This window comes from Cynocephalus volans, chromosome 10, assembly GCF_027409185.1.
Source record: "Cynocephalus volans isolate mCynVol1 chromosome 10, mCynVol1.pri, whole genome shotgun sequence".
In the NCBI taxonomy this organism is placed as follows: Eukaryota; Metazoa; Chordata; class Mammalia; order Dermoptera; family Cynocephalidae; genus Cynocephalus; species Cynocephalus volans.
The window spans coordinates 55,302,176-55,374,264 of NC_084469.1; the positions used below are offsets into that span (position 1 = coordinate 55,302,176).

The 72,089-nt window shown below is 37.3% G+C and overlaps 1 protein-coding gene across 2 annotated transcripts; it reads left to right on the plus strand.

Annotated features, from left to right (window-relative positions):
- The first annotated feature begins 10,201 nt into the window (after positions 1–10,201).
- On the plus strand, positions 10,202–57,759 carry LOC134388646 (zinc finger protein 540-like). 2 transcript variants are annotated; one of them, XM_063111857.1, is made up of 5 exons: positions 10,202–11,174; positions 27,217–27,282; positions 29,169–29,295; positions 30,368–30,463; positions 55,973–57,759. In XM_063111857.1, exons 2-5 carry the CDS (start codon positions 27,274–27,276, stop codon positions 57,757–57,759), a joined length of 2,019 nt encoding a protein of 672 aa, XP_062967927.1. In that variant the 5' UTR covers positions 10,202–11,174; positions 27,217–27,273. The 2 variants fall into 2 exon arrangements, with proteins under 2 accessions (XP_062967927.1, XP_062967928.1); XM_063111858.1 differs by lacking the exon at positions 27,217–27,282.
- Positions 57,760–72,089: the final 14,330 nt, after the last annotated feature.

Genomic DNA, 72,089 nt, shown 5'->3' on the forward strand with positions numbered 1-72,089 from the left:
AGCAGAGAGCAGAGCAAGAAAGACAGAATCTCCTCTTCATTGAGAGCCCTCAGAACCATGCCCCTGACCACCATTTTTAATCCATTCACTACTGCAGGGTCCTACAATCCAATCACCTCTTCAAGGCTCCACCTTTCAATTGCCATAATAGGACTTCCCACCCTCTTAACAGTCACAGTGTAGGCTAAGTTTCTGATACATAAAACTTGGGGGACACAATTCAAGTTCCAGTGAGTTTGGGGGGGATGTAATTCAATACACTACACTATTCTATGTATACTGTACATTATGTGTCCTTTCCCATTAATAACATACTATACATGCTTGGTCATATATAGTACATACATTAAAATTCATTCCCCATGCATATAATCTAGTGTATTAAATTATTAACAGTGCATAAGACATTGAGTGACACACCCACATCCATCAGATTTACCATACAACACTGCCCAGTACATATGTTAAATTCTTCATCTTACATTACATACAACATGAAATTATTGATCATTCATAGCACACTCAGTCCAATCAATCCTCGAAAACATGTTTATCACCTCCAATAGAATTTCTTTACTCCCAAGTTTTGAGAAACCAGCAACTTGCTCTGTATGTGCCCCATTTCTTGCTCTAGGCTCATGAAACTTGGGGGCTTCTAGAGTAAAACTATACCTGGCTTCTGTTTCTTACATCAGGGACTTAAGATCACCCATTCATTCCCCCTAAATAAAACATCTTCATAGAGTAATAACTAATTAGCCCATGATCACACATAACTGTGGTGTCATATATTTGATATTTTTTAATTGAGGGGGATGCTGTGATCCAACATGGCTGTCAAGGACTTGACACAGTCAAGCGAAATGTAGCTGAGCTTAAGTTGAATATTCTTCCTTCACATTAAAACTATAAGGTATTAGGAAGTGCAGGGACCACCAGAGCCAGGAGTGGCTCCGCCAACACTCAGCTGGAATGTGGATACTTCAGGATCCAAGAGCAGCCCCTGCTGACAGACGTCCAGAACACGGGGTACCACTGGGTGGGTGGCCTGTCAATGACATAGACACCACCACTGCACAGGTGGTCCACCACGGCCACCACTGCCACAAGGTAGCCTGCTAACACTGCCACCACAAAGGCAGCCCACCGCCACAGCAGCAGCCACCTCTACCATTCAGGCATCCCACTGACCGCTTGATTTCACTGACACAAGGAGGGTCACTGGTGGAGCCCAGGGAAACAGGTGAGTGAGCACAGACCCGCAACCCAGTGGCCCAACCCACAGAGGGTATTACACTGTCCCCTGCCATAATGCACCTGGGGGAGGGAGGTACATGAACAGCCCACACAACTGCCTTGATCTGGGGAGAGACACATGTGGAACCCACAGAGAGTGCAAAAACCCAGGATATCCAAATAGAGCAAGGAAGAAAATTCCCAACCACCCCTAACCTATCCCCCAACTGGGGAAGCAAGGATGCAAAAGGAGCCTCAGTCTGTAGGAAAGAGGAAAGAGAAATCCTGCCCAGGGTCACCCATTCAAACTGAGGAGCTCCAGTATATCCCAGTGCACCCATCAGGGTCACAGGACACTAGATGGGGTGGCCTACCCAGGGTCACCCACCACAGCCAACAAGCAACATGGAATCTAGGCACTTCTCTCAAGAACTCAAGAGCTTGCCCATGTCCTTGACAACCAAACACAGTGTCACTAACCTCAGCAAGGAATCACTAAGTGCACCAGTGTCTAGGCCACAGAGGGGACATGCAACTCCAACACTGAATACAGCTGAAGACCCACACAGAGACTACACTACAGCATCTACCCAGAGCCAATACAAAAACTCAACGGTCCATATAAAATACATCTTACAGGAAGAAGTCTCTCTCCTCAAAGCCCGCTCTAGAGAAATAGAAGCAGCAACTGCCCTACTAGATGACCTGAAATCAATATAGACAGTAGAAATTCAAAAAAAAAAAAAAGAAAATATACCACCACCAAATGAATACAATAATTCTCAAGGACCAGACCCTATAAAGCAGGAAACCTTTGAAATGACTGAATTCCGAGCAACAATCTTAAGGACACTCGATGAAATACAAGAAGACTCAGACAACAAAACCAAATGATAAAAACTATCCAGGATATGAAAGAGGAAATTTACAAAGAGATTAATAACCTACAAAAGAATGTAACAGAACTCCTGAAATAAAAAACAAAAATGAGAGCTCAAGCAGCAGATGAGAGCAAGCAGAAGGAAGAATTTCTGATCTTGAAGACAGGCTGTTTGAAATAATCCAGGCCCCCAAAAACAAAGAATAGCTAAGAGAGCTAACAGACTATCTTAAGCTCACGAACGTCCACATCATGGGTGTTCTGGAAGGGGAGGAAAAAGGAAAAGGCATTGAAAACATATCCAATGAAATAATAGCAGAAAACTTCCAAGGTACAGGAAGAGACACAGACCTTCAGATCCAAGAGGCTCGAAGATCCCCAAACACATTCAAAAAGGTCCTCTACAAGACACGTTATATTCAAGCTGGCAATACTCAAAGACAAAGGGAGAATACTAAAAATAAAAAGAGAGTAGCATCAAGTCAATTATCAGGGAGTCCCCATCAGACTAAAAGCAGACTTCCCAACAGAACTCTACAGGCCAGAAGGAACAATGAGGATGTATTCAAAATACTAAAAGAAAAAAATGCCAGCCATGAATACTATACCCAGCAAGGCTATCCTTCAGAAATGAGGGAAAAATAGTGTATTCCCCAGACACACAAAAACTGCAGGAGTTTACTACCATACAACCAGCCCTATAAGAAATACTCAAGGAAGTCCTGCATCTGGAATCCAAAAACAATAATTACTACCACGAATACAGGAAAGAACAAAATGCACCAATAGAACAAAAATGCAAAGGAGAAAGAGAAAGAAAATATATCTTGCCAACTCAAAAAACCAACAAACACTGAAACAATAAAAGTGGAAGAAAGGAACAAAAGATACTTAAAACATCCAAATAAAAGTAATACAATGCCAGGAATAAAGCAATACATTTCAATAACAACCTAAATGTCAATGGATTAAATTTCCCACTTAAAACACTGACTGACTGGATTAAAAAGCTACACACAACTATATGCACCCAACACTGGAGCACCCAGATATACTAAACAAACTCTATTAGACATAAAGAAAGAGATACACCCAAATACAACAGTTGGGAACCTGAACACCCCTCTCAGAGCACTGGGCAAAACATCTAGGCAACAAATCAACAGGGAAAGACAGGATTTAGACTACACTTTAGACCAGTTAGACCTGGAAGATATCCACAGAACATTTCATGCAACAACTTCAGAATATACATTATTTTCATCAGCATACAGACTATTCTCCAGGATAGACCACATGTTAGCTCACAAATTAAGTCTCAATGAATTTTTAAAAAATGAAACCATGTGAAGTATCTTTTCAGACCACAATGGATTCAAACTGAAAATAACAAGCAAAACTCTGGAAACTATAGAAATACATGGAAATTAAATAACATGCTCCAAGAAGAAATTAAACAGGAAATCAAAAAATTTCTTGAAACTAATGAAAAAAGAAAAGACATATCATACAAAACCTGTGGGATACAGCAAAAGCAGTACTGAGGGAAGTTTATTGCAATAAATGCTTATAGCAAAAGAATAGAAAGATCCCAAATAAACAACCTAATGCTACACCTCAAAGAACTAGAAAAACAAGAACAATCCAATCCCAAAATTAGTAGATGAAAAGAAACAAGATCAGAGCAGAACTAAATAAAACAGAGACCACACAAAATGATACAAAAGATCAACAAAACAAAAATTTGATTTTCTGACAAGATAAACAAAATAGACAAACCAGTAGCTAGGCTAACTAAAAAAAGAAGGGAGAATACCCAAATAACAAAAATAAAAAATGAAAAAGGAGACAGTACAACTAATACTGCAGAAATACAAAGGAACAACTATACACCAACAAATTTGAAAACCGGGACAAAATGGATAAATTTCTATACACATAACAAAATTTGAAGACTGAACTAAGAAGAAACAGAAAATCTAAAGACCAATAACAAGCAATGAGATTAAAGCCATAATCAGCAGTCTCCCGACAATGAAAAGCCCAGTACCAGATGGCTTTACTGCTGAATTCTACCAAACATTTAAAGGATTAATGCCAATTCTCTTCAAACTATTCCAAAACATTTGAAACAAACTCATTTTACAAAACCACCACCACCCTGACACAAAAAGCAAACTATAGCCCAATACACCTGATGAACATAGATGCAAAAATCCTCAATAAAATATTAGCAAACATAATACAGCACATCAACAACAACAACAAAAATTACACACCATGATCAAGTGGGATTCATCACAGGGATGTGAAGATGGTTCAACATACAGAAGTCAATAAATGTGATACACCACATCAACAAAATAAAGAAAAAAAACCATATGATCATCTCAATAGATGCAGAAAACGAATGACAAAATTCAAAATCTTTTCATACTAAAGACTCTCAGCATATTAAGTACAGAAAGAAAGTATCTCAACACAAGAAAAGCCATATACAACAAACCCACCACCAATATCATCCTGAATGGTAAAAAGCTTTCAGCTTTTCCCTTAATAGAAACAAGACAAGGATGTTCACTCTCAACACTCCTATTAACATAGTAGTGGAACTACTAGCCAGAGTAATCAGGCAAGAGAAACAAATAAAGGGCATCCAGAATGGAAAAGAAGCCAAACCGTCCCTTTTTGTGGATGACATGATCCTATATATAGAAAAGCCTAAAGACTCTACAAAAAACTCTTAGAGCTGATAAATGATTTCAATAAAGCGGTAGGACACAAAATCCACATGCAAAAATCAGTAGGTGTTGTTATACTCAAACAACAAACTAGCAGAAAAGGAAATCAAGAAAGCAAGCCCAACCATCTAACCCCAGTTAGGATGGCTAAAATCCAAAAGACTCTGAATGATAAATGCTGGCGAGGTTGAGGAGAAAAAGGAACTCTCATACATTGTTGGTGGGACTGCAAAATGGTGCAGCCTCTATGGAAAATGGTATGGAGGTTCCTCAAACAATTTCAGATAGATCTACCATACGACCCAGCTATCCCACTGCTGGGAATATACCCAGAGGAATGGAAATCATCAAGTCGAAGGTATACCTGTTCCCCAATGTTCATCGCAGCACTCTTTACAATAGCCAAGAGTTGGAACCAGCCCAAATGTCCATCAACAGATGAGTGGATACGGAAAATGTGGTACATCTACACAATGGAATACTACTCAGCTATAAAAACGAATGAAATACTGCCATTTGCAACAACATGGATGGACCTTGAGAGAATTATATTAAGTGAAACAAGTCAGGCACAGAAAGAGAAATACCACATGTTCTCACTGATTGGTGGGAGCTAAAAATTAATATATAAATTCACACACACACACACACACACACACACACACACACACACACACACACACACAATTTGCTTACTAAGGATGTGCTAAAACCACACCCGACTGGACCCGAGGTGAGGGCCCTGACCAAACTATTCTATTTTCCCAACAATCCACCCCTTCAGGGTCCTTGCCATACAATCTACGTGTTCAGAATCTTCTGCAATGTTCCCTTAGCGAGGATAAATGACCCTTACATTTACATACTACACATTCCATCCCAGTCCCAAAAGTTTTTAGCTTGTTGCAGCACCAACTCAAAAGTCCAAAGTCCAAAGTATCCTCTGAGACCAAAGGCAAAAGTCCTTCCAGCTGTGAACCTGTAAAGAGTCAAAAACAAGTTTATCTACTTCCAAGATACAGTGGGACAGATATTGGGTACACATTCCCATTCCAAATGGGAGGAAAAGAAAGGAAAACAGTCCCCAAACAAATCCGAAACCCAAACATGGCAAACATTAAGCACATTGGGGCACCTAAACCTCTAAAGCGTTGAGCAACCATGCTCGTACAGCTCTGTCAAGTGCAGACCATTGAGCTGCCCTGGTGCCTGCAGTTTTTCCACACTGGCACTGCACATTGCCAGCAGCCCCAAGGTTCTGGGCTCCTGGTGGCAGTCCCACCATCCTGGCTCCATTAGACATTTCCTCAGTGGGGGTTCTCTGTGGGGGCTCCAAACCCCCTCTCCTGCTCCACATTGCTCCATAGATGACCTCCGCAGCTGATCTCCACAGCGGCTCCACCCCTGCAGCAGGTCTCCCCCTGAGTCCCCTGGCTTTTTCATACATCTTCCAAAATCTAGGTGGAGGCTGCCATGTTTCCACTGCTCTCACATACTGCTGGCCTGCAAACTTAAAACAACATGAACGCCACCAAGGTTTTCAGCTTTTTTTCTTCAGAGGTGCTGAGGCAGGATTACTCTAGCCAGAGTGGCTGGGATGCAGGGAGCAGTTTGCTGAGGGCAATGACTGTCCATCCTCCAGGTCTGTCCTCCAGGACAACTCTGTCCTTCTAGGCCTCAGGGTCTGTGATGAGTGGGGCACCCTTCCAGACTTCTCAAATGCCTTTAGGGCATTTTCCCCATTGTCCTGGTTTTTAGCATCTGGGCCAAGATAATGTCTTTAGCAAACAGTTTATCTGCTTCACCCTTGTGTTTTTTACCTGCTCTCTGCTTCTCTACCACATGGTCAGGCTGCAAGTTTTCCAAATTTTTACGCTCTCCTTGCCTTTTAAATTCTGGCTTGTGAATTACTTCAATCAGCTTGGCTTACCCTGGCTACTCACTCAGTCTCAGGCAGTTTTTGCAGCATTTGCCCACAGTTCAAACAGCTGCATTTTCCCAGTCCATCAAGGAGTGGCTGCCCTGCCCGTGTGCATATCTGCAGCTCTCCTGTAACCACCGCTACAGAGACAGGTGCGTAGAAACGGAGACTAACTTTTCCACCTTTCACCAAGTGAAAACATACTTGAAATTCTGCAGGGGCACCCATCCTCAGGTCATCTGCTCATCTGCATGTGGCACTCTTTTCTCAGGTTTTACGGCACCTGTCAAGCCATCATGTTTAAGTGACACCCTCCGAGCCTTTTGCCTTCAGACAAATGCAACATGTGTTTACTACATCGTCTCTGAAGCACGTTACACCATCCACCCATAGGTCCCATAGCTGTACCAGCCAGGGGCTCTCCCTGTTTCTGCTGCTTTACTGTCTCCATTTCTCGTGCACAACAGGTCATGCCTGGAGATACACGGTTTCCCCAGCTCACCACTGGGTTGGTTGCCTTCCCTGGTGCGAGAGGGAGGAGTGGCCAGTCGCTGCATGTCGCCCTCCAGGATATTTATCCATGCTTCCAACAACTCTGCTTTCTGCTGCAAATCTCGATCAGTTTGCAGAGTAGTGAACAATAGCCAAGCTCCAGTCAGCAGAAAAGTGACCACCAGGCACCACATGTTCAAGGACAGCCACATTTCCTCCCCATCCCAAGAGGTTTTCCATTGTAATACCTGGTCTATGCTGCCTTGCAGTACACTCTGCAGCAACCAGATCCCGGTCAACAGGAAGGTGGCCATAGAGCAGAGTATATTCACAAGTACCCACATTTCCTCCCTCTTCCAAGGGCTTTTGGCTCCTGTATCTGTTCAGAATCCTGTCACAGACCATGCCAATGTAGAGCCATGGCCGATGTCTGGAATCCTGTCGACATCACCAATTGCAGGGCTACAGGCTAATGTTGGAATTTTGCCCACATCGCCAATTGTTAGGCTCCATGACTGCCATTTGTAGTGCTCTTAATCCTGTTTGTGCTGCTAATTGTCTAGCTACACGACCACACTAGTTGTCAGGCTCTTTTACCTGCTGGTAATCCTCTACTGACTGGGCCAATTGCTGAGCTAGGGCTGGGTCTGAAGCTTGTAGACCCCTCAAGCCCATTCACAGACTGGGTCACAAAACCTTCACATGCCAGGCTGGGTCCCCAGACCCCTTACATACCAGGCTTGGTCATCAGACCCCTTACACGCAGGCCTATGAGCTAGGTAACTGGCCAAAAGGTCCTTGGAAGCCACAGGCTGGAAAGCATGGCCACGCAGGGCAGACTCCCAAGGCAGACGCCCACCCGCCTGCTTCACTAAAACTCCTCTCCCTCTTTTTCTCTCTCTCTCTCTCTGAAGAACACGAGAATAGCAACAAAACTAAAAAGATACGTTGGCACGCATGTGCACTAACTCCACACACACACACACACACACACACACACACACACACACACACACACACACAATTTGCTTACAAAGGATGTGCTAAAACCACACCCAACTGGACCTGAGGTGAGGGCCCTGACCAAACTATTCTATTTTCCCAACACAGAGGCAGGGGACAAAAAAGAGCTATGCAAAATTAACAAAACTCAGGTCACAATAATCCAATTCAGGAAAAGGGAGAAGGGTGGCCTTAAAGCAACTTTACAATTCAGACTGGAGCTACAAGATAAAAGTTGTGAAAGAGACTCTTCAAGGAAATAAAAAGCTATTGAGTAAGTTTGAGCATTTGGAAAAAAATCATTGCTGGGAGTTTGACATATTTGTTGTAACACTTGGAAAAGGGTAGTGTATTAGTCCATTTGTGTTGCTATAACAGAACTAACTGAAACTGGGTAATTCGTAAGGAAAAGAGGTTTATTTGGCTTACGATTCTGGAACAGCTGGATCTGGCATGGGCCTCACGCTACTTCTACTCATGGTGGAAAGCAACAGGCAGCCAGCGGGTACAAGCAGATCACATGGTGAGAGGAAGCGAGAGAGAGAGAGAGAGAGAGAGAGAGAGAGAGAGAGAGAGAGAGAAGGTGCCAGGGTCTTTTAAACAACCAGCTCTCATGGTAACTAATAGAGCTAGAACTCACTCATTACTCCCCCCACGTAGCGAGAGCATTAATCCATTCGTGAGGGATCTGCCCCCATGACTCAAACATGACTCAAATGTGCTGGAAGCTTCCAGCACTGCCACATTGGGGATCAGATTTCCATATGAGTTTTGGTGGGGACTACACATCCAAACTCCATCAGGTAGCAATAAGAACAGACAAGGCAAGAAAGCACATAGGAGTATACATACAAAACAAGCCAGTTAATTCCAAGATAAACAAAATCCTGTATATAAAAACATACTTGGCTCTAAGGCCAAAAAAAAAAAAAATTAAATAATCAGCATATAAATCCCAAATATTGCTTTAACCCATAATTGTGATAAAGCTATATTTAGAGGTGGGTCTGGGAGAGGGCAGAGGATGGGAGGTTCTTGCTTTAAAGGAAGTCTGAACTTCATCAAACAGACGTTCTAATTATTTTAACCACTAAAATGACTGATCTTTTAACTAAGAGTTAAAAGGACTTTTTTATTATCTAAGAGTGACTAAAGAAGTTATTGAAGTCATCCAAGATTTCACATCCAAGGGCAAGAAGAAACTCAGTGAAACACTTACAAGTGCAGGTAAATACATACATATATGGACGTGTGTGTATGTGTATATACGTGTGTATGTGTATGTACTTTTACATATATATGATTTTTATTCCCCTGCACTCTTCAATAGGTCTGGGGTATACATTCTCATAATATTAGCACCTGTAATGAAAATCTTACCTCCTCCTTTCCAATTTTGCCTGAAATTATTTTAACTTATGTAATTGCCAGAGTCAAAATCCAGAGAGCACACGTAACCAGCCTTCGGTTAATCAAAATGCCATACCCAGCTTCATACACAAGAAAACTGACCCTCGTGCAGGGTCCCCGTGGAAAACAATAACCAGAAGCATTGGCTATCAAACCCATCCCATGCGGTGGGACACAGACACGTTCGCGGAAAAACAGTCTCAGGCACTTCACAAATCAAGTCACAGCTACACCGACTCCTACATCTGGCGGCAGAGGTGGGCATAATCGCGCGACATTCTCTGCGGAGTCATAATAGTACGCCATGCACAGACACACGCAGAAACAGTCCCACGCACGGAAACAACACCGTCCATGGTTGCACACTCGGTCCGGCACATCCTAACACCCCGTGTTCGGCTTTACGGCTCCATCCAAACCGAACAGCCCCCGCTCCTCTGGAGGAGGCGGGCGAGGTGCCCGTTCGTCTACGCGCCTGCGCACTCGCACGGGGCCTAACGTTCCGGCGGTCTCCGCAGCGCGGCCCGGGAGGGGCGGGGCGCGGAACCTGTAACCGACTGCGACACTAATCGAGTCCGCGACTTCTACGGCCTCCTACTACAGAGGACGCCCGACCCGGCTTATGCTCCACGGCATCAGGGTTCACATTCACAGACCGGAGTTTCTGCCTGCCTCCTTGGCCTTCCACCGCTCCCTCCGCGCCCTGAGGAGATGCGGGACTTGCGCCTGGACTGAAACGGGCACATCCCGGAGCTCCGGTACCGCTGTCCTTGGGGCGTCGCGGTTCTCAGAGCCCCGCTCCGCTCTAGGATGGTGAGGCGCCAATCGGCGCGGCCGCAGCTTTTCTGGGAGAAATGAGTGCGGGCCCGGGCAGGCGGGACTCCTTGGAGCTTGCTGCGAGTGGCGAGGGGACTGTACGGCCGTTCCACGTCTCCCCCTGCATCCGAGCGTGTTAGTGCGTAGTTGAGCTCGCGTGGCTGTCACTTGATGCGGGACCCGGTTTGTGGAGCAGTCTAGCTTCCAGTGCAAGACTCTGAGGCCCCGCGCACCTCGGGCTTCGCATCGGCTAGAGGGGCCCGGCTGCAGAAAAAAAATCGCAAGGGGTAAGTTGGAGGTGGAACCCCAGAATGAAGGTCCCCAGCGAAACGTCGGTACTTGTGCCTGGGGCGTGCCGCTAAGCCTGGAAGGACCTTTAGGACAGTTCCGGAGAAAAGGCGAAGGGTGGCCTTAAGGGTCGTCAGCTGCGGTGTCAGACTGCAGCGTACTCAGAGCTGTGAACCACGACATTCTAATCTTCCTCCAGTTTTCTCTGTGCGCATACATATGGGAGTCAAGGACAGGGATTGTTCTGGACGCTGGGTTCTGACCTGTCTTCAAAAAAAAAAGCCGGGTGTCGCATGCCCTCCTTTTCCCTTGGCCTTGCCATTCTCCAAGGAAGCCTTGTGAGGAGTAAAGAAGAATCACTGCTGCACATCTGAAAATTAAATTCAAGGTGAGTTTGTGCTTCCTTTTCGTTCCATGAATCACATTTCATTTTTCAGGACATGGTAACATCTGGAGTCCTGAAACGTCCTGCCTAAGAGTAACTTGTCCGTTGTTCTAGCCCTAGGTCTTCCTCCCACAATGAAATGTCAGAGGTCCCGGGGGTAGATCCCACTCCCCAGTGCAACGACCATGTCCTTCCAGTTAATTATTTACATATCCATTTTGCAAATTCTTTCAGCTTTCTTGTTGGTTCTCTTTTACTGAGCATTCATATAGTATAGAAGTACAATTCTAGAGGATAATATTACAACCATTATTTTAGACAGTAGTTTGTTAAGAAAATATACCTACTTGGGATCACACGCCACATTTTCTGAATCTGCACAAGCTTGAGTTATAAAACTAGATAAGGTAGTAGATGGTTCGGCTCTTTTCAGTCAGTGACAAGGACTTTGCTTTTTGAGGCTCTTGATTTGAGCAGAGAGATACGTTTCAATGAGTGTAGAGATTCCTTCCCTCTCATCCCGAAACCTCAGTCTATATAGGATTTTTGTGGTACTAGCCAGGCAGCATAAATTTGTTTCAGGCCTCATTTTTGTGTGGTGTGTGAGAAGCAGTATGGTATAGTGGCTAAGAGTATGGATCGAATACCTGGATTAAAATCCTGATTCCAACACTTGCTACATGTATGAGCTTGGGTAGTTTATTCATCCTCTTCGTGCCACAGTTTCTTAACTAAAATGGGAATAATAATAGTACATACCTCATAGGATTATTAAGAGAGTTAGATGAGTTAATTCAAGGTTACTTCAAAAAGTTCATGGAAAAATGGAATTAGAAGATGATAGGAATCTTTCCATGAACTTTCTGAAGATCTCTTGTGTGTAAAATTCATAGAACAGTACCTGGCACATACTAAGTCTCAGTAAACATTACCTGTTATGATGTGGTGATTCTGGGTCATTCCTCTCAGCTTTCTGTAGATAAGGAGCAACGACAATGTGAAATTAATTTTGTTGGCACTTGTAGTTAAGAAAATGAAGCAAATGCTGAAGTCATATAGAAGAAATTTCTTAACCCTACGTCATTTGCCTCCATTTATAGGCTTCCAGGAAGCAACAAGACCCCTTGAAATTGTATACAGAATTGTTGAATACATCTGTTGTGTATATTCTTGTATAGAATTTGTACCCAATAATATGGAAGTTGTTAAGTTAATCAAACTGTATGTGGTAGAATAATATGCAAACTAATAAAAACTTTAAAGATTTAGGCATAAGGAAAAATGATTAGGATGTAATGCTAAACCATATTAATAGCTGTGAACAAGAATTCTCAAGAAATTGTTATGTGTGAATCTATTATTTATATTGTAATTTGTAGGAATTTTGCAAGGATTAGAACTAAACATTGTTCAGTGGAGAAGAGATGGGGTAGAGCCATATTTATTGAACACTGATATCGTACCAAACACATTGCTGTTTCTTCTGCATATATTCACTTATTTTGACTGGAAATGCCACATACCTAAATTGTGATCATTCACAGAAGTATATTGATAGTGAAAGTGTCTCATTGGATTGATATGATACAGCAAAAGGATGTTCAAGAGCAGTTAGATGTTATTTATTTTGGTTCCTTGATTTCCTTGTTTGAGCCCATACCATAGACCTGTTTGCTCAGTTCTCTTAAGCAAAAGATATGCAGAAAGAAATAATTTAAAGAATTAAAGAATTAAAGAATTTAAAGAATTAAATAATTTGTATGTAGAAAATCCCGAAGTAATACACACAAACATATATGCTAGAAATAATAAACAGGTTCACTAAGGTCACAGATAATTCTATATAAATACCAATCGTATTTCTATATACTAGCAATGAACAATCTGAAAATGAAATTAAAACCATTTTCTCACATAAATATCAAAAAGAAAAAAATATCTAGGAATAAAATTAAAATAATACAAGATATTTATTCTGAAAAACTATAAAAGATTGCTGGAATAAAGATCTAAATAAATGTTTCCACATTTTTGGTGCCTTGAAAAAAATAAAAATAAAAAAGAGCTAAATAAATGGAGACATTCCACATTTTGAGTTGGAAGAGTCAATATTATTAAGATGGTAATACTGTCCAAATTGATTTGTAGATTCTGTGCCATAATAATCAAAATCTAGGGGCTTTTTTGCAGAAGTGATAAGCTGACCCTGTAATTCATATGGACATGTAAAGGACTCAGAATAGCCAAAACAATGTTAAAAAAGAACAAAGTTGGAAGATTCGTACCTCAGAATTTCAAAACTTACTACAAACCTACAGCAATCAAAACAGTATTGTACTGGCATAAGGAAAGACATAGATTAACGGAACAGAATTGAGAGTTCAGAAATTAACATTTGCATTTATGGTCAATTGATTTGTGACGAAGGTGCCAGGACAATTCAATGGGGAAAGGATAATCTTTTCAACAAGTCCTAGTTGGACAATTGGACATCCATATGTAAATGATAAATTTGAACTCTTACCTTATGTACCATATACAAAAATTATCTCAAAATAGATCATAGGTGTAAATGTGAAAGCTAAACTATAATACTCTTAGAATAAAACATAGGAGTAAATTTTCATGATTTTGAGATATGCAAAGATTTACATATGACATCAGAAATGATTCTAAAAAGTGGTTAATTGGTCATGAAAATTAAAATTTTTTGTGCTTCAAAACCATCAAGAAAGAGTACTAAGACCACCCATAAACTGTGAAAAAATATTTGGAAAAATTATATATTGAGTACCTGACTTTTATCAATATACAAACAACTCTTACAACCCAATAATCCAATTTAAAAGATCACTAACCCATTTATAAAATGTGTGAATGATTTGAATAGACATTTCACTAAAGATAGAGGAAAGCTTAATAGGCACATGAAAAGATGCTAAACATCGTTAGTCATTAAAGAAATGCTAAGTAAAACCACTATGAGATACCACTTTACACCTTCTTGAAGAGGTATAATATAAAAAAGGGAGAAAAGTTAAGGATGTGCACAAACTGGAACCCTCATATATTCCTTTGGACGTGTAAGTGGTACAGCTAATTTGATTGGCAATTTCTTAAAATGTTCTTAAAATTCACCACACAAGGGGTCTTCAAAAAGTTCATGGAAAGATTTGTATTATCTTTTTATTCTATTTTTCCACAAACTTTTTGAAGTACCCTTCTATGACCCAGCATCTCCAATTCTAGTTATCTGGGCAACATATGTCCACTCAAAAACTTGTTTGTACATATTCATTTCTACATTAATTATAATATCCAAAATATAGAAACAACTCAAATATCTATCAATGGGTGAATGGAAAAACAAAATGTCATATATTCATACAATGATTGCTATTCAGTAATAGAAAGGATTGAAGTACCGATACATGCTATAACATTGATGAACCTCAAAACCATTACACTAAGTGAAGGAAGACACAAAAGGCCATGTATTGCATGATTCCACATATATGGAATATCCAGAAAAGACTAATCTATGTAGACAGAAAGTAAATTGGTAGTTGCCAGAGGCTGGACTTGGAAATAGGGAGTGACTGCAAATCACATGAGGTTTCTTTTTGGAGTAATGAAATGTCCTCGTGGTATTGGTTGCTTGGCTCTGTAAATTTGCTACAAATCACTCAGTTGTGCACTTAAAATGGGTGAATTTTATGGTATATAAGTCATATTCACAATAAAGCTATATTTAACAAATAAAAAGATTGTTTTAGAAACAAAATAAAACCATATGCCAAGAAGATATAAAAAGGAACCTGGAGAGATATCATTATCAGTTACTGTAAGAAATCTTTTGGAAACATTTGACCATTACCAGTTAATGAAAAACATGCCTAGAAAATCAGATGTAGAAATTATAGAATTGGTTTACATTTGGGGAGCTGAAAGAAACTTAAGAAAAGCCATTCATTAAGAATACAGTCATGGTAATATATGAGTGCATAACTTCCCATACATTTTGCTACCTATTTATGCCTATGCGACTATTTGTTTTTTCATATATACATATATTTTATAAATGTAATTGTATTGTGCATCATGTTTTATATACTAATTTTACTCTGGTAAGATATCGTGGTCATTTTCCATGTTCTTAAATAGTTCTACAATTTAGCATTTATTGACTATATTCCATTATGTGGATTTACTATAATTTGTTGAACTGGTCAGCTATTTCTAAACTTATAAAGCTAAACATTATCCTCAATTCTCAGACCATGAGAATTTGTGTTTTTCTCTTTCAGAGATAGGATCATTTAGGAATGTGGCATTGACTATTGCCAGGTGAAATACACATGACTGTACCCACTCAGTTGTGATGTTGCAGCTGGATAATTTATGTAATCATTTAGCTGGGTTTTCCTGATTAAGAATATTTCCCATACCACAATCCAGTTTGCCCTCCAGTACATACTGCTTTCTTTATTGTGATTCTGGGGAAACTCCAAGGTGCTTGGCTTGATTTCTGAAGGATTGACTTGACATTTTGAAATATATAAATGGACAGCTTTGCTGTGTTATTCTTGAAGTTTGATCATCTTGATCTTTCAAATGACATTTTTACTTTCCTTGACTCTTCTTGTACTGGCCTCTACCCCAGTGGCCAAGGGGCTAGTCTGGATTTTTGTATAGGTACAACATACCTAAGTCTTAATGCAGATATGTTTCTAAGCCAGAGAGAATTTCACTGTTGAAGCAAAGGTTTCCACCCTAGTTGATGGGTAAAGGGATGGCATGAGACATTTCTCCAAGTGACTGAAGAACAACAAGCAATTTGGAAGCCATCGTGGGTAAAAACATAGGACTAAAGTTTAGTACCTCTAAATGGTACTTACGAAACTCCATTCCAAAGCTTCAGGCCATCCTGCAGCACCTTGTGTAGCAATACTGTTGTCAACCCCAGCAATTTCCACTCCACTGCAGTCTTGCTATCCCCAACAGCCCTTAGCTATGTGGCAGGCCCTACTCATGCATAGCAGAGGTTAGGAGCATCAGGACCCCAGACCGAGCAGGATGAAAACTATTTGGTCCACATGGGCTTTCTGGTCATTTTGTGATGTGCGAGTACTTTTTCTTGTGTTCCTGTGCAGGAATTTTAAAGTCAAAACTTTTAAGGATATGAGACTCAGTACGGTGTTAAGTTTCAGGAAAACATATCTTTAAAGAAACAAGATTATGGCACCAAAGAAAAGAAAAAAGGCTACATTTCTCAGGAGAGCCATTGGTGGCAAAACACAATCTCTGAAGTAGGACAGAAATTGGAGCTATGAGGCCAAAAATATTCTGGAGTGGCATCACTAAAAATGGCAGAGTAGGGAACTTCAAGGCTCTTTCCCTCCACAAAAGCAATGAAAAAGCAGGCAAAAACTATCAAAATAACTTTTGCAGAACTCTGGTATCTAGTCAAAACTTACAACAACAGAGGGAAGCTTATGAAGAACAAAGCTGCTGTACTTTGGTAGGAGTGCTCTGTGGCTTTGTAAGTTGTCTGCCTGCCATCTTCTGTTCCTCAGATCTGTGGCAGGTGTGAAGTTGGCAGCCTGTACTCCTGGTGCAGGTTGCTAGTTCCAGAGACAGCGATATGGACCTTATTCTCAAAGACTTGTGGCTATGTGTTTCAGCCTATCTGGTGGCTCCTTAAGGACTGGTGCAAAGATTTATGTTTGTTTCATCCAACCTGGACTATCCCCAAGGCTAGGACAGCTTCCCAGGTGGCATTTGCCAGACACATTAAAAGCAAAAATATTGGCCACAACCTGGGACAAAGGATAACATTGGAACAAGCATTAGACATACTGAAAGATATCAGAAGAAACAGGTTGGGAAAGGAGATATGTGAGGAAACAAGGACTTGTAAAAGCTCCCAAGTATACTGAGTAATTGAGAAGGCCGCACATATGCCCGTGGTGGAAATTTTCTCTGAGGCCTGATAAGATGCTAAGGTTTCACCTCTAGCTGACTTTCATGCTCCATGCGAGCAGGAAGTAAAGGTCAAGACAATTTTAAATGGCATGGCTAAAGTTTGAAGGACTGCCCCAACAGACCAACATGCAAGGAATGGGAGAGTATCCCAGCCACCTTTTTTTTTGCTTAAGGCATTATATGGAACTCTGTCAAAACATTGTCTGACCACTAAGCTGACAGAACACATTTCAATGGTCTAACATGACAAAGAATACAGACTTTACAAAAATAGGTTAGAAAAGTCACTAAACAAGCAAACAGTAAGACTTCATAACATGCAGAAACAACAAATTCCAGGGAGAGAGGACAATCTGATTTTTAGAGTTGCCACATTATGGTATTCAGAATGTCTAGTTTTCAACAAAAATTATGAGGCATGAAAAGAAACAATATGGTCTATTCACAGGGACAAATAAATTAATACAAACTCCCTGAGGAAACCCAGACATTCATCTTACTAGAAAAATAAATGAACTGTCTTAAATAGCTAACAGAGCTAAAGGAAACCATTGATAACTAAAGTAAACTAGGAGAATGCTGTCTCATCAAATTGAGAATAGCAATAAGGAGACATTATAAGAACAAAATAGAAATTCCAGAGCTGAGGGCTGAGCCCGTGGTACACTCGGGAGAGTGCGGTGCTGGGAGCGCAGCGAGGCTCCCGCCGCGGGTTCGGATCCTATATAGGAATGGCCAGTGCACTCACTGGCTGAGTGCTGGTCACGAAAAAGACAAAAAAAAAAAAAAAGAAATTCCAGAGCTGAAAAGTACAACAGTTGAAGTGAAAAATTCACTGCAGAGGGGATTAACAGCAGGCTTGAGTAGGCAGAAGAAAGAATCAACAAGTTTGAAGATATGTCAATTAAGATTATCCAGTCTGAAAAAATAAAAATTAAAAAAAATTTTTTTTAAAGATTATCCAGTCTGAGGAACAGAAAGAGAAAAGAATAAAGAAAAATGAACAGGGACTGAGACCTGTGAGACACCATCAAGTGTATCAACATGTACACAATAGGAATCCCAGAAAGAAAAGAAAGAGAAAGGGGCAGAAGGAATACTTAAAGAAGTAGTGGCCAAAAACTTTCCAAATTTTATGAAAGACAGGAACCTATACATAAGAAGCTTAACAAACTCATCTGGATAAAATCAAAGAGATCCACACCAAGACACATTGTAATTAAGCACAAAGAGAGAACCCTGAAAGCATCGAGAGGGAAGCCTCTCATTACATGCAATCAGTCCTTAGTAAGATTAACAGCTGATTCCTGAAACCATGCAGGCCATAAAGCAGTAGGATAACATTTTAAGTGCTGAAAGAAAAAAGCCTACCAGTCAAGAACTTTATATCTGGCAAAGCTATCGTTCCAAACATGAAGGAGAAATTAAGACATTCGCAAAAAACAAAAACTTCGGGAGTTTATTACTGGTAGACCTGCCCTGAAAGAAATGCTAAAGGGAGCTCTTCAGGCTGAGGTAAAAGGACACTAGACAGTAACGTGAATCCACATGAAGAAAAACACTGGTAAAAGTAAATATATAGGTAAATATAAAAGCCAGTATTATTGTATTTTTGGTGTTAACTCCTCCCTTCCCCCACCCCATGGTATAAAGGCCAAATGCATAAAACAGTACTTATAAAACCTATGTTGATAGGCACACAGTGTATAAAGTTGTAAGTTGTGACAGCAACAAAATATAATAGGAGTGGATCTTTAAAGGAACAGTTTTTGTACACTAATGAAACAAGGTCATTATTCAGACTTTGAATTAATAATTAATAATAAATTAACAATTTGAATTTTTGTTGTGACAGCAACAAAATATAATGGGAGTGGATCTGTAAAGGAGCAGTTTGTGTACACTAATGAAACAAGGTCATTATTAATTCAGACTTCACTGTTACAAAGTTAAGATGCTAATTTTAATCCCCAGGTATTTTTTCTTAACCACTAAGAAAAAAAACAGTAAAAACATAAAGAAAATCAAACAAGAAGTGCTATACAAGAAATAATGGATTAATAAAAAAAGAAGACAGTAATGGAGGAATGGAAGAGCAAAAAGTTTTAAGACATGTAGAAAAGAAATACTGAATGGGAAAAGTAAGTTCTTATCAGTAATTACATTAAATGCAAATAAATTAAACTAATTAAAAGGCAGAGATTTGCACAACAGATAAAATATATAATCCAACTATATGCTATCTACATGAAACTTGCTTTAGATACAAACACACAAATAGGTTCAAAGTGAAAGGATGGAAAAAGATGTTTTATGCAAACAGCCAAAAGAAAGCTGAAGTGAGTGGCTATGCTAATATCAGACAAAATTGACTTTAAGACAAAAATTTTTAACAAGAGACAAAGGATGACAATGTATATTGATGAAATAGTTAATCCTTCAAGATGATATAGGATTATAAATATATATGCACTCAAAATATATGAAGCAAATAAAGTGAGAGAAATAAACAGTTATACAATAACAGTTGAAGACTTTAATACCGCACTTTTAATAATGGAGAGAAAACCTTGACAAAAATTCCAAAATGGAATAGATGACTTGAACGACACTGTGAAACAACTTGTCCTAGGAGCCATATACAGAATACTCAATCCAACAACAGCAGAATACACATTCTTCTCAGTGCACATAGAACATCCTCTAGGACAAAGTATATGTTAGGAACAATAACTTAAAGGACTGAAATTATATAAAGTGTGTTTTTCAACTACAATAGAGTGAAACTAGAAGTTGATAACAGAAGGAAAAAGTGGAACATTCACAAATATGTGGAAATTAAGCAACACACTCTTAATGAATGGGTCAAAAAAGAAATTACAAGTGAAATTAGAAAATACTTTGGGATAAATGAAAATGAAAACGCAGTATACCAAAACTTGTGAGATGCAGTGAAAGGAGTGCTCAGAGGGAGATTTATACCTGTAAACACCTTCATTAAAAAAAAAAAAAATCCCAAATGAATGACCTAACCTTACAGCTTAATGAACTAGAAAAAGAACAAGCTAAATATTGCTAGCAGATGGAATGAAATAACAATTGAGTAGATATTTATTTTTTAAAAATACAGAATAGAAATATAGAAACAATGAAACCAAAAGTTGGTTCTTTGAAAAGATCAACAAAATTGAACTTTTAGCTGGATGGGTCAAGAAAAAACACGAGTCAAATTACTAAAACCAGAAATGAAAATAGATTACTATAGATCTTACAGAAATAAAAAAGATTATAACAGAATACTCTGAATATATATATACAACAAATAAGAGAATCTAGATAAAATAGACAAACTATTAGAACCACATGAAGTACCAAAACCGACTCAAGAAAAGATAAGAATATCTGAACAGTTCTATAGAGATTGAATCAGTAATTAAAAACATCCCCCCAAAGAAAAACCCAGAATTAGATGGCTTTGCTGGTGAATTCAACCAAATATTTAAAGAAAACTTAACACCAGTCCTTCTCAAAGTCTTCTAAAATGTAGTAGAGGGAACACTTCCCAATTCATTCTATGAGGCCAGCATTACATGGATACCAAAACCAAGAAAAGAAAACTACTAACCAATATACCTTCTGAATATAGATGTAAAAAAATCCTCAACATAAAACTAACATGATGAATTTAGCAGCATATTAATAGTATTATACATTGTGATCAAATGGGATTTATCACATTAATGCAAGGGTGGTTCAACATAAGAAAAACAATGTAATACACCATGTTAATAAAATGAGGGGGGAAATGCATGCGATCATCTCAATTGATGCAGATACAGCATTTGACAAATTCCATTGCCCTTTTACAATAAAAACACTCAACAAAGTAGGAATAAAAGGGAACTAGAAACCTAGACCTAACATTGTACTCAGTTTTTAAGGACTGAAAGCTTTCTTCCTAAGATCAGTAACAAGGAAAGGATGCCCTCTTTTGCCAATATTCATCATTCCACTGGAAGTTCTCATCAGAGAAATTAGGCAAGAAAAGGAAATAAAAATCCATTTTGGAAAGGAAGTAATAAAAGTTATCTCCTTTCACAGATGACTCAATTTTATATATATAAAACAATAAAAATTTTTAAATCCTGTCAAAGTTAATAAATGAATTAAGCAAATTTGTAGGGTACAAGATATACATGCAAAAAATTGTTGTATTTCTGTACATAGCAATAAACAATCTGAAAGCAAAACTTAGAAAACAATTTCATTTACAACAATATCAAAAAGAAAATATTCATGAATAAATTTATCCAAGGAGGTACAAAACCTGTGCACTGAATACTACAAAACATTATTTAAAGAAGCCCTAAATAATGGAAACATATCCCATTTTCATGGATTGGAAGACAATATTGTTAAGATGGCAGTATTTCCCAAAATCGATCTATAGATTCTATGCAATGCCTATCCAAATTCCAGTGGAATTTATTGCAGAAATAGATTTTAAAAATGGATAAGCCAATCCTAAAACTAAACTGTAAAACTGTAAGGGATCCAGAATAGTCAAAATAATCTTGAAAAGAAGAACATAGTTGGAAGACTCATACTTAATTTAAAAACTTACTACAAAGCTACAGTAATCAGAACAGTGTGGTACAGGCATGAGGATAGACATACAGACCAATAGAACATAATTAAATTGAGAGCCCAGAAATAAACCCTGTCTATGTTCAATTGCTTTTCAACAAGGGGTTAAGACCATTTAATAAATAAAGAATAAATAAAGAAGCCGCCAACAAATGTTTCTGAGACACCTGGATAACCACATTCAAAAGAATGAAGTTGGACACCTACCTCACTCCAAATATAAAAGTTAACTCAAAAAGGATCAACAGCCTATATATAAAACTAAAACTATTGGAAGAAAACATAGGGGTAAATCTTCATGACCTCATAATTGGCAGTTAATTCTTAGATTTGACACTGACAGTACAAGTAACAAAAGAAAAATTAGATATATAAGACTTTATCAAAATTAAAAACTTTGGTGCATTAAAGGACTTTATCAAGAAAGTGAAAAGGCAACCTATGGAATGTGAGAAAATATTTGAAAATCACATGTCTGATAAGAGTTTAATAGTCAGAATATATAAGGAATTCTTTCAACTCAACAACAAACAGACAAGCCAATTTAAAAAATGGGGCATGCACTTGAATAGACATTTCTCCAAATAAGATGTACAACAACCAACAAGCACATGAAAAGATGTGCAGCATCAGTGGTCATTACGAAAATGCAAATCAAAACTACAATGAGATGCCACTTTATATTCACTAGGGTGGCTTTAATAAAAAAGAAAGAGGGAGGGAAGGAGAGGGAGGGGAGGAAGGAAATAACACAGGCTTGTGAGTTTGTGGGAAAATAGGAATCCTCATACATTGTTGGTTGAGTATGGTAAATAGTGCAGCAGTTGTCGAAAACCTTATTGGTTCCCTATAAATTTAAATGAAATTACCACAGGTCCCAGAAGTTCCACTCCTAGTTATATACCCCAAAGAAATGAAAACATACATTCATAGTGAAACTTGTACAAGAATGTTCATAGCAGCATTATTCATAATAACCAAAAGGTGGAAACAACTCAAATTATATCTATCAATAGGTGAATGGATAAACAAATTGTGTGTGTGTGTGTGTGTGTGTGTGTGTGTGTGTGTGTAATGGAATATTATTCAGTCAGAAAAAAAGAACAAAGAATTAATACGTGATGCAACTGTGAAGAACCTCATAAATATATTAAGTGAAATGCCAGACGCAAAAGGTCATGTATGTTATGATCTCTTTTATGGAATATCCACAGAATAAATCCATAGAGACGAAAAATAGATGTGTAGTTACCAGGAAATGGGAAGAGAAGGAATGGGGAATGATTATTCAGTGGGTGGTATTATATTTCTATGGAACAGTGAAAAAGTTTTCAAACTAAAGAGAGGTTGTGTACCAATAAATTCTACACTTTAAAATGGCTAATTGTAAGTTATGTGGATTTTGCATGAGTTAAAAACAAATAAAAGAGAGGGTGGTACTGACATAAGAATAGACATGTGTGATTGGTGTCACAGAATTGCGAGACCGGAAATTAACCCACACCTCTATAGCCAGCTGGTTTTTAACAAGGGCACCAATACCATAGAGTTGGGAAAGAATAGTCTTTTCAACAAAAGGTGCTGGAACAACTGGTTAAACACATGCAAAATAATGAAGTCGGTCCCCTACCTTATACCCTATATAAAAATTAACTAAAAATGAGTCAAAGACCTAAATGTAAAAGCTAAAACTGTAGAACTCTTAGAAGAAAACCTAGAGGTAAATCTTCATGACTTTGGATTTGGTAAGGGATTCTTAGATGCCACACCAAAAGCACAGGCAACAAAAGAATAGACAATTTGAACTTCATCAAAATTAAAAACTTTTGTGCATTAAAGAACACTGTTGTTAAAAGACAACCTACAGAAAGAGAGAAGGTAGTTGTAAAACACATATCTGATAAGGGTCTAGTATCCAGAATACAAAGAACTCTTAAATCTTAACAAAAAGACAGACAATTCAATTAAAAAATGGGCAAAGGACTTGAACACACGTTTCTCCAAAGATAATATATAAATGTCCAAGAAGCACATGAGAAGTCTTTAACATCATTAGCCATTAGGAAAATTCATACCAAAACCACTATGAAATACCATTTCACACTCACTAGGATGAATATAATAATTTTTTAAAAAGAAAGAAAACAGATATTGTCAAATCTGTGGAAAAATTGAACCCTAGTATGTTGCTGGTGGGAATGGCAGAGCTGCAGAAAACAGTTTTGTGGTTCATCAAATAGTTAAACATACAATTGCTGTATGACCCAGCAATTTCACTCCTAGGTATTGTACCCAAAGGAATTCAAAACAGGCATTTAAACAAAAACTTGTACACTAACGTTTATAGCAGCACTATTTACAAAAGCCAAAAGGTGGAAACAACCCAAATGTCTATCATCTGGTGAATGAATAAACAAAATGTTCAGCCATTATAGTGGATTGAATTGTCCCCCCAAACTCATTGAAGCTTGAATTGTGTCCCCCAAGTTTTATGTATTAGAAACTTGGCCCCCACTGTGACTGTTAAGAGGGTGGGAAATCCTATTACTGTAATTGAAAGGTGGAGCCTTGAAGAGGTGATTGGATTGTAGGACCGTGCAGTAGTGAATGGATTAAAAATGGTGGTCAGGGGCATGGTTCTGATGGCTTTAAAAGGAGAGTCTGTCTTGCTCTCTCTCTGCTCTCTCTGCTTCCACTATCTTGCAATGTGAGACCCTTGAGTCACTGTCACCACACCAGATGGACTTTGGACTTCCCAGCCTCAGAAACTGTAAGCAATAAATTGTGGTTTTTTTTTTTTATAAATCACCGAGTTTCAAGTATTTTGTTATAAGCAACAGAAACAGATTAATACATCCATTTTATGGATGTATTAGTCCACCATAAAAAGGAACTAAATAGTGCTCAGAAGCATTACACTGAGTGAAAGAAGATGGACACAAAACACACATTGCGATTCCTTTATATGAAAAATCCAGAACAGGTAAACTCATAGAGACAGAATATGAATTGGCAATTGCCAGGGGCTGTTGAAAAAGGGAGGATAGGGAGAAACTGCTTAATGTATGTGAAGTTTCCATTTGTAGTGATGGAATGATTTGGAACTAGGTAAAGGTGATGTTTGCATAACATTGTGAATGTACTAAATGCCATTAGAGTGTATACTTTAAAATGGTTAATTTTATATTATGTGAATTTTATCTCAGAAAAAAGCCCTATTAACCTGAATTTCCTGAATTTCATTATCACATCATATATTACTACATTCATTACTTCTCTTATTCCCTGTAGCCTAAGCTCTAATATTTTCATAAACACAGAAAATATAGTAATACCTGTAATGCCACCATCTAGATGCAACTACTGTGAGCATTGTAGTTAAAATTGTTTACATGTTCTTTTATAAATGTGCACACTCAAAATGTGTATTTTTCACTAGACATACTGTTTTGAAACTGACCATCTTTGAACAGGTAATGAACATGGGATCTAAATAATGACCTGTATCAGGGGCTGACAAATTACAGCCCTGAAACCACATTTGGCCCCTGTCTTTTTTTGTGTAGCCTGCAAACTAGGATGGGTTTTATGTTTTCTTAAATAGTTGGGGGTAGGAGGGCTGAATAATATTTCAAGACATGTTAAAATTATAAAAATTTCAAATATCCATGTCCATAAAAATGTGGGAACACTGCCATGCTTTTTAATTTATCTATTTTCTATGGCTGCTTTTGCACTATGATGGTAGCCTTACATAGTTTTGATAGACTGAATGGTCCACAAACCCTAAAATATTTTTTTTCCACACATAAAATATTTATCTTGTCCTTCTCAGGAAAAGTCTGTTAACTCCCAATCTGTATCATTTTTAATGGCTACATTAATTTCTATTGTAGTCTAGATATGCTAGAATTTATGTAACCCATTCTTTATGGAAGACTATGTGAGCTTCCATAGCCTTTCTAGCTTTTTCAATTTTAAAATTAGTCCATCAGCACCTGTATGCATATATCTTTGTGCACATACATAATTATTTTCTTTGGACAGGGTTCTAGAAGTGGGATTGCTGGAACACCTGGCTTGCATTATTAAATTCTTCTAATATGAATTTCTAATTTACCTTCTTTAAGGTGGCACCAATGTATAACGCAGTATGAGAGTGTCTGTTTTGCTCCAAACTTACTAACATGTTATTGTCAATCTTTTAAATTTGCCTGTGTACTAAATGTAAAATGTTATTTGTCACTTCAACATACATCTTACTTAATAGCAACATTTAATATATTTGGTAGGTTAACTTCTGTTATTCATGCTCAGGTTTCTTTAGGTGTAATAAGAAATTCTGGGTATCATTGGCAAGAGCAGAGTTGAAAAAGAACTGGCTTTGTATTTGCTAGATTGTGGATTCAGAACTCAGATATGTCATGTATTAACTGGATTTAGGTTTCTGTTTCCTGATGCTTGAAATGAAGATTACAACAACATTGCAGAACTGTTCTAAGGATTAAATATCTATATATATGGGATGCATCATGTAAAAAAATTTTTTTTTTACTGATGGCAGGGGTCATATATTCACCTCTCCCTCCAGTTTGGGTACCAAGGGAGAGGGCAGGGTGTGAATGATATCATGCAGAAAAACCGTGTGGATGATTCTGATTGGTGGAAAGGGGGGGTGGTGAGCCCGGAGGACTCAAGGAGTTCTAGTTCAGGCTAGGGGAAGGGATCCTACTGTGCAAGTACAATTTTGTAGTGATAAAGGCTGTCGTGCATTGTCTATGCCAGAGGTCAGCAAACTTTTATATATATATATAAAGGGCCAAATAGTAAATACTTTATGCTTTGTGGGCCATACAGTCTCCATTGCAACTACTCAACTCAGCTGTTGTAGCTTTCTGAAAATAGCCATACATAGGAGTATACAAATGGGCATGGCTGTGTTCCATTCAAACTTTATATACAAAAACGTATGGGTGGGCCATATTTGGCCCATGGGCCATAGTTTTCAGACTCCTAGTCTATTCTGTCTTTTGTCTTGAAGTCTAGGTAGCCCGGAAAGGTCCTAAGGCCATGAAGGTGGTCTGTTTTGGATCTTGTGGTCCCTTTTAGAAGGTGAGAACTGAGGGAGAAGAATCTAGTTCTGAACATCCCTGTCTCAGGCCTGGATCAGCATCCTCATAGTGGGGATTGGCCAAAACTCTCCTGCTGAAGTACTGGTCATGGGCTCTACTTCCAGCGGACCTCTGTTCTGTGTCCATCCTTGTATAGCCAGGTTTTCTCGGTGTGGTGAGAGTGGGGGGGGGGGGGTATTGGCAAGCAAGAATGGAGAAAAAAAGATTCTTAATTTATATTATTTTGTTATATTTGAGACAAGCCTGGTCTCATTGCCTCATTTTCTTCTTGCCCAACTCAGGCTTCTCAGAACTTTGCACCTTAAGGAAGACTGACCAGTTCTTGTGATTCTAAAACCATGGCCCATGTAAGTTGCTGTTTCTCTATTTTTTTTTTTTTTTTTTATCCCTTTAATATCATGAGAAGAGGGCTGGCTGGTTGGTTTAGTTGGTTAGAAAGCCACCTTGCACCACCAAGGTCAAGAGTTTGGATCCCATACTGGCCAGCTGCCAAAAAAAAAAAAAAAAGATCATGAGAAGATTTTCATTTATGCTGAAACTTCCTATCTAACAGAATTTTTCTTTAATCTCAACCTTACCGACTCCTCCTATGTGCCCCTCTCTTCTCTAATCAGTATCCATCTCTGCATTGATCAAATCGTTCAGCATCTCCTGTCTACTCAGTCTCTGTCTAGAGGAGAAATGGAGCAGAAACAAAGTCAGTAGAGGGAGGTATTTGACCATCCCTTGTCAGATTTGCAGTGTAATGAAAGAAAGGATGGACTACACATGAAGTATAATGAAACAGAGGATTTGACTACACATGGGAAAACTCTGAAGTTTTCGCAAAGATCCGAGTCTATAAATAAAATGCAATTTAGTGTTGATTGGCCTCAGTCTTCATATGTGATTGGGGGATGCCTGTAGAGAGATCACAAGCTCTTTCCTCGGAATCTCTTGAGAGGTAAATATTCATAATAGGATCCATTTTATGGTTGAATGGAATGTGCTGGTGTTGACATGTGATTCTGGTTCATCCTACACCAATATTTTTTATCTTGGGAACAAGGTAGGTATATAATTATAAGAAAATCATCCAGATGCATAAATACTAAATCAGTGTATTCTCCCAGAATTAGAGAAGGCTTAAGAGATACTATCCAACATAAATGTCTTATTTTCTGAATTCTGTGGTTAAGTGTTGAATAACCATATAATTGACTATTATATAGCTGACAGAAATTATTTATAATAGAATTCGTCAAAATAAGGAAAAATTACTATATAATGGCGTAATGGTGAATTTGAGGCTTAAAGAAATTCTTTAATTTTATACAAACCGATTATTATACAAAAGATTTTATACAGTATCTAAGAAAAAATCCATGATATAAAAAAAATTTTCTTAAAGGAAAAAGGAGATGTAGGATTCCTCTTTTTCCCTTAAATAATTTAAGTAATTATTTATTTATTAAATAATAACTTATTGATAATTTTCAAGGCAAGAATATAGCATATTTGCTTGTGTCCACAATTTCATTTAATTGGGAAACATTTATTTGTTGCCAGAAATGTTTGAGTAATTAAAGAACCCCATGATGTATAGGAAGTTTTGCATACAGCAATTAGATTCTTCAAGAAAATGAGGTGACTCTACTTCAGAACACCAGTTTCCTTACTGTCTCCTACCTTTGTCATAGGCTTTCAGCCCCAGCCTGCAGTTTGGTATAGTCCGCCTTGCTGCAGTGTAATCTTTCATCTCATACTCTTTCTTAATACATTGCTATGTATTGAATGTTTGTTCCTTCCAAAGCTCATGTTGGAACTTAATCTCTGATATGGTATTTGAAAGATGGGGCCTTTAAAAGGTGATTGGATTATGAGGATTATGCCTTCATGAAGGCATTGATTGATTCATGGATTAATGGGTTAATGGTTTAATGGGTTGTCAGGGAGTAGACTGGGGGCTTTATAAGGAGAGGAAGAAAGCATGTGGACATTCCCTTACTCAGCCCTATCATATGTAGTACCCTGTGTTGCCATGGCACTCTGTAGAGAGTCTCACCAAGATGAAAGCCCTCACCAGATGTACCACCTGGACTTTGCACTACCCAACCTCTAAAACTGTAAGAAATAAACCTCTTTTCTTTATACATTACCCATTTCTAGGCATTCTGTTATTAGCAACAGAAAATGGACTAATAAATATATGGTCTGTAATTTCACCAGTAATAATGTTGGTTTATGGTTCCAGGCATTGGTGATGTTCAGCGATGTGGCTGTAGACTTCTCTCAGGAGGAATGGGAGTGCCTGGACCCTGCTCAGAGGGATTTGTACAGAGATGTGATGTTGGAGAATTATACCAACTTGGTCTCACTGGGTAAGGCCATCTACCTCAAATAATTTAGAGTCTGCTCTCTGAAATAGTAGTTTTCTCTTCCTTGAATTCAGGACTGTTTTTTAAGAAACTAGCTGAATTTCTTCTCTGTTTCTCAAGGACTGGGCTGAACTTTATTGGTTTGTAAATGGCACTTCCACTAAATACCTTCATTTTCACCATACTGTAGTGGTCCTCTTGAAACATTCCTTAATTCATTCCTATAATTGCCTCTTCCTTAATGACTAAGGAACTGGATTTGAATTCTGAAACATTTACTCCAAAGTCAGTGTCAAAGAAGTCAGGTTTCACATTGTATTTGAGCTTAGAATTGCTATGGATGTTCTGTTACTGTGTTGTTTGGTGGCCTGCCTGCAAGGATAACAGCCCCACCCTGGCCTACAAGTTATATGTTGTGGTTTAAATAAACAAAATTTACTTAAAATTAAAGTGAATATATTCTGTTTCCTACAACAAGCATTCTCTTACTTGATTTGTGATTGAATATTAAAATCCATTAACTTAGCATTTAACTTTGAGTGAATATCTTAGCAAGAACCTAAAAATAGGAAGCTTCTTGTTTTGCTCTAAGTAAATTAACAGCAGCAAAAATAATAATAGCTGACAGAACGCTTACTGTATATCAGGCACTGTTCTAAGTTCTAAATATTAGCTATGAGATAGGTAGTACTTTTATTTTCATTTTACAGTTAAGAAAACTGAGACCCAGAGATTTTAAGCAGTTTGTTTACAGTCTTAGTCAACACTTGGCTGAGCAGAATTCGAAATCACCCAGGCTGGCTCCAGATTCTGCAGTCAATCACTGTTGCCTCTCAATAGAGCAAGCCTGAATGAGTTTCAATTCCAAAATGAGACGTTTCCCTTTCCCATCAAGTTTTTTATTCTCTGTGGCCCTGAGGTTACCCTAAATTGAAACATTTTTTAATCCAATCAGTTTTCTCTGAAGTCTTTATGTCGTTTTGATCCATAGTTTATTATAAATTTATAAGTCTCAAAATGTTTTTGAACTTGTAATGTTTTACTTCTACATCTTGTATTTCTTTCTTATGGGTAGGATATTCTGCCTCGAAGCCAGATGTGATTACCTTACTGGAGCAAGGGAAAGAGCCCTGCATGGTGGTGAAGGATGTGACAGGAAGATGGTGCCCAGGTGAGTGAGAGCTCATCAGGAAGATGGAAGTTGCTAGTAAAGGTCAGGGAGGATGCACAGGATTTCCATGTTTGGGAAGTTAACTTCGGAGGCCTCAGGCCTTTGGAGGAAAGGCCTAAGATGGGGAAGAAAACAGTTTCTTAGCGTGAACTACCGGAAGAACTTTATCTGAGCTCTCAGTAACCACTGTCTTTGTTTTTTTTCCTCATATTACCCTCTCATTTCAATAACGAGAATGTTTTTTTCTTTCCCAGCGCAACCAGTTGCTTTCTGTCATCTCTGCATTGCCTCGTCTGCTTGTTTCCATTGCCTACAAGTTCATGCTTTTACGTATTAAGCACATGTTTACTGAGAGTCCATTCTGAGCACTTGGTGAATGAGGCCAAAACCTCCCCACACTGATGGAGCTGACATTGTAGTATGAGAGACAAACTGTAAACTGTAAACAGATAACAGAAAATATAATGTTAAATAATGATGCATGTTATGTAGGAAAAGTATAAAGGGTGAGGAAATAAGAGTTGGGGCAGGGTCGATTTCAGTGGGGCGCTCAGGGAAGGCTTTTCTAAGGAGGGGGTGTTTGGGATGTTTGTGTAGAGACACGAAAGAAGGGCTTAGGCCAATATCTGGAAGAAGATCATTCCAAGTGAAGGGGGAAAAATGAGCTTTGTGCATTTGAAGAACAGCAAAAAGTTCAAAGCAGGATTACAGGGGGATGAGTAACTAAATATGAGAGCACTTCAAAACGTTTGTGGAAAAATAGAATTAAAAGATAGTGTGAATCTTTCCATGAACATTTGAAGTACCCTCATATGAGTTTAGAGTTGAGCCGGGGCCAGGTTTTATATAATTTATCATAGTGATAAATTTGTATTTTTCTTTACTAAGAGTGATTGGAAGCCATGATAAAATATACTTTTTTAAATGATCGCTCTAAATGCTCTGTGGAGAATTCTAAGTGGGGGCAAGACTAGAAGTAGATCAGTTCACCGGCTATTTCAGCTGTCTAGATGAGCAGTGACAGTGGCTTGGATTAGGAATAGTGGTGGGGGGTGGTAAAAAGATGCTGTATTCATATTAGGTTTTGAAAGCAGAGCTAACAGCCTGGTTTTGTAAATAAAGTTTTATTGGAACACAGCTACAACTATTTATTTACATATTGTTGATGGCAGAGTTTAGTAATTGAGACAGAAACCGTATGGCCTGTAAAGCCTAAAATATTGACTGTCTGGCACTTCACAGAAAAAGTACGCTGATCCCTCATCTAGGGAAGAGTACTGAGAGAGTGAAGAAGCCGGAAAATTGGTGATGATCTTGTGTCGAGAAGACAAGGTTTCAGTGGAGTGTGAGGGTGAAAGCCTGGTAGCTGTGGCTCAAAGAGAATGGGAGATGAAGCAGTGGTGATGATGAGATAGAAAACTTCTTTAATGGAAATGTGGTAGGAAGAGAACTAGAGATGGGGTTAGTAGCTAGAAGGGGACATGGGATGTAAGGAGTATATTTCAAGATGTGAAATTTTAAGATGAGAATATTCCATAGAAAGGAAAAAAAAAATTGTAGTAGAGGGAAGGATAATTATGGAAATTGGAGAAGGGCAGGATCCAGTGCACAAGAGGAACTGAGAGAACTAGAGATACGACTATGGATGCAGGTGGGTTGATTGATGTGACAAAGGGGAGATTATGTATTTCTTTCAACATTTCATTTTTGTTAGAGGAGAGGTACTATTATTATTGGCATTTTATATATAAAGAAACAGGAACAGGTAGAAGTTAAATACCTCACGTAAGATGAAGTGTTGGAGATGGAATTCAAACTCAGCCTGCCTTTAAAATCTTTATTCTTAATGAATGATTGTGCCTTTCTACATTCGTTTATTTATTGGCTCTTTTGGCCAAATATATATATATATATATATTTTTTTTAAAGAGATAGAGAGTTTAAAACATTAAATTGAAATTTTCAGTCTAATAAGGGAATTAGAACATGTAAAATCTATAAATAAATATAACAGTGATTCTAATAGCATACTTAGATGAAAGTCAGGGTGGAAATGTGGACACTGGAGGCTCTTGGGAAAAAAATGAAGAGAAGTGACAAGAGTGATGAGGAAGGAGGGATGGAGGGAAAGAGGAGGAAAATCAGGAAGTACAGGGTCTGGGAAGCTAAGGGTAGCTTGTCAAGAAGGGGATCTGGTTCCATTCAACAAATTCAATGGAGTGCAGTGGGCAGAGGTCATATTGTAAGGAGCATGCACTACTTTTTCATTTGAAAATAATGGAAATAGAAGAATCTTTTTTTTCTTGTTGACTCAGCTCTGCTTTATTTTTAAAATTTATTTATTTATTTCAAATATTCATGAGATACAAAGCTGATTGTCCCCCCTCCTGCCCATGATGTGGGGACCAGATTCGTATTGGGGGCATATCCACTACCAGAAATTACTATTGTATCCTTTGTCTCCTTCCAATTATCTCCCAACCCCCCTCCCCCTCCTCCTCTCCCCTCCACTCCAATTTGTAGCCCTAGGAATGTTCCCACCCTCTGTTGGATCATGGCACTACTGTGGTCTTTCTTTCCTGCCTTCCTTTCTCTCTTAGCTCCCACGTATGAGTGAGCACATGCGGTATTTATCCCTCTGTGCTTTGCTTGTTTCATTCAACATAAGTTTCGCCAGGTTCATCCATGTTGTTGCAAATGGGAACATTTCATTCTTTTTTATGGCAGAGTAGTATTCCATAGTGTATATATACCACAGTTTCCTTATCCAATCCTCTACTAATGGACATTTAGGTTGGTTCCATACCTTGGCTATTGTAAACAGCTGCAATAAACATGGGAGTGCAGGTATCTCTTCGACATGATGATTTCCATTCCTCTGGATATATACCCAGAAGAGGGATTGCTGGTTCATATGGAAGATCTATCTGTAGTTGTTTGAGAAACCTCCAGATTGTTTTCCAAAGTGATTGTACTAATTTACAGTCCCACCAACAGTGCAGTAGTGTTCCCTTCTCTCCACACCCTCTCCAGCATTTGTTATTCACCGTCTTTTTGATTATAGCCAGTCTAACTGGAGTGAGGTGGTATCTCAATGTGGTTTTAATTTGCATTTCCCTGATGACTAGTGATGTTGAGCATTTTTTCATGTATCTGTTGGCCATTTGTATGTCTTCCTTTGAAAAATGTCTATTCAGCTCCTTTGCCCATTTTTTAATTGGGTCATTTATTTTTTTACTGTATAATTGCTTGAGTTCTATGTATATTCTGGATATTAGTCCCTTGTCGGATGCATAGTTCAAAAAAATTTTCTCCCACTCTGTAGGTTGTCTTTTCACTCTGTTGATTGTTTCTATTGCTGTGCAGAAACTTTTTAGTTTGATATAGTCCCATTTATTTTTTTCTTTTGCTGCTTGTGCTTTCAGGCTCATGTTCATAAAGCCTGTGCCCAAACTTAACCACTGAAGTGTTTCACTTATATTTTCCCTTAGTAATTTCACAGTTTCGGATCTCATACCTAGGTCTTTAATCCATTTTGAGTTGATTTTAGTGTATGGTGAGAGATGCATATCTAGTTTCATTCTTCTGCATATGGATATTCAGTTTTCCCAGCACCACTTGTTGAAGAGGCAATCTTTTCCCCAATGTAGATTGTTGTTGCCTTTGTCTAATATCAGATGGCTGTAAGCCTGAGGAGTGATTTCTGTGTTCTCAATTCTACTCCACTGGTCTGAATGTCTATTTTTATACCAGTACCATGCTGTTTGTGTTATAATAGCTTTGTAGTATAATTTGAAGTCAGGCAGAGTTATGCCTCCGGCTTTGATTTTTTTTTGCTCAGGATTGCTTTGGCTATTCAGGGTCTTTTGTTTTTCCATATGAAAGGTAAGACTTTTTTCCATTTCTGTGAAGAATGTCATTGGTATTTTGATGGGGGTTGCATTGAATCTGTAGATCACTTTGGGTAGTATGGACATTTTCACAGTGTTAATTCTTCCGATCCAAGAGCATGGAATATCTTTCCATTTTTTTGTGTCTTCTTTAATTTCTTTCAGAAGTGGTTTGTAATTCTCATTGTAGAGGTCTTTCACCTCAGGTAAATTGATCCCTAGGTATTGTATTTTTTTGGTGACAATTGTAAACGGGCTTACTTTGTTTATTTCTCTTTCTGTTAATTCATTATTTGAGTATATAAATGCTACTGATTTGAGGGCATTTATTTTATATCCTGCAACATTGCTGAAGTTATTAACCAGCTCTAGGAGTTTTTTGATAGAGTCTTTAGGTTTTTCTATATATACTATCATGTCATCTGCAAATAGGGAAAGTTTGACGTCATCTTTTCCAATCTGGATTCCCTTTATTTCCTTCTCTTGCCTGATTGCTCTAGCTAGTACTTCCAGTGCTATGTTGAATAGAAGTGGTGAGAGTGGACATCCTTGTCTTGTTCCTGTCCTTAAGGGGAAGGTCTTCAATTTTTCGCCTTTCAGAATAATACTGGTGGTGGGCTTGTCATAAATGGCTTTTATTGTGTTGAGATACTTTCCTTCTATACCTAATTTGTTGAGAGTCTTTATCATGAAGGAATGTTGAATTTTGTCAAATGCTTTTTCAGCATCTATTGAGATGATCATATGGTCTTTGTCCTTGAGCTTGTGGATGTAATGTATCACATTTATTGATTTTCGTATGTTGAACCATCCTTGCATCCCTGGGATGAATCCCACTTGATCATAGTGTATAATTTTTTTAATATGTTGCCATATTCTAATTGCTAATACTTTGTTGAGGATTTTAGCATCTAGGTTCATCAAAGATATTGGCCTGTAACTTTCTTTTTTTGTTGTGTCTTTGTCTGTTTTTGGTATCAGAGTTATGTTGGCCTCACAGAATGAGTTTGGGAGAGTAGCATCTGTTTTGATTGTTTGGAACAGTTTCATGAGAATTGGTATTAACTCCTCTTTAAAGTTTGATAGAATTCAGCTGTAAAGCCATCTGGACCCGGACTTTTTTTTGTTGGAAGATTGCTAATTACTGCTTCAATCTCCTTGCTTATTGTTGGTCTGTTCAGGTTTTCTATCTCTTCTTTGATCAATCTTGGTAATTTATATGTGTCTAAAAACTTATCCATATCTTCCAGATTTTCAAATTTGTTGTCATACAGTTGTTTATAATAGTCTCTAATGATTCTTTGTATTTCTGTGGTGTCAGTTGTAATGTCTCCCTTTTCATTTCTGATTTTTGTTATTTGGGTCTTTTTTCTTTTCTTTTTTTTTTTTGTTAATCTAGCTAATGGTGTGTCCATTTTGTTTACCTTCTCGAAAAACCAACCTTTAGTTTTGTTGATCTTTTCTATTGTTTTTTGGGTCTCTATTTCATTTAGTTCTGCTCTGATCTTAATTATTTCTTTCTGTCTACTACCTTTAGGTTTGGATTGTTGTTGTTTTTCAAGTTCTTTGAGGCATAGCGTTAGGTCATTTATTTGGTGTCTCTCCATTTTTTTGATATAAGCATTTACTGTAATAAATTTGCCTCTTAGTACTGCTTTTGCAGTATCCCACAGGTTTTGGTATGATGTATCTTTATTTTCATTAGTTTCTACAAATTTTTTGATTTCCTGTTTAATTTCTTCTTGGACCCATAGGTCATTCAGGAGCCTATTATTTAGTTTCCATGTATTTGTATAGCTTCCAGTGTTTTGCTTATTGTTTATCTCCAGTTTTAGTCCATTGTGGTCTGAAAAGATTGTTGGAATGATTTCAGTTTTTTCAAATTTGCTGAGACTAGATTTGTGACCTAATATGTGGTCTGTCCTGGAGAATGTACCATGAGCTGATGAGAAGAAAGTGTATTCTTTACCTGTTGGGTGAAACGTTCTATATATATCTGCCAAGTCCAGTTGGTCTAGGGTGTAGATTAAATCCTGTGTCTCTTTGTTGACTTGTTGCCTGGAAGTCCCGTCCTATGCTGAGAGAGGGGTGTTCAGAACACCCACTATTAATGTATTAGGTCCTATCTGGGTGTTCATGTTTATGATTGTTATGTCTTCTAGCTGGATAGTTCCCTTTATCATTATATAATGGCCTGGAAATAGAAGAATTTTTATTTCTTTTTTTTAATGGGCTTTAAGGAACTAGAAGAAAATATACATCTTTGAAAGTATACACAGCTTTATGTTATTTCATTCCACAGTGTCATTTACATTTAAATTTTTTTAGTTTCAAATATACGTATAGCAAAATTTAGCTGATTCTCAACTTTTTTTGATTGAAGATTTTACTCTGATGTACTTTTAAGTGAGTAATTCACCTTTGATTAGAATTGATTATCAGAAATGTGGTTCTTTGTAGAGTCTAAACATCAGTCAGCTGTCTTAATCAACCATCCCTAGATTTAAATTCTGAATACGGCTCCCATAGTCATAAATATTCTCTCTGTGTAGTTTCTCATATCAGCAAAGAAGAGTGATTGTGAAAAAATGCCTAAACAGGCAAAAATAGTTTAGATGCAAGTGATTTATTTTTAATATTGTCTTTAATTAAACCTGTTGGCCTTCAAAGGGGAGAATAACATTTCTGATTTTAAATATTCCTTGATGGAAGAGAACTTGCCATAAATGACCAGACCTTTCCTTTCAGTGAGATCCAGCGATGATAGTTCTGCTTCATCTTTCTTAATAAACTAAAACACACACACACACACACACACACACACAGCATATGAGTCTATTAATCTCTGTTGCAAGTTTCTCACAGTAGAAAAGAACCTAAAAACACTTATGAAACAATGAATACTTAACTTTTGTTTTTCCCCAAACTCCCAGTCTTCCTCTTGTGTCATCTACATGTGATTTGAGAGCAGTGCTTTTAGCAACTTGCATTTGTTCCAGGTTTTCCAGAGCAGTCAACTGATTTTCACAAGAAACAATTGCCTTATCACCTTCATAAAAATTCCTTAGTTACCTTATTACTAAATTATCTGCTTGCAGTAATAGGCACTGGCATAAATAGAGTTGGGAACAAACACAGCTAAATTTAAGTAAACTTAGCCAGTAGGAAGAAAAATGAGCAAGACTACTTGTGAATACCACACTAGAGGAGAATGTCAAGCATGCCAAGGCCCTCCCTTAGTATACTTTGCAAAAGAATTAAAGAGTTAGGTTAATTATGACAGGTCTTAAGCAAGTGGAGGGCAATTATGATAATCTCACATCTACTATCGTCATTGACATAACTGATTTTTTTAATGAAAATCTTCAAATTTAATAAAATAAAAGTTACCTTTTCTCCTACTTCATTTCTGATTATTTGTGAGTTTGGACATATTCTCATGAATTTGTTTTGTGCTTATGTTTATTTATTTTTAAAATTTATTTATTTATTAATATTTCTTTTATACATTCTAAGATGTTGCGGAGCAGCTGAGGGGAGGAGGAGAGAGGAAGGGAGAAGGAAATAGGGTGGGAGAAGGAGGAAGGAGGGTAGGCATGATGGAGGCCAGTGGCCCGTGGCACCCCCTCACTCCTGCAGGAGAGACCAGGGAGCCTCCAGCAGCAGCTTGGTTGTCACTGGGCTGGATGCAGATGTAAAGGGGGTGTGGCTGAAGCCCTGGCCCCCCACTACCCCGGCTCAGGAGCCTTGGGTGTTTCCAGTGGCGGCACAGTGGTCATCACTAGGCTGGTTGCAGATGTTGGGGGGACGTGGCCGAGGCCCACAGCCCTCCCCCATCCTTGGCTTGGGAGCCTAGGGGTCTTCCAACTCCTTCTAGGTTTCATAGGTGTTCCTTGGTGGTGTTAGACCTTTACTAGTTAATATCAAACTTTGTCTGTGGGTATTTTGCTTTTTCCTTCAGCTCTGTGTTGGATTATTTGCTGTCCCCATCACTCAAACTCTGCACTAGAACTAAACTGTTATCCTTTGCTTACTGCTAAAATGGGGGAACTTCCTGTGGGGGCCAGCACTTGAGCTCTGTGGTTGAGCTAAATTGTTGCTTTGCTGCTGATTCCCTGGGGAAGGGATGACATTGCTGGGATGGGATTGCCACTTCCCTGGGGACCATCTATTCCGCCATCTTGACCAGAAACCTGTGCTTATGTATGTTTATTTTGTGCACTGGCTGCTCATTTTTTCCTTGTTGTCTTAATGTAACCTTTGTCAATTGCACAGTGTTTTATGGAATTAAATATGAACAGTAAAAATTCTCACGTTTGTTGTGTTTTGGCATTTATGTTGATAATATTTTCATTTTTAATCACTGATCATTAATTTCTTATAGATAAATTCTTAGAGATTTCTATTATTTACAGCCTTAAAAAGTTGTCAGACCTCTACAACTTGCAGTTATAATTACTTCTTTTTAAATTATGGTAGAATTTGCATAACATAAAATTTACCACTTTTATATATTCAGTGGCATTAATTACATTCACATGTTGTGTGACCAAGCATCACTATTTCCCAAACTTTTTTATTACTCTAAACAGAAACTCTGTAAGTATTAAACAATAATTCCCCATTCTTCCTTCCCCCAACTTTGGTAACCTCTAATCTACTTTCTGTCTCCATGTATTTGCGTGTTTTAGGTACCTCATGTAAGTGGGACCATACAATATTTGTCCTTTTGCATCTAGTTTGTTATACTTAGCTTAATGTCTTCAAGGTTCATTCATGTTGTAGTATGTGTCAGAACCCCATTCCTTTTTATGGCTGAATAATATTCCATTGTATGTATATGCCACATTTTGTTTATCCATTCATCTATGCAAGGACATTTGGGTTGTATCTGCCCTTGAATCTGGTATATATTTACATTTAAGCAAGTGGTTTTTTATATCCTCAAAGTCTATACATTTTTAATATAGAGACATTGCATGGTTCCTGTTTGATATATTCTTTGTGTTTTATGTTGATATTATAATTGGGAACACTTTTTCTGTTATAATATCTAATAAGTTATTATTAATATATTGTAAAGCTAGAGGTTTCCTGAAGACACTATTTGTAAATTTTTTAGGAGATTATCTAGGTAAGTGATTATGTTGTTTACAAATAATAATACCCCCACATCCCTTTTTGATAAATGGGACTTTATTTCCAGATTGTTATTTTAAATTATTTATTATAATCAATGCTAATTTAGACTTAATAATTTTTGCTAATTTATTTGTCCACTCTGTTTTATGGTGCTTTTGTCTCCTTGTTGGATTTCATCTCCCAGTAATCTATCAGGTAGAGTGTACAAGGGCTTGCTTGCTTGCCTATAAGTCTTTATTTGATGGACATTTGATAGTTTGTCATGCTATATAATCCTAAGTACAGTAGTTTTGTCTCCAAACTTAAAAATTGCTCCTCTGTCTTTTTATATCCATATCTCTGATGAAAGACTGATGTTGATCCGATTCTTAATCTTTTATTGATATGCTGTCTTTTCTCTCCTTGAATTTTTCAGGATTTTTTTTCATTAGTGTTCTGAAATTTTCTACTAGGTTTTTAGGTGTAGAATTTCATATTTGTACTTACTTTGTTAAGTTGAATCAAAAAGCCATACATCTGTAAAACCATGATTATTTTATTTACCATCAAAGATTAAGAATACTGCCAATTAAACTGGGACACACAATCAATTGTAAGGCTCATCACAGTTTCTTAGATGTTAAAATGAAAAATTAATTAATTAAAAATTTGTGCAACTTAAAACTGATGAAGTATGGTATTTACTCAGCTTTCTACTCAGTTGTCCTCCCTCGGTCTGAAAACTATTATCTTTATTTTCTCAAAACTTTCCTCTGCTTATTCCTTGCAACATTATTTCCCTTCCATTCTTTGTATTTGCTATATTCTAGGGTTTTTATTAAATAGATTTTGTTACTTCTAGAGATATTTTTCATGTCAATTGTTTTCTAACCTTTGATCTCTTTATTCCTTTTCACTGTCTTCTAGGACTATTTGTCAGTTTTAATTTTCTGACTTTCCACTTTACTTTTTGTTTGTTTTGAGCATGTATAACATACATTCAGTAAAGAGTATTAAATACACTAATTGTTATATATATGTTGTACAATATGATTTTTTTAACATATTATGCAACCTGTTACATTCTTATTGGCCTTCCTGTTAAATTTCTAAATGAACTGAGGAAGAACATCTTTATGATGAAGCCCTCCCATCAACAAATATGATATGTGTTTTTATTATTTCAGTCCACTTCTGGGTCTTTAAACAGGATTTCAGTGTTATCCCTCTTAGGTTTTATACATTTATTCATGATTCATTCTTATGTATAGTCTTTGTTCTTGCTTTTGAAAATAGGCTTTTTATCCCCCAAACAACTAACTTTTTTATATATAGAAAGGCTATTAAGTTCTATACATTATGTTGATTCCCCTGTATCAAGCTGAATTCTTTTTTGTATTTTATTCGAAGGGTTTTTGTTGTTGTTGAATTTCTTGGGTTGTATATAATCAGGTCAGTTGTAAATCATGATTGTTTTTCATGCTTTTTTAGAACTTTTTACCTCAAATTCTTCTGCTTAATTGTGTCAGCTATTGTTTTACAAAAAGAATGATAACTTTTCATCTTTTTCTATTTTCTAGAGTAGTGCAACTGACTTTGACATTACATGCTCTTTAAAACTTTGATAGATTTCTATGAAACTGGAGGGGTAGCTGTTTCACAACAGAATCTCATTTGCTTAGGCTTTTGATCTCTTCTAGTAGTATTGGAAGTTAATAGTTTCCTTAAAATTTTTTATTCTGTAATTTTGAGGATTTTTTTTGGTTAGAACTTTACATAGCACTTTGCAAAATAACCTCACTATTTTTTTCAAATCAGCTTTATTGAGGTATGATATACACATAATGGAATTCACAAATTTTATGTGTATAATTCAGTTATTTTGGACAAATGTATGTAGTCATGCAACCATCACCACTTCTATAAAGGTCTAGAATATTTCCACCGTCCCAACAGTTTCCACTGTGTTCCTTTGCAGTCAGTATCCTTTCCCCACCCTCAACCCTTAACAAGTAACTGATCTTTCTTTCACTAATTTTCCCTTTTCTACAGTTTTATGTGAAAAAAGTCAGAGTATGCAGTCTTTTTGTGTTAGACTTCTTCCACTTCTGCTACTTATGAGATTCATCCAAGTAGTTGCAACTCTCAGACGTTAATCCCCTTTTCTTGCTGAATAACATTCCATTTTATGCATATGCCACTTGTTTATTTGTTAGTAGTTTATGAATATGCAACTTGTTTCTAGTTTTTCACTATTATGAATAAAGGTACTATGAATACTTGCTTACAAGTCTTTTTTTGAACACATGTTGCTTCTACCTCTACCTTTAAGCAACTATTGCTATACTTCTATCTTTGAGATTTTTCAGAAAAGGACATTTCATTTAAATGAAATCATACAATATATAGTCTTTTACATCTTGCTTTTTAAACTTGGCATAATGTTTTGGAGGGCCATCTGTGAGGTAGCATGTAGTAGTAATTCATTCTTTTTTATTGTTGAATGTATTCTGGTTGTATGGATATACCATATTTTGTTTATTCATCCACCAGTTGATGGACATCTGGATAGTTTACTAAACACGTTGGGGCTATTATTAATTAAGCTACTATAAACATGGCTGTATATATCATTGTGTGGGCATATGTCTTAATTCATCTTAGGCAGATTCATAAGAGTGGAATTGCTGGGTTATATGGTGAGTATAACTTAATAAGAAACAGCCAAAATGTTTTCTAAACTTGCTGTACCATTTTACCTTCCCACTAACAACGCATGAGGATTCTTGTTTCTCTGTCTCCTCACTAACTCATGCTATTACCTATCTTTCTGAGTATAGCCATTCTAGTGTGTGTGCAGTGGTATGTAATTGTGGTTGGCGTTGAGCAACTTTTCAATTGATTATTAGCTATTAGTTTATCTTATTTGGTGAAAAGCCTGTTTAAATGTTTTGCCCATTCTTAAAATTAGATTGTCTTATTGAGTTGCAAGAGTTTTAAAAAATATATTATGAATATAAACCTTTCATTTAGAATATATGATTTGCAAATATTTTCTTTGTCTGTGGTGACATATCTTTTAATTTTCTTAATGTTGCTTTTTGAAGTACAAAAGTTTTTCATTTTGATGAAACTAAATATATAATTCTTTTTTCTTTTATGAATTGTTACTTTTGGTGTTGTATCTAAGAACGCTTTGACTCATACAAGGTCATAAAGATGCTCATTTATTTAATCTATTTTGTTTATCTTCTCAGTTTGGTAGAATTCTTTATATATCTTGGAATCAACTTATTAGATATATATTTTGCAATATTTTCTCCTAGTTTCTGGAGTGACTTTTTTAATTAATAAACTTTATTTTTAAGAATAGTTTTAGTTTCACAGGAAAATTGAGTAGAAAGTACGGAGTTCTCATATACTCCCTGTCCCCAAACATGCACAACTCCCAAACTATTGATCTCTCAGTTATACATTTGTTACAACCAATGAACCTACACTGACATGTCATTATCACCCAACATCCATAATTTACATTAGAGTTCACTCTTGGTGTTGTATATTCTATGGATTTTGACAAATGTATAATGACATGTATCCACAGTTGTGGTAGCACACAGAATAGTTTAGTTGCCCTTAAAATCCTCTGTGTTTTGCCTGTTCATCCCTTGTTCCACCTAACCCCTGGAAACCGCTGATCTTTTTACTGTCTCGTAGCTTTTCCCTTTCCAGAAGGTCATATGGTTGGAATCGTACAGTATGTAGCCTTCTCAGGCTGGCTTCTTTTACGTAGTAATATGCATTTAAGTTTCCTCAATGTCTTTTCATGGCTTGATAGTTCATTCTTTTAGCACTGAATAACAGTCCATTCTATGAATGTATTGCAGTTTATATATCCTTCATTTACTGAAGGATACCTCAGTTGCTTCTAAGTTTTCACAGTTATGAATAAAACAGCTATATACATCCATTTGCAGGTTTTTGTGTGGACATTTTAGTTCATTTGGGTAACTATCAAGGAGTACGATTGCTGGGTAGTACAGTAAAAGAATATTTAGTTTTGTAATAAATTGCCAAAATGTCTTTCAAAGTTGCAGTAATATTTTGCAATCCCATTAGCAATGAGTGAGAGTTCCTGCTGCTCCACATCCTTGATAGCATTTGACATTGTCATTGTTTTGGATTTTGGCCATTCTATATATACGTAGTGGTATCTCATTGTTCTTTTAATTTGCAGTTCCCTAATGACATATGATGTTAATTAAACATCTTTTCATAAGCTTACTTGCCATGTGCACATTTTCTTGTTGAAGTGTTTGTCCAGGTCTTTTGCACATTTTTTTAATAGAGTTATTTATTTTCTTAATTGTTGAGATTTAAGAGTTCTTCGTGTATTTTGGACAACAGTTTTTTACCCAGTGTGTCTTTTGCAGATATTTTCTCCAAGTCTGTGGCTTGTTTTCTCATTCTGTTGACCATCTTTCATAGAGCAAAAGTTTTTAATTTTAATGAAGTCCAGCTTATCAATTATTTCTTTCATGGATCATGCCTTTTGTATTTTATCTAAAAAGTGATTTTCAAAATCCAAGGTCATGTTTATTTTCTCCTATGTTATCTCTAGGAGTTTTATAGTTTTGCATTTTACATCTAGGTCCATGATCCATTTTGAGTTAATTTTTGTGAAGGATGTAAGGTCTGTGTCTGGATCTTTTGTTTTGTTCTGCATGTGGATGTCTAGTTGTTCTAGCTCCATTCATTGAAAAAAGACTATCTATCTTTGCTTCATTGTATTGCTTTTACTCCTTTGTCAAAGATAAGTTGACTGTATGTGGGTCTGTTTCTGGTCTCTCTATTCTCTTCCACTGATCTATTTATATATTCTTTCACCAGTGCCACACTGTCTTCATTATTGTAGCTTTATAATAAGTGTTGAAGTCAGGGAGTGTCAGTCTTCCAACTTTGTTCTTCTCCTTCAGTATTGTGTTAGCTATTCTGGTTCTTTTGCCTCTTCATATAAACTTTAGAATAAGCTTGTCAGTATCCACAAAATAACCTGCTGGGATTTTGATTGGGATTGTGTTGAATCTATAGATCCAGTTAGGAAGAAATAACAATTTTAACAATATTGAGTCTTCTTATACATGAACATGGACTATCTCTCCATTTATTTAGTTCTTTGTTATCTTTCATCACAGTTTTGGAGTTTTCCTCATATAGATTTTGTACAAATTTTGTTAGATTTATACCTAAGTGCCTTACTTTGGGGGATGTGCTCATGTAAATGGTAATGAGTTTTTAATTTCAAATTCCACTTGTTCTTTGCTGGCGTATAGGAAAGCGATTGACTTTTGTACACTAACTTTGTATCCTGCAACTTTAATATAATCACTTATTAGTTCTAGGAGTTTTTAGATCACTTGTTTCAGATTTTCTACATAGACTATCATGTTATCTACATGTTAAATTTCTATGTATAGCATTTTATCATGTAGACAGTTTAAAACAAAGACAGTTTTATTTCTTTATTCCTAATTTGTATATCTTTTATTTCCTTTCTTTGTCTTACCATATTATCTAGGACTTTTAGTACAACATTGAAAACCACTGGTGAGAGGGGACATCCTTGCCTTGTTACTGATCTTTGCAGGAAAGCATCAAGTTTCTCACCATTAAATATAATGTTATCTGTAGGTTTTTTGTAGACGTTCTTATCAAGTTGAGGAAATTTCCCTCTATTCCTAATTTGCTAAGAGCTTTTATCATGAATGAGTGTTAGAATCCGTCAGTTGTTTTTTCTGCATCTGTTGATATGGTCATGTGATTTCTTTCTTAGCCTAGTGATATGATTGATTTTTGTCATTACACAGTGTAAACATTTTTTGTGGCCCTTTGTCAACTTCTCCCTAACCTCCCTCCTCCTGCCCCTTTCCCATCTCTGGTGGCCTCAGTTCCACTCCCCTTTTGAAAGTTCAAGGAATTATTGTGATTGTTGTTTCTTTCTTTCTTCCTTCCTTCCTTCCTTCCTTCCTTTCTTCCTTTCTTCCTTTCTTCCTTTCTTCCTTTCTTCCTTTCTTCCTTCCTTCCTTCCTTTCTTCCTTCCTTCCTTCCTCCCTTCCTTCCTTCCTTCCTTCCTTCCTTCCTTCCTTCCTTCCTTCCTTCCCTCCCTCCCTCCCTTCCCTTCCTTCCTTCCTTCTCCCCAGCTCCCACTTGTGAGTGAGGACATGCAGTATTTCTCTTTCTGTCCCAGCTTATTTCACTTAACATAACATTTTTAAATGTTGAACCAGCCTTGTATACCTGAGTTAAATCCCATATGGTAGTGGAGCATAAATTCTTTTTATACATCGTTAGATTCAATTAGCTAATATTTTGTCAAAGAATTTTGCATCTACATTCATGAGATTCATTGGTCTGTAGTTTTCTTTTCTTGTAATGTCTTTGTCTGATTTTAGTTTTATGGAAATGCCAGCCTCATAGAAGGAATTAGGAAGTAGTCCTTCTGATTTTATCTTCTGGAAGAGATTGACATATAATTTCTTCCTTAAATGTCTGGTAGAACTCACTGGTCTTTCTGGGCCTGCTGTTATCCGCTTCAGAGGTTATTAATTATTGATTCAATTGTGTATTTTTCATTATGTGAGCTTTCGCAGATTGTTTCTTTCAAGAAGTTAAACCGTTCCATCTAGGTTATCAAGTTTGTGGGCATACATTGTTTGTAATGTTCCTTTGTTATCCATTTAATGTCCATGAGATCTGTAATGATGTCCCCTCTGTGATTTCTGATGTTAGTAATATGTGTCTTCTCTCTCTCTCTCTCTCTTTTTTTTTTTAGTTAGCCAGGCTAGAGGCTTATTGATTTTATTGATATTTTCAAAGAAACTGTTTTTTGGATCTGTTGATTTTCTGTATTGATATCCTGTTTTAAATTTCATTGATTTCTACCCTAAGGCTTATCATTTCCTTCCTTCTGCTTACTTTGGATTTAACTTACTCTTCTAGCTCTGTAAAGTGGAAGCTTAGATGATTGATTTTAGATCTTTCTTCTTTTCTAATATGTACATTCAATGCTATAAATTCCCCTGTAAGCACTGCTCTTGCTGCACTGGCCGAATTTTGATAGGTTTTATTTTTATTCTCATTTAGTTCAAAATATTTTTAAATTTCTCTTGAGATTCTTTTCTTTGACCCATGTGTTATTTAGAAATGTTTAATCTCCAAGTATTTGGGGATTTTCCAGCTATCTTTCTTTTATTGATTTCTATTTTAATTCCATTATGGCCTAAGAGCAGACAATTTTAAACTTGTTAAGATGTCTTTTATGGAGCAGAATGTGGTCTGTCTTGGTGAATGTTCCACGTGAGCCTGAGCAGAATATGTTTTCTGCTGTTGTTGGATAAGGTAGTCTATAGATGTCAGGTATATCCAGTTGACTGATGGTTCAATTATGTTTCAATTTTCTCTTTTTTCTTAGCATATTAATTATACTTCTTTTTTGGCAGTTCCTGTAGACTTTGCAATATACATTTACAACTAAAGTAAGTCCACTTTTAAATTACACTATATTGCTTCACAGGTAGTGCAGATGCCTTTACAAAATATTCATAATTCTTCCCTCCCATCTCTTATATCATTGCTGTCATTCATTTCACTTATACATAAGCATTCATAAGCATATATATAAACATAGTCAAATACAATGCTGCTATTATTATTTTGAACAAGCTGTTATTTGTTAGATAAAGATAAACTAGTTTTTGTCTTTACCTTTATTTATCCTTTTCTGATGCTCCTCCTTCCTTTATGTAGATTCAGATTACTGATTTAAGTTTTCCTTCTCTCAATAATTTCTTTGACTATTTCTTGCAAGGCAGATCTACTGGCAACAAGCTCTTTCAATTTTTGTTTGTCTGAGAAAGTATTTATTTCTTCTCAACCTTTGAAGGATAATTTCACAGAGTACCAAATTGTAGGGTAGTGGGGTTTTTTTCTGTCAACACTTTAAATGTTTCATTCCAGTCTCTTCTTACTTGCATGGTTTCTGAGGAGAAGTCAGATGTAATTCTTATCTTTGCTCCTTTATAGGTAAGATGGGTTTTTTCCCCTGCTTAGGCTTCTTCCTAGATTTTTTCTGTTTTTAATTTTCTGAAGTTTGAATATGATGTGCCTATGTGTAGGGATTTTTTGGCATTTATTCTGCTTGGTGTTCTCTGAGATTCCTGATATGTGGTTTGATGTCTGACATTAATTTGGGGAAATTTTCAGTCATTATTGCTTTATATATTGCTTCAGTTTCTTTCTTCTCCTTCTGGCATTCCCATCATGTATATTTACATCTTTTGTAGTTGCCACAATTCTTGGATATTTATTGTTTCTTTCAGTCTTTTTTCCCTTTCTTTTACATTTTGGAAATTTCTGTTGTTATATCCTCAAGCTCAGAGACTCTTTCCTCAGCTGTGTCCAGTTTACTAATGATCCCATCAAAGGTATTCTTCATTTCTATTACAATGTTTTAGATCTGTAGCATTTATTCTTGATTCTTTCTTAGAATTTCCATCTCCCTGCTAACATTATCCATCAGTTCTCACATATTGTCCATTTTTTTCCATAAAATCCCTTAACATATTCATTATAGTTTTAAAAAAATTCCTAGTCTGATAATTCCAACTTTCCTGCCATATATGACTCTGGTTCTGATGTTTGTTTAGTCTCTTCAAACTGTGTTTTTTGCCTTTTAATTTGTCCTCTAATTTTTTGTTGAAAGGTGGACATGATGTATTGGGTAAAAGGAACTGTGATAAATAAGCCTTTAGTAATATAGTGGTAAGGTGTTGGGGGAGAGGAAGCATTCTGTAGTTTCAAGATTGGGCCTCAGTCATTTGGTGAGCTTGTGCCCCAGGCTTTGAACTTCACCAATGCTTCTCGTTTTTTTCCCTTCTTAGGTGGGACAGGCTGGCTTAGAGGGCTGGAGTTGGGTATTTTCTTTCTCCTAGGTCAGTTAGGCTCTGGTAAAATAATTTCTCCTGAGGGCAGGTTTTGTTAGGAACAGACTGCTTTAGAGTATTTCAAAATGAGTACTTTTCTCCTCCACTGCTGGAAGCATGAGGGAATTTTTCTTTGATATTCATTGTAAGGACCTGGTTAAAAGTCCTGGAGGTAAAACTCACAAAAGCATGAGGTGCCCCCTATAACGGGCTCCCTCTGGGATTTTTATCTCATAGGCTTGTCCACATTGAGCCTTCAGCTGTTCATCAGTCACAGTTCAGGTCTTGCTACCCCGGCACTGGTTTGCACAGTGTTTTCTGCCCATGGGTTTCACAGCTCTGCTAAGTTATGATTCTTTGTATCCACCCATTTGTCTCTCCAACTTTTGGCACAGAAGTTTGCCCTGTGACCTCACTTTTCTGACAGATCTAAAAAGGGTTGATTTTTCGGTTTGTTCAGCTTTTTACTTGTTGGTGGGATGGAGTGGTGACTGCTAAACTCCACGCCAAACCGGAAACCAGAAACTTCATTTGCTTAACAATATCTTTTTGAAGAGGAAATGTTTTAAATATGAAGTCCCAGTCCATCAATTTTTTAATTTAATGTTTCATGCTTTTGTTGTTATTGGTTTTGAGGGTTTTTTTTGGGGGGGGGGGTTGTATGTAATTTCTGTTTACTCCAAGGTCAAAGAGATTTTCTTTCTTTCTTTCTTTCTTTCTTTTTTTTTTTTTTCCTTTTTGAATAAGCTTTGGCTCTTACATTGGGTCTATGATCTACTTTGAGTTAAATTTTATGAATGATATGAGACAATAGTCCAAATGTCTTTTTGCATATATAGATACAATTTTCCCAGCAAGATTCTTTGAAAAGACTATTCTTTCACCATTGAATTGCCCTGGCACCTTTTTCAAAAATAAATTGACCATAAATATAAACGTTTATTTCTCAACTCTCAATTCTGTTCCATTTATCTATGTGTCAGTTCTCATGCCAGTACCACACAGTCTTGATTACAATAGCATTGTAGTATGTTTTGAAACCAGGAATGTGTGTCCTTCTACTTTGTTTTTCTTTTCCAAGATTGTTTTGGTTATTCTGGATCTTTTGTTCTTCCATATGGATTTTAGGATCAACCTTTCAGTTTCTGAAATTTAAAAAAAAAGCATGCTTGGATGTTAATTAGGATTGTGATGAATCTAAAGATCAATACAAGCAATATTATTTTGATTATTTTCTTTACTTCATATTATTCATTGCTGGTACATAGTCATACAATTGGTATCCTATGTGCTTACTGAACCTGTTTATTTGTTTTCATTGTGTGTGTGTGTATATTACTCAGGATTAGTCTTCCTAGGAACTGTCCTATTACTTTTTGGTGGCTCTTGCCTTGGATACAGGTAATGTCCCATCTTCCACACACGTATTACTCAGCTAATGACTTGAAAGGAACATTCTGCAAATCTCAGAGCTCTGCTATTCTGCCTCACAAATTCTAGCCCCCTATCTCTTATCTCTGTCTCCTCACCTCACTGAGTCTGCTTGAGTCCTATTTGGTTTGATTTCTCCCTCCCTTTGCTGAAGCCTGGTTACTCTTCCAAGCAGTAAGCTACATTAATCATAGGAGTCAATTCATTTGTTTCCTTTCACTCAGGGATCACAGTACTGCATTGCTTGTTGTTCATAGTCTATAAACCATTATTTATTTTCTGGTATTTTTAGTTATTTAATCTGGAGGGTAAATATGATCCTTTGATTCTTTTATGGCCAGAAGAAATTTTTTCTGTTTCGGTGGTTATTTCCTTATGTTATTTATTATGTCATGTATCTGATATGTTTCCATTGTTTTAGTGGATTTTCTATTCAATACATTTTTAAAGTATACTTTTTTTATTGACTCAAAATTGATTATACATATTTTTGGAGTTCCACATTAGATATGTTGATCAAATCATTATTACTAGCATATATATTGTTTCAAATCATACTTATTCTTTATGCCCCTTGTCCAATCTCACCCCATCCCCCACTTCCTCCCCCTCCTCCCTCTAATTACCCTAGATTTCTTCTCTCCTTCTGAAAGAATAATGGTTATTCTGTTGATTTGTTGCATAGATGATCTGTCCAATGCTGAGAGGTATGATCAGATCTAACAATATTATCATAGAGCAGATGCTTCTTCTGTCACTCTGGAATGGGCTTTGTGGAGAGAGACATCCTCTTCTTTTCTATATCTCTGCTGATGACTCTTTGTGTCAATGCACTCCAGTGGCTAGTGGACCATCTGCATGGTGGTTGTGCCTAGTCTAGCCACTTTCATAGCAGCCATGGTTATTGTGGTGGCTGTGGTGGGCCACGCACATGGAGGTGATGTTTTTGGCATGCTCCTTGGCGCTGGCAGTGTGCCTGGTTGTGGGAGGGTCCGGTCCCCAGTTCCATTCCTCAGTTCCCCTGGTGGGCCCAAGGCGCTGGCACAGTATGCCTGGTTGAGGGGAAGGGGATCCAGACCCTGGCTCCATCCCTTGAGTCCCTGTGCAGGCCCCAAGGCACTGGTGTGGTATGCCTGGTTGTGGGAGGGGGGGTCCAGTCCCCAGCTCCATGCCTTGGTTCCCCAAGTGGGCCCCGAGGCACTGGCAGGGTGTGCCTGGTTGAGGGGAGGGGGTCTGGTTCCTGGCTCCATCCCTAGGGTCCCCAGGTGAGCCCTGAAGCACTGGTATGGTGTGCCTGGTTGAGGGGAAGGGGGTCCAGTCCCCAGCTCCATCCCTTGGGTCCGTGGCCAGGCCCCAGGCACTGGTGGTGTGTCTGAGCCAGAACTAATTTTTTTGTGTGTCCTTTGCCTACTTCTAAGGGGGGGGGCTTCCTGTTGGGACCAGTACTTGAGCTCTGAGGTTTAGCTAAATTGCTGCTTCCCTAGGGAAGGCTTTTTGTGCAGCACAGGTTATAATGGTTGACTTTATAGGTACTTCCAGCTCTCCAGAGACTTGGCGCACCTGGGTTGTGTAGTAAGTTTGATCTGGGCTTGAGTCTTTTCACCAAACTGCAACCCATACAATTCTATATTCCTGACCAGTCTCCTCTGAGTGGTTCTACACTGGGGTGCAGATCAGCTGTCCTTGCTGTGCCCCAGTGTTCCCCTGGTGAGCCTGTCCCTCCCACTGCCCATGCTGCAAACACTTCCTGGGGGATGGGCCATGCACCAGTCCCTTGCAAGGACTCACCGGCCTCTGAGTGACTCCATTTTTTCAGTTGTTCTGGCTCCTTACTCCTATGTGGGTCCACGGGAACCCTATTAGTGGTCTTGCTGGCCTGGGGGCCACCAAGGCCCTCTTCTCTCCTGCCACCTCCAAGCAACTCCATACGAAGAGCACAGCTGCGGCTTTTGCCAGGTCCTGCTCCATGTGCTCAGCAGTTCCAGCCTTAAAGTGGCTGCAGCACAAAATGGTCAGAGCAGTTTTTTCTTTCTCTCATCATGACTTCTCCTGCCTTCATGCATTCTATAGGTCTCTCCTCCTCTTCCCCTGAGCTCTAGCAGCCCCAGCTTAGCTGCTGTTGCTTTTTTATATAGTTGTAAATTGGTTGATTTGTGGGAGAGAGTGACGCTGGGGACGGTCTCTTCCACCATCTTGACCGGAACTTCAGGTTGTCTAAAGTATACTTTTTGTTGAAATATATAGAAAAAAATGTACATATTATCAGTGAACACACCCATGAAACCAGTACCCAGATCAAAAAACAGACCATTTCTATCAGCTCCTGCCCTAATGGCTCCTTCCAGTCATTATTCTCCCTAATAACAGAGATTGGTTTTGTCTGTTTTTGAACTTTACATTTATGGATGGAATCGTATAGTATATACTCTTCTGTATACCTTTCTAAACTCAACATTATTATGTTCATGAGATTCCTCCATGTTGTGTTTTGCTTATTCTCATTGTTGTATAGCTTTTTGTTGTATGAATACAGCACAGTTAATTTTTTTTTATTATTATTAACGAACATGGGTTGATTCTAGTTTTTTGGTTCTTCTACATTCTTGTGCATGTCTTTTGGTGAATACATTTACAAATTTATGTTAACTATCTACTTAGGGGTACAATTTGGGGTTGCTGGATATTCATGTATTCAATTTTAGTAGATACTTTCAAACAGTTTTTGTACATGGTGTATTAACATGCACTCCCACTAGGAATATATAAGAGAATTCTTGTTGCTACACAATCTCAAAAACACTTGTTATTTTTCCTCTCTCTTTTTTTCATTTTGGCCATTCTGTGTAGTAGTATCACACTGTGTTTTAATTTACATTTCACTGACAACTGGTCAAGTTCAGTAGCTTTATTTTGTTGTCCATTTGGATATCTTAAGAAATGTCCATTGAAATCTTTTACACAGTTTTCGATTGTCTGTATATTTTACTTATTTTTATCCATTGAAATCTTTTACACAGTTTTCTTTTTGATTGTCTGTATATTTTACTTATTTTTAGTTCTTTTTATTATGGACACAACTTTTTTGTTGAAGATATATATATCCATGAATCCATTCATCACCCATTAATTTTGCAGTCTTCCTTGCCTTTTGACACAAGTCCTGGAATCACCTCATACCTTTTCTGCTACAGATCAGAAATTCACAAAAGTTCTCCAGAGAAGTTCTCCAAAGAGCCCAGGGTTGATTATGTGTGTATGTGTGCACGTGTGTGCATGTGCATGTGTGCGTGTCATATTAGGTTACCTTGATGTATAGTTCCAATAAGAAAAGGGTGCTTGATTTTCCTTTTGAACTAAACTTTTCCAAGTACAGTTATTTATATAGTCACTTTGGTGACAAAGAAGTGACCTTTTAAAAAAAATTATCACTATAGATTTATTGATTTCCATTGACTAAATGTTTCAAATGATAGTTTTTTAAAAATCCTACTGTTGTCACAATATTTTTCCAGCCTAGTCCTTTTGTTATGTACTAATCTTTGCAACCTTTCTTGCTTTTTGGCACAAGAAGTCCTAGACTCACTTCATACCTTTCCTGCTTCAGATCAAGAATCTGTGAAATTTCCAAAGTGCCCAGGTTGATATTAGTGGGGAATAATATTTAGAGATCACAATTTGGTAGGCATGCTCATTGCTATTAGCTTTTCTAGGGGATAATTCTTTGATAGCCATCTCTATTTTTTCTAGGCAAGTTTATCTATCTAGACTTTATCTCATCTAGGGTTGGTTTTGATCAGGTTTCTTTTTTCACTAGAAAACTGTTCATCTACATATTCAGATTTATTTGTAAAATAGTCTTCCATAATCTAAAAAAGTATGCTCTGGTCACTTATTTCTCCTTTGTTATTTTTAAAATTTGCTCTTCCTCTCATTTTCTTGATTAGATAGGCTCGTGTTCTACTTCTCTTACTGAGCTTTTTGATTTACTTGTTCTTTCTTGTCTTTTTCTGGTTTTTTACTTATTGCATCTTTCCTTTGCTTCTTTCTTTTGCTTTCCTTCAGTTTACTTTGTTTTCTAACTTTATGAGTAGGATGCTTAACTCAGTTTTTTTTGGTCTTACATTTATATTAACATAAGCATTTAAGTTTATAATGTTTTTCCTATTAGCACTAAATTGGTATGTCATCCATTCTATGTTGTATTTATAATCAAAAATTTCTAGAAAGTCTGATATTTTAATTTGTATTTCCTCATTTAATCAACAGTTACTTAGCTAACTACATTGTTTACAAGAAGAGCTCTTTTAATTTTCTGCTGTTGTCATTTATTTCAATTTTTAATGCATTACGTTTGAGACTTTTATTTAACTGCCTGGTTTTTTTGTTTGTTTTGTTTTTGTTTTTACATTTACCATACTCTAATCACAGACAATTTCTTCTCCATTTCAAATTGAGCTTGGCTTACCCAATATTTAGCTTTTTCTTAGGCTCTTCTCTTATCTAAATTGCCACTCTCCTGCTTCCATTCAACATATCCTTTTCAGTAGATTCCCTGGCCCTCCTAGTCTCCTGATGATTTCTCCATAATATTCAGTTATTCTGTTTTCCATAAAATTGCCAAGTTTCTTCATTTTTTCAAAGACTATTCAATATGGCATATTGCCTCTTATACTATCTTAAAAAAATCATTCAGATACTTTTCCATAAATTACAATAGTTGGTTTTAGATGTAAGGTGATAGAAGGGAAATCTGGGGAAATGTTATGAAGGAAGTAGAGTGAGCATCCAGCAAGATGGTTGAATAATAGTAAAACTCAACTGAATATCTGTAATTAATACACATCTTTATGCACAGTAGGCAATGAACAACAGTGGTACAGATATCCCTATCTAAATAGATAGTCATTTAAAACATGATTTAGCAAAACAAGGGCCTTTTTTCCTTTTATACATTTGGCTTGGCTACCTTGGATTTATAAAGAAAGTTAGGGAGGAAGGAGTCCATTTAATTATTGTAGTAAGGTGTAAGAGATTACAGGTGGGGAGAAATATTCTGTAATTGTTGTAAAATTATAGAAATTAAGGAATTACTATGATGTTCAGCTGTCTTACACAGTGACTTATCTTTGTAATATTTACTTCAAGTATCATATAATTTTTAAGACAATGATTAACTTATACTACAGTTTATTATTTAACACGTGCTCTGTGCTAGTGAGTTGTCATTCATTGTTGAATAAAATAAGGATTCCATCTTCCTTTGGGAAGATTTAGGTATCAGAAAATAAACAGAAGAGCAAAGAGAAAATCAATGGATGTGCATTTGAAAATTATGAAATAGAGGAAAGGAAAATGATGCTGGAATTGAGAATAAAGGATATGGACTGACTTACAGTCAGTAGGGCAAGCCTTTCTGTCTAAGAGATGTTTAACTTATGATTGAAGGATGAGGAGGAGTTAGTCTTTCACAGAGACTTTTAGGAGATGAAATAGCCTGTCAAAAGCTGTATCAAATAGGAAAGGTTGTGGCATAAGCTAGGAGCTCAATAGAAGCAAGTGTCATATAAGAGAGAGTAAGGAAGACAGTGTCTTTGAAAGAGGTCTTTAGGTTAACAAAGGACCTGTTATGTTCCATGGTAACATGTTTGGATTTTATTTTAAGAGTAGAGGAAAACTATTAAAATTGTTAAATGGAGATTCTCAAACTTCATTCTTTTCAGAATCATCTAGTGGGGTCATTAAAAATTCAGATATCAATTAATTACTCCTGTAGATTTGATTCACTTGGTCTGGGGTGGTACCTAAATAACAGTATTTGTAACAAGTTCCCCAGATGATTCTGATCCACACTGATATTTCAGAACCACTTCTGTAAACTATCTGCCATATCACCACAAATTTATGTAATCTCTCATTTTCTAAGCTGACCTGATTTCAAATTATATAACTATATTGTAAAGTTCTTCTAAGCCATTTAACTTCTAATGAGAATTGTTTTCACTTTGTCTCCTATTTTGAAGATGGAAGCTTTATATTTTGCTGGCTACAGGAAAATAATCTTTGTTTGCTTTTTTGTTTACTTTCAGGTTTGTTCTCCAGGCATAAGACCAAGAAGTTATCTCCAGAAAAAGACATTTATGAAATCAGTTTATCCAAATGGGAGAAAACAGAAATAAATAAAACTCTTGGTATTAAAGGATCCATTTTGAAAAATGAGTGTCAGGGCAAAAGTGAGTTGGAGGGTCAAGAAGGACCTCAAGAGAGAGATTCTAGTCGAATGAAAATCATCTATAAAAAAATGCCAACATATAGAAAACACTCAGCTTTTACTCTGAATCATAGAATTTATGATAGTGAGAACTCTTATGAATATAGGGAATGTAGGAGAACCTTTAGTTGTAGCTCAAACTTGGTTCATCATGAGAAAACTTATTCTGATGAGAAACATTATGATTGTAAAGAATGTGGGAGTACTTTTAATAGTGTCTATCACCTTACTCTACATCAGAAAATCCACACTGGTGAAAAACCCTATGAATGTAAGGAATGCGGGAAGGTCTTTAGTCATAACTATGGACTTACTCTGCATCAGAGAGTTCATACTGGTGAGAAACGCTATGAATGTCAAGAATGTGGGAAGGCCTTTAGACTTTATCCACAACTTAATCGGCATCAGAGAATTCATACTGGTGAAAAACCCTATATGTGTAAGAAATGTGATAAAGGCTTTTTTAGTAGTTTAGAACTTTCTCAACATGAGAGAATTCACACTGGTGAGAAACCTTATGAATGTAAAGAATGTGGAAAGGCTTTTCGACTTGGTTTTTACCTTACAGAACATCAAAAAATTCATACAGGTGAGAAGCCTTATGAATGTAAGGAATGTGGGAAAGCTTTTAGTGCATGTGGACAACTTACCCGTCATCAGAAAATTCATAAGGGTGGAAAGCCTTATGAATGTAAGGAATGTGGGAAGGCCTTTAGACTTGGTTTTTACCTTACTGAACATAGAAGAATACATGCAGGTAAGAAACCTTACGAATGTAAGGAATGTGGGAAAACCTTTAATGTCCGTGGACAGCTTAATCGGCATAAAACAGTTCATACTGGTATAAAACCCTTTAAATGTGAAGTATGTGGGAAGGCTTTTAGTTACAGTGGTGACCTTAGAGTACATCATAGAATTCATACTGGTGAGAAGCCATATGAATGTAAGGAATGTGGGAAAGCCTTTATGCTTCGTTCAGTCCTTACTGAACATCAAAGAATTCATACTGGTGTAAAACCCTATGAATGTAAAGAATGTGGGAAGACATTTAGAATGCGCTCTCAAGTTAGTCTACATAAGAAAATTCATACTGATGTGAAACCCTACAAATGTATAGAATGTGGGAAGACCTTTAGATTTGGTTTCTACCTTAGTGAACATCAGAGAATTCACACTGGTGAAAAACCCTATGAGTGTAAAGAATGTGGAAAGGCCTTTATTCGTAGAGGAAATCTTAAAGAACATCTGAAAATTCATTCTGGTTTAAAACCCTATGAATGTAAAGAATGTGGGAAGGCCTTTAGTTGGCGTGGACAGTTTACTCAACATCAGAAAATTCATACAGGAGTAAAACCCTACATATGTAAGGAATGTGGGAAGGCCTTTAGTCGTAGTGTAGACCTTAGAATTCATCAAAGAATTCATTCAGGTGAGAAACCTTATGAGTGTAAAGAATGTGGGAAGGCCTTTAGACGTAATTCACACCTTACTGAACATCAGAGAATTCATACTGGTGAGAAACCCTATGAGTGCAGTGTATGTAGGAAGCCCTTTAGACAACATTCACATCTTTATCAACATCAGAAAATTCATAATGTAACTTAAGAGAGCCTTTTCATATCATGCTCTATTTGCAGAATATCAAAATATTCATAACAAAGAAATTCTATCAATGTGTTAATCTTTCTTTAGACATGTTAATAAATGTATAAGAGACTTCTAATACCTCTTACTCATTAAATTTAAGGAAAGTCATCCTAGAAAATGAACGTGTTAATGTAACAATCAATGGAAAGGCTTTTAGCAATGACATTGCCTTTCCACTACTCTACTACCTGTGTGATATTGGTCAAAACATTTACCTGTTGGTGCCACAGTTGTAAAAAAGTGTGGTTAATGGCTTATAACATGTATGATACTATGAAAAGTATCTGGCCCCAAAACTGTTTAAAATTAATATTGGATATTATTTTTATTATCATCAACATTACTATTAGCAAACTTATTAGTAGGAAGACATAAAAGGTAATGTATTTAGACAAGCCACGCATCACTTATTATATGTCAGGAAGTTTGTCTGTGATAAAATCTATGTTATAGACTGCATGTGATCCCCCCCAAATTCATATGTTGAAATCCAAATCTCAATGTGTTGGTATTTGGAGGAGGTAATTAGATCATCTGGGTGGAGCCTTCTTGACTAGGATTAATATCCTTATAAGAAGAGGTCAAAGAGCTAGCTAAATCTTTCAATCATGTGAGGCTACAGCAAGAAGTCAGCTGTCTATAATGCAGAAGAGGACCCTCATCAGAACCCAAGCATGCTGGCATCCTGACCTGGAACTTCCAGTCTAACTGTGAAAAATAAATTTCTGCTGTTTATAAGTCAGTCTTTGGTGCTTTGTTATACCAGCTCAAACTGATTTAAGATATCTGATTAGAATATAAAGAACATGTGAAGATCTGAATTGAGACATTATAAGTTCTACCAGAAAATTACATCTGGACAGGATTTAGTGAGTGAGGAGATGTTAGGAATATAGCTGTTGTAGCATCAGAGAGAGGTGTGAAGGAATTTACCTATAATAATAATAATGTAGAAATTTAAAGCATAGCAAACACAAAGCTATAATCTGGAAATTTTTTACCAACTTTATTATGAAAATTTTCTGACAGAGAGAAACATAGAAGCCATTCAACAATAAACACTGATTTTACCCTCCACCTAGATGTGAAATTTTATACTTCACATATTTGTTTTCAATGAGATACATTTATTTTTTTCTGTACCATTTGAGAGTAAGTTATAAACATTATTGATTGGTGATGTCATCAAGATGGCAGAAAAGATGATCCCCAGCATTGCTCCCACACATAAATGATCAACTTACAGCTATTAAAAAGCAAAAACAGCCATTGTGGGACTGCTGGAGCTTGTGGGAACAGGAGGAGAGACCCATAGAGTTTGTGAAGGTATGAGAGGCTGTAGCCAGAAGGAGAAGGGACCACTCTAACCCTTCTGATCCCCAGATGCTTCCAAGCTGGCATGGTGAGGAGCAAGGAACAGCTGCAGCACATGGAGTGGCTGGTAGGAGATGGCAAGAGAAGGCAAAGCCACAGCAGCACCCTTTTTGTGAAGCTGCTTGGAGTTAGCAGAGGAGAAGAGGGCTTCAGAGCACACCATATCAGCTCCCAGGCCAGCAAGTCCCCTGGAAAGGCTCCCCTGGATGCACGTAGGATCAAGGGACGGCAGGTGACTGGAGGAAGGAGCCACCCAGAGCTTTGTGAGTCATCACAAGGGACTCATGCACAACCTGTCCCATGGGAAGTATTTGGAGTGTGGGGGTTGAGGGGAGGCCGGCCCACCAAGGGAGCACTGGGGCACCGTGTGGGCAGCTGATCTTTCTTCTCATTGGCACAGGTGCCACTCTGGAGACCACTCAGGGTGACTGAACTGTGGGGGCAAAGTTTACAAGAAAGACTCACTCCCAGACTGGAATTTCCACATAGCCCAGTTCTGTCTGTGGTGACCTCACAAAACCTGGAATTGATTAAAAGGCCAACAATTAACATTCAATCTGCACAAGAAGTCTTCCCCAGAGAGTCAGCAGCAAAGCAGCAATTTAGCTCAAGCACAGAGCTCAACTTATAGTCCCTACAGGAAGTTCCTCCAATTAGGGAATTAACCACAGGGTAGCAAATTAGTTCCAGTGCAAACTTTAAGCAGTGGAGGTAGCTAATGATCCACCACAGAATGGGGAAAAAAGCCCACAGAACAGAGACAAAGTCTGACATAAACTAGTAAAGGTCTAACACCACCAAAGAACACCTGTAAGACCTGGAAGAGGTATTATTCTCCTCAAATGCCCAGGCATCAACATAAAGACACAAAGACTGAGAACAGAGAAATATGACACCACCAAAGGAAAACAAAACACCAGCAGTAGACCCAGAGCAACAGCAGATTTATGAAATGTCTGACAGAGAATTCAGAATAACCCCCTTAAGGGTGTTCAGGGATTGACAAGAAAATACAGATAGAGAATTAAATAATATCTAGAGAACAGCAACAGAATGAGAAAACTGACAAAAGAATAAAATCAATTTTTAAAATCCAAATAGAAATTCTATAAAGAATGTATTATCTGAACTGAAAAATTCCATAGAAATCTCCAATAGCAGATTTAATCAAACAGAGGAAAGAATCAGTGAGCTCAAAGACAGAACATATGATATTACCCAATCAGCAGAACAAAAATAAAAAAGAATAAGAAAAAATGAAACAAGTGCAGCAATCATCTTGACATATTTGGTATACCCAAGGGAGAGGGAAAAGGAGGAGACCTAGAAAGTAAATTCAAGGAAATAACAACTGAAAATTTCCCAAGTGTGGAGAAAGATGACAGAATTTAGGTACAGGAAGCTCAGAGATCACAAATCAAAGTCAATCCAAAAAGTAATACTTCAAGGCACATTATAATAAAATTATTAAAAACTATTGACAAAGAAAGAATACTGAAAGCAGCAAGAGAAAAGAAACATAACATACAATAGATCCCTGATATATCTTTCAGCAGATTTCTCAGTAGAAACTCTACAGGCCAGAAGAGAATGGGATGATATACGCAAAATACTGAAAGAAAACGACTGTCAGCCAAGAATTCTGTACCCAGCAAGATATATTAAAATATGAAGGAGAAATAAAATCTATCCCAGACAAACAAAAGCTAAGGGAATTTATCAACACTAGACTTGCCTTACAAGAAATGCTAAAGGGGAGGCTGACTGGTTAGCTCAATTGCTTAGAGAGTGTGGCTGATAACAGCAAGGTCCAGGTTTCTATCCCTTTTCTGGCCAGAAACACACACACACACACAATACAAAATAGAGTTCTTCAATCTGAAAGAAGGTGACACTAAAAGTAGAAAATATTTGAAGGTACATAATTCATTAGTAAAGTACACAGACAACCTCAAAATATGCCAACATTGTATGGGTGTTGAATAAACCACTTACATCCTGAGTATGCAGGCTAACAAGACAACAACAAATACAAGTACCATATAAGAGATAGGGAGTATTAAAAGATGTAACTTGAAACTTCAAAAATATCAAAAAAAGGGGGGGGGGGGGAATGACGCCAAAGTGTTGAGTCAGCTTTTTTCTTTTTTCTTAGATATCCAAGTAAAATTGTTATTAGTCTAAAATAATCTATTATAACTAACAGATTAACTGTTAACATGTTTTTTGTAAGCATCATGGTAACCATAACACAAATATTTATGAGACATACTAAAAGTAAATAGCAAGAAATCGAAATATACTGCTAGAGAAAACCACTCAACCACAAAGGAAGACAGTAACCCTAGAAAAAAGGGGGGGAAGGATCTATAAAATAACCAGAAAAAAGGTAACAAAATGGCAGTAATAAGTCCCTATATATCAATAATAATTCTAAATGTAAATGGATTAAATGCCCCAATCAAAAGGCACAGAGTGGCTTGAAGGATTATAAAACAAGAACCAACAATATGCTGCCTATGAGAAACTCACTTCACCTATATAGATACATGTCGACTGAAAGTGAAGGGATCGAAAAGGATATCTTGTGCAAATGGAAACCAAAAAAGAGCAGGAATAGCTATACTTATATCAGGAAAATAGACTTCAAACCAAGGAAAGTAAAAAATGATAAGGAAGGTCATTAATAATGAAAAAGGTATCAATTTAACGAGAGGATATAACAGTTGTAAATATTCATGCATCCAACACAAGAGCACCCAGTTATATAAAGAGCACCCAATTACTATTAAACCTAATGGGAGAGATTGACTACAACACAATAATAGTTGAGAACTTTAACACCCCACTTTCAGCAAAGGACAAAACATGCAGACAAAATGAACCAGGAAACATCAGAATTAACCTCTATTCTAGGCCAATTGGACCTAACAGACATATATAGAACACTTCATCCAACAGCTGCATAATACACATTCTTCTCAGCAGCACATGGGATATTCTCTAGAATAGACAATATGTTAGGTTACAAACATCTCAATAAATTTTTTAAACACAAGTCATATCAACTACCTTGTCCGACCATAACAGAATAAAACTAGAAGTCAACAAAAAATAGGGCATGGGGGGGAACACTAGAAACTACAAATACATGGAAATGAAACACCATGCTCCTAAACAATGAATGGGTCAAAGAAGTTATCAAAAAGGAAATTTAAAAATTCCTAGAGACAAATGAAAATGAAAACAACATACCAGAATCTATGGGATACTGTGAAAGCCATTGTAAAAGTAAACTTTACAGCAATAAATGCCTACATCAATACATCAAAAAAGAAAAAAGACTTCAAATAAGCAACCTAACATTACACCTCAAGGAACTAGAAAAGTAAGAACAAACCAAACCCAAAATCAGTAGAAGGAAAGAAATAACAAAGATCAGAGCATAAATAAATGAATGAGATTTTTAAAACAATACAAAAGAACAATGAAACAAAGTTGGTTTTTCAAAAAGATAAAATTGATAAAACTTTAGCTAGACTAATGAAGAAAGAGAAAACTCAAATAAAATCAAATTAAAAAGCAGACGTTACAACTGATACAGAAATAAAAAGGATCATAAGAGATTGCTATGAACAACTATATGTGAACAAACTGGAAAACAGAAGAAATGGGTAAATTCCTGGACACATACAACTTAGCAAGGTTGAATCAGGAAGAACTAGAAAACCTAAACAGGCCAATAATGAGTAATGAGCTTGAAGCTTTAACAAAAAGTGTCCTTGTAACAAAGAAGACCCCAGGACCACAGGTCTTCACTGCTGAATCGTACCAAACATTTAAAGAAGACCTAATTCCAATTCTTCTCAAACTCTTCTAAAAATTGAAGAGGAGGGAATACTTCCAAACTCATTCTACATGGCCTGCACTACCCTCATACCAAAATTGGGAAAAGACACAAAAACAACAAACAAACTACAGACCAATATCCCTAATGAACACCAATGCTAAGATCAACAAAATAATAGCAAACCAAATCCAACAACCCATTAAAAAGATCATTCGCCATGATCAGCTGGGATTCATCCCAGGGATGCAAGAATGGTTCAACATAAACAAATCAATAAACGTGATACAGCACATCAACAGAATGAAGGAAAAAAAACATGATCAGTTCAATCGATGAAGAAAAAACATTCAACACCACTTCATGATAAAAACACTCAACAAATAAGGTATAGAAGGAATGTACCTCAACTCAGTAAAGGCCATGTATGACAAACCCGCAATATACTGAATGGACAAAAATTGAAGGATTTTCCTCTAAGATCTAAACAAGACAAGGAAGCTGACTTTCCCCAGTCTTATTCAAAATAGTACTGGAATTTTTAGCCAGCACAATAAGGTAAGAGAAAGCAATAAAGTGCATCCAAATTAGAAAGGAGAAAGTCTAACTATCCCTATTTGTAGATGACATGATCATATACATATAAAACCCTAAAGATTTCACCAAAAAATTACTAGAACTAATAAATGAATTCAACATAGTGGCAGGACACAAAATCAACACATAAAAATCAATAGCCTTCTTATAAGTCAATAACAAAATAGCCAAAGAAAAAATCAAGAAAGCAATCCCATTCACAATAGCTATGAAGAAGAGAAGGAAGGGGAGGGGGAAGAGGAGAAGGAGGAAGAGAGAAGAAGAGGAAGAGGAGAGGAGGGGGGGAGAGGAAGAAAAGGAGGAGAAGGGGCAGGAGGAGAAGGGGGAGAAGAATAAGAAGAAAAGAAGAGGAGAAGGAGAAAAGAAAAGAAATATATCTAAGAGTAAATTTAAGGAGGTGAAAGACCTCTACATTGAAAACTATAAAACATTGAGGGGAAAATCAAAGAGGATACAAGTAAATGGAAAGATATCCCATGTTCTTGGGTGGGAAGAATTGACATTATCAAAATGTCCATATTACCCAAAGTAATCTACACATTCAACCTAATCCCTATCAAAATACTAATAACTTCTTCATACAAATAGAAAGAATTTGTATGGAACCACAAAAGACCCCACAGTGAAAGCAATCTTGAACAAAAAGAACAAAGTTGGAGGCATCACACTTCCTGACTTCAAAACATACTATAAAGCTGTAGTAACCAAAACACCATGGTACTGGCATAGAAACAAATAGACCAATGGAACAGAATAGAGAGACCAGAAATAAACCCACACATCTACAGCCAACTGATTTTTGACAAAGGTGCCAAAAACATACCGTGGGGAAAGGACAGCCTCTTCAGTAAATGGTGCTGGGAAGACTGAATATTCATGAAGAAAACTGAAACTAGACTTCTATCTCTCACTGTATACAAAAATCAACTCTACATGGATTAAAGACCTAAATTTAAGATCTGAAACTATGACTACTAGATGAAAATATAGGGGAAATGTTACACAAAATGGGAGTAGACTGCACTTTTTTGAGTGAGACTACAAAGGTACAGGCAACTAAAGCAAAAATACACAAATGGAACTAAATCAAACTAAAAAGCTTCTGCACAGCAAGTGCAACTATCAACAAAGTGAAGAAACAACCTACAGAATGGGAGAAAGTATTTGCAAACTACACATCAGACAAAGGGCTAATATCCAGAATATATAAGGAACACAAACAACTCAACAGCAAAAAAAAAAAAAGTAATCCAATTAAAAAGTGGGCAAAATACCTGAACAGACATTTCTCAAAGAAGACATACAAAATACAAATAGCCCACAGGCACATGAAAAAATGCTCAAAATCACTAATCATTTGAGAAATGCAAATTTAAACCATATTGAAATATCATCTCACCCCAGTTAAAATGGCTGTTATCAACAAGACAGAAAATAACAAACGCTGGCAAGGATGCAGAGAAAAGGGAATCTTCCTACATTGTTGTTGGGAATGTAAATTGGTACAGCCATTGTGAAAAACAGTATGGAGGCCTCAGAGAAATAAAAATAGATCTACCTTATGACCCAGCTATCCCACTACTGTGTATATACTCAAAGGAAATGAACTCAATATAACAAGACACCTATACTCCCACATTCATTGCAACACTATTCATAATAGCCAAGAGATGGAATCGACCGAATTAATCTGATGGAATCAATGGATGAATTGACTTTAAAAAAAAACTGTGGTATATATACATGATGGAACACTGTTCAGCTATAAAAAGAAATGATATCCCATCATTTGTAGCAACATGGATGGAAATGGAAAACATCATGTAAATTGAAGTAACAGGCACAGAAAGACAAATACCACATGATTTCATTCATGTGTAACCTTAAAAAAGAAAAGAGTGGTTCTCATAGAAGAGAGTAGAATAATGGTTAACAGAGGCTGGGAGAGGAAGGGTGTCATGTGGGAAAAGAAGTGGTAGACTAATAGGTACAAAACTATGTTATCTACCCTAAGTGAATCACTGTGAGGCATACGCATGTATTGAAACAACACTGTGCCCCACAAACATGTACAAATAATGTTAAAAATTTTAAAATAACGGATTAAAAACAAACAAAAACAAATGGCCAACAGGCATATGAAAAAATGCTCAACATCACTAATCATCAGGAAAATGCAAATGAAAACAACAATGAAATACCACCTCACTCCAGTTAGAATGACTATCATCAAAAAGACAAAAGGAAACAAGTGCTGTCAGGGATGTGGAGAAAAGGGAACATTTGTACACTATTGGTGGGAGTGTAAACTACTACAGCCACTATGGAAAACAGTATGGAGATTCCTCAAAAAATAAAAAATAAGTTTTCCCACCCCAGCAACATAGCTGACTAGAGGTGGCCAGCCCTCACCTCTAATGCACAAAACGTCCAAAGCAACAAACAGATAATCACTTGATTATCTAGGAGTGTCTAGGAGAAAACAACAAAATCCAGGTAAACAGTGAAGAAAACCACCCAAGATCTGGAAACTCTAGACATCAACAAAGGAGACGGGAAATACCCACACAGGACCAGCAGCGAGACTGGAGAAATCCTTTATTGCTGTGACAAGGTAGGCAGGGGGCCAGCGGCCAGTTTTCCTACCACAGATGACTTCAAATCAGGCTGCAAAGTAACTGTGCATCCCTCATGGGTGAGCCCAAAATGTGCAGCAGTTAAGAGCCCACAGGACTGTACTCTTCCAGAAGTGAACTACACACAGTCAGTTCCACTCCTTTTCATCCCAGGCCACTGCTAGATGCTGCCATTTTGGGATAGGAGCTGGGGGAGCTAAGAGTCCTGCTGACCCAGCAGCCCCACACACCCCAGCAGAGAGCATGGGGGGAGTGCACTGGCCATCTGTACACATGCCTTCCTTCCCCTGTGAGCTCAAAGCTCTGCCCAAATCAGCTGTTCCCCAGTGAGTAAGGTGTGAGTTAGACCCTTGCAATGGTTGTCTGGATCCACATCCTCCCTCCCCAGGAGCTCAGAACCCCACCCAACATAGGGGAACTGCTTGCCCCAATGGAGAGCAAGAGGAGTGTGCAGGCCACTTGGATCCATGCCCTCCTTCTCCTGGGATCTAAGAGCTCCACCCAACTCAGTGCCCCTGTGTTGGTAGCCTGGATCCATGCCCTCCTTCTCTGGGAACTCAGAGGTCTGCTTGATGCAGTGAGACCACCAGCACCAGCAGAGAGCATGTGGGGGGACATGCAAGCTGCCTAGATCCATGCCCACCTTCCCCAGAAGCCCAGAGTCTGGCCTGACACAGTGACCTACCAATGCCAGCAAAGGTGTGGTTAGTGAGCGAGCACTTACTACCACCCTCACCCAGAACCAGACCTACAATGCCCAACCCGACTATCAATATAGAACACTTGTGCAGATAAGCCTCCCCTCAAAAACAACACCAAAAATTAAGAGAACTGACTACACCACCAGATGCCCAGACATCAACGCAAAGATAAAAGGAGCATGAAAAAACAGGGAAACATGACTCCCCCCAAAAATTACAATTCTCCAATACAAGGCCACAAACAACAGGAAACTGGTGAATCATCTGAAGAGGAATCACATATGGCAAGACTAAGGTAATTTGACATGACACAAGAAAAAATAGATAGAAATCACAATGAAGTCAAAAAAACAATCCAGGAAATGTATGAAAAATTCAACAGAGATAGAAACAATAAAAAAGAATGAAGCAGAAATCCTGGAACTGAAAAATTCACTCAACAAAATAAAAGATACAACCAAGAGCATAAGCAGCAGGTTAGAACAAGCAGAAGAAAGAATTCTGAATTGGAAGGCAGGCTTTTTGAATTAACACAGTTGGAACAAAGAAAGGAAAAAATAATTTTTAAAAAATGAAGAAAGCCTAAGAGATCTATCTGACAACCTTAAGCATACAAATACCTGTATTATTTGTGTAACTGAAGGAGAAGAGAAAGAAAAAGGCATTGAAAGCCTATTTAATAAAATTATACCTGAAAAATCCCCAAATATTGGGAGAGATGTGTTCTCTCAGGTCAAGAAGCTCAAGGATCACCAAACAGATTCAACCCAAAAAGTACCTCCCCAAGATACATTATAGTCAAATTGTCAAAAGTCAAAGAAAAAAGAAAGGATTCCAAAAGCAGCAAGAGAAAAGGTTCAAATGACCTATAAGGGAATCTCCATCAGGCTAACAGCAAACTTCGCAACAGAAGCCCTACAGGCCAGCACAGAGTGGGATGATATGCTGAAAGTGTTAAATGAAAATATCTGCCAACCAAGAACACTAAAACCAGCAAAGCTTCCCTTCAGAAATGAAGGAGAAATAGTATCTTTCCCAAACAAACAAAAACTACAGGAATTCACTGGCCCTTCAACAAATCCTCAAGTGAGTCCTTCATTTGGAATCAAAAGAGCAATATATATCATCATGAATACACAAGAAAGAGTAAAAACCTCTAGTAGAGCAATAGAACATAAGCACAAGAAAAAATAGAAACCACTAGTAGAACATAAATGAGAAAGAAATACAATGTATGTTATCACTACAAAAAAACACCAATCGGCAAAGACAAACAATAAAAGGGAAAGAAAGGAACAAAAGAAATATTTTTTAAAAACATAAGTAATTTAATAAAAAGGCAGGAAAAAGACAATAATTTTCAATAACATCCCTGAATATAAATAGATTCAATTCTCCACTTAAAAGGTATACACTGGCTGAATAGATTAAAAAACTAGACTCAACAATATGCTGCTTGCAAGCAACTCACTTCACCAATAAAGACACACATAGACTAATAGCAAAGGGATGGAAAAAGATATTCCATGCAAATGGAAAACAAAAATGAGCAGGAGTTGCCATACATATATCAGATAAAATAGACTTCAAACTAAGAACTATAAAAATATACAAAAAATGACATTATATAATGCTAAAAGGATCAAGGCAACAAGAAGATATAATATCATAAATATATATGCACCAAACACTGAAGCACCCAGTTATATAAAGCAATTGTTATTGGATCCATCTAGGGAGAGATGGATCCCAACAAAATAATAATAGGGGATTTTAACATACCTCTCTCATCAAGACAAAAAGATCATCAAGACAAATAGCAGAGAAATATGGATTTAAGCAGCACCTTGGACCAACTGGACATGAAAGACATTGACAGAACATTTCATCCAACAATTGCAGAACATACATTCTCCTAATCAGCACATGAATCATTCTCCAGGATAGATCACATGTTAGGCTACAAATTAAGACTCAACAAATTTAAAAAGACTGAAATCATATCAAGTATATTTTCAGACCACAATAGAATAAAATTAGAAATTAACAACAAACAAAATTTTGGAAACTATACAAATACATGAAAATTAAACAACATGCTCCCGAATGACCAATGGGTTGAAGAATAAAGAAAGCAGGAAATCAAAAAATTCTTTGAAACAAATGAAAATACAAGCACAACTTATCAAAACCTATGAGACACTGAAAAAGCATTACTAAAAGGGAAGTTTATTGAAATAAGTGATTACATCAAAAGAATAGAAATATGTCAAATAATCTAACATTAAACCTCAAAGAACTAGAAAAAGCAAGAACAATTCAATCCAAAAATTAGTAGATGGAAAGAAATACCTAAGATCAGAGCAAAACTAAATTAAATAGAGACCAAAACAACAGTGCAAAAGATCAACAAAACAAAAAGTTGGTGTTCTGAGAAGATGAACAAAATAGACAAACGATTAGCTAAACTAATTTTAAAAAGAAGAGAGAAGACCCAAATAACAAAAATCAGAAATGAAAAAGAGACATTACAACTGATACCAGAATACAATGGAAATACAAAGAATCATTAGAGACTACTATAAACAACAGTATGACAAGAAATTTGAAAATCTGGAGGAAATGGATAAATTTCTAGATGCATTCAAATTACCAAGACTGAAACAAGAAGAAATAGAAAACCTGAACAGACCAATAACAAGCAATGAGATTAAAACAGTAATCAGCAGTCTTCCAACAAAGAAAAGCCCAGTACCAATGGTTTCACTGCTGAATTCTACCAAAGACTTATTGAAGAATTAATACCAATTCTTTTCCAACTATTCCAATAAATTGAAACAGAGGCCATTATCCCAAACTCATTCTGAGGCCCGCATAACCCTGACACAAAATCAGACACACAACAAAAAGAAAACTACAGGCTGATATCCATGATGAACACAGATATGAAAATCCTCAACAAAATATTAGCAAACAGAATACAACAGCACATCAAAAATATACAACATGATCAAGTGGGATTCATCCAGGTTTGCAAGGATGGTTCAACATTCACAGATCAATAAATGTGATACACCAGATCAAAAAAATCAAGGACAAAAACCATTTGATTATCTCAATAGACACAGAAAAAGCATTTGGCAAAATTTAACATCACTTCATGATAAAGACTATCAACAATTTAGGTATAGAAGTAAAGTATCTCAACTCAATAAAAGCCACATATGACAAACACACCACCAACATCATCCTGGATGGGGAAAAGCTGAAAGCTTTTCCATTAAGAACAGGAACAAGGCAAGGATGGCCACTCTTACCACTCATATATAATACAGTATTAGAAATACTAGCCAGAGTAACTAGGCAAAACAAAGAAATAAAAGGCATCCAAATTGGAAAAGACAAAGACAAATTGTATGTGTGAGTGAGTTCTTGCTTTATTAGTTCCTGAAAGAGCTGGTTGTTTTAAAAGACCCTGGCACCTCCCCTCCCTCTCTCCTGCTTCCTCATGCCATGTGATCTTGCACCCATTTGCTGACTGCTGCTTTCAACCATGAGTAGAAGCAGCCTGAGGCCGGCACCAGATGCAGCTGTCCCAGAACTGTAAGCCAAATAACCCTCTTTATAAATTACCCAACACAAAATGGACTAATACAGAAAATTGGTACTGAGGAGTGGGATGTTGCTATACTGATACCTGAAAATGTGGAAGTGGCTTTGGAACTGGGAAATGGGCAAAGGTTGGAAGAGTTTGGAAGACTAAGAAAAAGACAAAAAGATGAAGGAAAGTTTGGAACATATTAGAGGTTGGTTAAATGGTTGTGACCAGAATGCTGATAGAAATGTGGACTGTAAATGCAATGCTGCTGATGAGGTTTCAGATAGAAATGAGGAACTTATCAGGAATTGGATAAAAGGTAACCCTTGCTACACCATAGCAAGGAACTTGGCTGTATCATGTCCATGACCTAGGACTTTGTGGAAGATGGCACTTAAGAGTTGTGAAACAGAATGTTTGGTGGAAGAAATTTCCAAGCAGCAAAGCATTAAGGAAGCTGCATGGCTACTTGCAACAGCATGTGCTGAGTAATGGCAGAAAAGACATGACATAAAGCCAGAATTTAAAAGGGAGGCAGAGCATAAAGATTTGGAAAATTTGCAGCCTGGCCATGTGGTAGAGAATGAGAGAGCCCTTTCAGGAGAAAAATACAAGGGTGCAGCAGATAGACAGTTTGCTAAAGACTTTAGCTTGACAATGAGGCAGCCAGATGCTGATAGACAAGACAGTGGGAGAAAGGTCCTGAAAGCATTTCAGAAGCCTGGAAGGGTGCCCCTCCCATCACAGACCCAGAGGCCTAGGGGGAATGAGTTGTTCCAGAGGGCAGACCTGGGGTGCCATGGCCTTTGGCAACCTGCTCCCTGCATCCCAGCTACTCTAGCTGGAGAAGCCCTGCCTCAAGTAGCTGCAAGTGTGCTTCATACAGCAGCTATAGAGAGCACAAGCCAGAAACCTTGGTGGTATCAACATCATGTTAAGCCTGCAGGCTGGCAGAACTTGAGAGCAGTGGAGATGTGGAAGCCTCTACCCAGATTTCAGAGGATGTTTGGAAAAGCCTGGGGGCCCAGGCAGAGACCTGTTGCAGAGTCAGAGCTGCCACAGAGGCCAACTACTAGAGCAATGTGGAGCAAAAGAGTGGGGTTGGAGCCCACACAGAGAGCCCCCACTAGAGAAATGTCTAGTAGAGCCAAGATAGCAGGGCTGCTGCCAGGACCCTAGAACTGTAGGGCCCTGGGCAACATGCAACACCAGCCTAGAAAAGCTGCAGGTACCAGTGCAGCCCAGTGAGCTATGCCTGGAAGAGCTCAGACTGCCTGAGGGTCTGGGGGCCTAGATGCCCCATTATGCCCAGGATGTAGGACTTGGAGTCAAAGAAGATTATTTTGAAGCTTTAAGACTTAATGTCTGCCCTACGGGGTTTCAGACTTGTTTGGGGCCTGTTTCTCCTTTCTTCTAGCCTATTCCTCTCTTTTGGAATGGGAATGTGTACCCAATGTCTGTTCCACCATTGTATCTTGGAGTAGATAAATTTATTTTGATTTTTACGGGTTCCAAGCTGGAAGTTTTGCCTTTGG

Excerpts from the sequence above, each read along its gene's own strand:
- LOC134388646 (XM_063111857.1), top strand. Across the intron at positions 29,296-30,367 it reads TACCAACTTGGTCTCACTGG|GATATTCTGCCTCGAAGCCA; the intron begins GTAAGGCCATCT and ends TCTTATGGGTAG. Across the intron at positions 30,464-55,972 it reads GACAGGAAGATGGTGCCCAG|GTTTGTTCTCCAGGCATAAG; the intron begins GTGAGTGAGAGC and ends GTTTACTTTCAG.